The 72,089-nt window shown below is 37.7% G+C and overlaps 4 protein-coding genes across 4 annotated transcripts; 2 read left to right on the top strand and 2 right to left on the bottom strand.

The window, feature by feature from the left end:
* Window positions 1–14,408: 14,408 nt before the first annotated feature.
* On the bottom strand, window positions 14,409–16,022 carry LOC127073557 (peroxidase 25). The gene is made up of 4 exons (XM_051014732.1): window positions 15,684–16,022; window positions 15,427–15,606; window positions 15,148–15,310; window positions 14,409–15,049 (listed from the first exon to the last, which is right to left on the bottom strand). Exons 1-4 carry the CDS (start codon window positions 15,879–15,881, stop codon window positions 14,628–14,630), a joined length of 963 nt encoding a protein of 320 aa, XP_050870689.1. The 5' UTR covers window positions 15,882–16,022; the 3' UTR covers window positions 14,409–14,627.
* A 609-nt stretch (window positions 16,023–16,631) lies between these two features.
* LOC127135232 (G-type lectin S-receptor-like serine/threonine-protein kinase LECRK1) lies at window positions 16,632–17,853 on the bottom strand. Its single transcript, XM_051062006.1, has one exon. The coding sequence runs from the start codon at window positions 17,425–17,427 to the stop codon at window positions 16,750–16,752; it is 678 nt and encodes a 225-aa protein (XP_050917963.1). The 5' UTR covers window positions 17,428–17,853; the 3' UTR covers window positions 16,632–16,749.
* Window positions 17,854–28,034: 10,181 nt separating this feature from the next.
* LOC127073556 (G-type lectin S-receptor-like serine/threonine-protein kinase LECRK3) lies at window positions 28,035–31,045 on the top strand. The gene has a single exon (XM_051014730.1). The coding sequence runs from the start codon at window positions 28,225–28,227 to the stop codon at window positions 30,679–30,681; it is 2,457 nt and encodes an 818-aa protein (XP_050870687.1). The 5' UTR covers window positions 28,035–28,224; the 3' UTR covers window positions 30,682–31,045.
* Window positions 31,046–37,075: 6,030 nt separating this feature from the next.
* Window positions 37,076–44,366, top strand: LOC127073555 (G-type lectin S-receptor-like serine/threonine-protein kinase LECRK1). The gene is made up of 2 exons (XM_051014729.1): window positions 37,076–37,812; window positions 42,409–44,366. The coding sequence occupies exons 1-2, from the start codon at window positions 37,110–37,112 to the stop codon at window positions 44,136–44,138; spliced, it is 2,433 nt and encodes an 810-aa protein (XP_050870686.1). The 5' UTR covers window positions 37,076–37,109; the 3' UTR covers window positions 44,139–44,366.
* Window positions 44,367–72,089: the final 27,723 nt, after the last annotated feature.

Genomic DNA, 72,089 nt, shown 5'->3' with positions numbered 1-72,089 from the left:
CCAAATCCATTTCATTAACCAAACATGGCAAGGTATGCAAATTGTGACCACATTGTGACACCAGAATGAACAAATGTACATTAAATCAAAAGTGATTCAAATGATCTTGGAAAAATTCATGAGTAAACAGGACATACAACATGATCATCACACAAAACATTAGAGGCATTGGACATCAATAGGCATGGTAATCACATTGCATAAGTCAAAACAATCACAACAAGCACATGTGTGACACCAATTTTCACACCAACTTAGCATAGGCCTAAAACAGAGATGGATTATGGTAAAAACCTCAAACCAAAGCCAAAACAACATTCAACATGTCTAGAAATAGTGTGCAAAATTTCACATTCATTGGATAAGGAACAAGCATTTCACAATCAAATGAAATTCAAGGCAATTTAAAAGCTCAAATGTGACCATCCAGAATGAAAAACCTCAATTAAATCAGAAATGATCCCAAAAATTCCAACAAAAATCATGAGCAATCACAACATTCATATCAAGCATCATACAAAAAATCAAGGCAATTGGAATTCATTTGGCATGGTAAACTCATCAATCAAGTTGGACATCACAAGGTGTGACACAAATTGTTACACCTACCTTAACATGATCATAAAACAACAATGGCAAATGATAAAAATACCAAATCAACACCATAATGTCAAGCCAAGAGTCCAGTTTCAACATGTAAAATTTCAGAAGCATTGGATTGAAAATGAGCATTTCACAAATGTATAAGCATGGCAAGGTACAAAGTGCACACATGTTTACAAACCCTAGCACAAAATACAATCCAGCCAAGCACAATTTATGGAAAAATGATGATAAAAAACTAGATAGAAAATGCAACATCATGCAAAAAACCACATATTTTTTTGAGCATTTTTCAATTATATATGAATTTATGAAGATGAGGAAAAAAATAAAAAAATGCATGCAGCATAGCATATGAACACATGAGGAAAATTGGAAAATATCATGAAGCAATTGAAAATCTGGCGTGGCTGAGAATCGAACCGGGGCGAAATTCAAATTCCAGGCGTGCCAAGTGAAACGATGCGTTTCACTTAAGTGGCGTGGTCCAATCAGGAACCAGCATGGCCAAACGCATGCACCAATCGCGTTTAAGCCCTAAAACACCTATAGCCATGGATTAATGTTGCAGAAAGGATCCAAAAACCGTGGCCAAAAGATGAACATCATCATCTTCAAACGCGTGCTCAGCATGAACAGTGACACATTCAAACACACCAAGAACAAATTCTCCAGATTCCAAAATTGAAGCCATCAACATGTAGCATATTCATCCTAGGTCATGAATTTATGTCCAGTTTATCCTAATTCCAACTATCATGAGAGAATCGAAGTCATTATCATTTGCACATGAAACTTCCAACTACCATAACTCAGTCAAACATGCATGGAATTTTATGATCTAAAGCTCAGAGTAACCACAACAACAAGATCTATAGATATATCACAAGAATTTTAAGAAATAAGGAGATCGAATCTGTGACCTCTTGAAGTGCAGCAGTTGGATTTTGATGAATTCAGGCTTTGCAATGCTCCACACCTCTTCTATAACACTTGTATGGATGATTGGAAGGTAGATCGAAGCTTAATTGCTCTTGAATCCAGCAAAATTTGACATCACCATTGTTGCTAAGCTTGCATATGCTTCAAACATGCACGAATTCTCTTGGTTCTTCCTTCAATCTTGCTCCATGATGCTTCCAGATGATGAATCAAGCCAAAGAAATGGATGTTGTTTGAGAAAACTTGAAGAAAAATTGAGAGAAAAAGTTTGAGAAATTGGATCTAGATCTGAAAATAATGAGAAGCTAACTGAAAAACAGTTAGAGATTGCCTTTTATATGCTCCACTAATCATGCTTAATCAAGCTTAAACCATTTGGTAAATGTAATTAGCAATTTGGAGTGTATGTGCAAAATTGGGATTACACCTCTATGCATGGTGTGCATGGTGAACAGTACACGAAAATGGATTGAAATGCACTCAAAATGTTGTTTGGGAGCTAAATGCAATGATAGGATGTTCAAATAATTGACTAATTTTAAACTACATGTTTTCCCTCCAAAAATCAAGTGAATTTCCAAATATTCATGTGATGATAATTGATGTAATGTGATGCAAGATTTTGAAATTAGAGGTTAAAAGGAGAATTTAGCAAAAAGAACCACTTGAATTGGAGTTTTGGTTGAGAAGTTATGCCCATTTGAAGCTCCATGTACACTTTGTCAAGTTTTGATCATATCTCCTTAACCACACATGAGAAATTGATGATCTTGGACTTTTTGGAAATGGGAGAGAAAGATCTACAACTTTCATGTTCAACAAAATTTCATTTGAAGCTTTCTTGATGATGTAATCTTGAGTTGAAAACCTTTCCATTTTTGGCAAATTCAAATTACAGGTCACTTTCTATTTTTGGAAAGTTTTGTCCTGACTCTATTTTCTTCAATGTTGATGTTTGAAATGTCAAATGAGACTTGTTTGAACATGAATGAAGTATTTCCACTCACTTCCCACCTCCAAATCCAACAGTTGACCTTGCAGTTGACTATTGTGGTTGATAGATGACTTGAACATGCACAGATAATTTTGAACCTCAACCACTTGATGAAACAACTCCACAATGAAAGCTTAGCTTATACAAGCTCAATAAAATCATATGATGATCTCCATCTCAATAAAGACCTCATCTCCTTGAAAAACCCTGTTGGCATAATGCAACTGATTAGGGTTGACCAGAGGTCAAAACCCTAATCCCAAGGAAGCTAAACATGAATTATGAAATATTTGCCAAGGACATAGCCATGAGGATGATGATGATGTACCATTTCAACCAAGATAATACTCCACCTCCTTGAGGAACCAAGAAACCCTAATTGAAGCACAAACCCTCAGATGATTGGTGACCAATTCATGAAACCCTTAGGCTTGCATCTCTTAACCTCTCCATCTTCTGAGAAAGACCTAGGAGGATGACTTTCTCATTGTTTCCACATGATATGCAAAGATGCAATGACTAATGCCCTAAAAATGAAATGCAATATGTTAAGCTAGTCCCAAGAGAGGAGGGCAAATTTTGAGGTGTTACACATTAGAATCTTCTTGATTAGGAATCATGTTCCTATTCTGTTGGGTGACATGTATTTCTCTTTGCACTTGAGGAATTCTGAAGGTGGTGGAACTATTGTGTGATTTGTTCCTCTTCTATACAAGTGGTTTATTTTTCACTTGCCTCAGACGCATGCCTTCTTAGAGAACAAGCAATGTCTACGGTGGTCTCAGAGACTTATGTCTCTCACTAATGATGATATTGTTCTGTATGACTCTGCATTGAGTAGCTTGAACATTATTGATAGTTATGGTGAGTTCTATAATGTGCCTCTCATTGGTACACAAGGAAGAATCAACTACAACCCTGCTTTGGCTCGTCGTCAACTTGGGTTCCCCTTTAGAGATAAACCTAATAACACTCAGTTAGAAGGTCTTTTCTATCAAGAGGGTAAAGATCCCCAACACTTGAAGAGAAGAATGATACATGCTTGGCATAATGTGCATAAGAAAGGAAGATTCGAACTTGGTCCACGCAAATGTGTAGCTTTGGAAGATTCCACTATTTGGGTGAAGAAGAGAGCTTTGGAGCTGAAGATGTCATACGCTTATGAAAGACCTATGTCTTTGGTTATAGTTGAGCCGACAACTCTCCATAGCCAAGATGTAGAGGAGTTGGAAGATGCACTCACTAAGGTGAAGCGAGAGAGAGACATGTGGGAAAAGCGGTTCCATACTTTGAGTCGAAAGCATGAAGAGTTGCAGCTTTAGTCGAAAGAAAAAGATGCACTTATTGAGATTCTTGAAGACCGAGCAGTAAAGAGACAGAGAGAGCCAGAGGGTCTACCTTCCTCTAGTATGCCTCAGCCTTCCGGTGCTTGGAAGAAGATTGTTGATCATCTAGTTCTTGAGAAATCTCAGATGAAGAAATCCTTTGAGTCTGAGATTCGACCCATCCGAAGGAAGTACGCACCCACAAACAGATCATCTGATACAATTGTTAAGGGATCCTTAGGATGTTAGTTTCCTTTTCTCTTGTATGTGCATTTTGGTTTATGAAATTATACTCAGCGTAATCCTTCCAAATTTTATGAATAAAAAGATATTTTGTGGTCAATTAAATTATTATTATTATTATACTTACAAATAGGACTTCATGTGTTCCTTGAAATTAAAAACAGTCAAAAACATCGCATTTCATGCATCATTTTCACAACTGGTTTTCTTCCGTCAAATGTCTTATCTAGTTCTTCTTCTATGCATCAACCAAGCCGACTCACCGTTATAACACTCGTGCTAATCAACCAGGGATCATTGAGCATTTAGAGAAAAAGAACCGAGAGATGAAGGATGAGATTTCCAGATTAACGGCGCTGATGGAATCTGTGATTGCTACATAGAACCAGTCATCACCAACTCTTACAACTCCTCCCTAGAAGACTATTATTTCTTAGGTAGCTACCTCAATTGTTCTTGTTGCTGCTAGTCAATATATTCCCTCTATGCCTGCTAGATTCCCTTGGGGAATGCCATCAAACTTTATTCCAGAAGGGTATGTGCCCACCTTTGTTTCTCTGTCGGCACCTAGCCCGGTCATGTTAGTGTCAACCCTTGTTGTTCACACTCTACCTCATGTTGAGGACATTATCTATCACTCTGAGCCGTCTGAGGGTCCAGATGTGTATGAGAAGATGGATGAGATGAAAGATCAATTCCTTGAGCTACGTAAAGAGTTGAAGACTCTAAGAGGAAAAGACTTTTTTGGGAAGAGTGTTGTTGAACTCTGTTTGGTTCCCAATGTTAAGATTCCGATGAAGTTCAAGATCCCCGACTTTGAAAAATACAAAGGGAATACTTGCCCGCTAAGCCATCTTATGATGTATGCTAGAAAAATGTCTACTCAGACTGATCATGATCAGTTGCTGATTTACTATTTCCAAGACAATTTGACTGAAGCTGCTTTGAGGTGGTATATGAGTTTGGACAGTGCGAGCATTCATACTTTCAATGACTTAGGTGAGGCCTTTGTCAAGCAGTATAAGTACAACGTGGATATAGCGCCTAATAGAGACCAGTTGAGGTCTATGTCTCAGAAGGATAAGGAGACATTCAAAGTGTATGCCCAGAGATGGAGAGAGTTGGTTGCCCATATTAGTCCACCTATTGAAGAGAAAGAGATGACGTAGATCTTCTTGAAGATGCTGAGTTTGTTTTATCACGAATGTATGATTGCGAGTGCCCCCAATGACTTTACTGAAATGGTAAATATGGGGATGAGGCTAGAAGAAGGAGTCTGTGAAGGACGTTTGTCTAAAGAAGAAGCATCATCCAGCAGAAAATATGGTGGGAGTTTCTCCAAGAGGAAGGAGGGAGAAACTAATTCAGTGTCAGTGGGGAAGAAGAGGAGACCCATGTTAGAAAAAGTTCTCTACCTCGTCAGCATCAACATCAAGTTTCATCAGTAATTCATGTATTTTCCAACAATTCTAATCAAGCAGTTCCAATTCAGCAACAACAACATCAACAATAATCGCAACAAAAAACCAACTGCAGCAAGAATAATCATCAGCAAAATTTTGAGAGGAAGAAGGTCTCCTTTGACCCTATTCCTATGTCTTACGCAGAGCTGTACCCATCATTGGTCCTCAAAAATCTGATCCAACAAGGAAATCCTTCGCAAATTCCTGAGCCACATTCATGGTGGTTCAAACCTGATTTACACTCTGCTTTTCACCAGGGAGCCCCTGGCCATGATATAGAGAATTGCTATCCATTGAAATATAAAGTCTAAAAGCTTGTGAAGAATGGTATAGTATCCTTTGAGGATAGAGCGCCAAATATGAAAGCTAATCCATTGCATGCTCATGGTAATGCTACTATCGACATGGTAGACGGTTGTCCAGGGAATTTCCGAGTTTTTGATGTACAACGTATTTGTAGGTCATTGGTAGAGATGCATAAGACTTTGTGTTCAATTAGTGATTGTGAACATGACCATGATGGTTGTGCAATCTGCAGTGTGAACCCCCGTGGGTGTATGGTTGTCAAGAGAGATATCCAGAAGTTGATGAATCAGAATGTAATCCAGATTCAACAGTCGAGGGATAATTCAATTGCTTCTTGTTCGTAATTCCTTTTATGTGAGATACTCTTTTAATATGATTTTGGGAACATAGGGATAGTGACCATTAGTCTATGTGTTGGACCTAGGGCAATTTTTGTACTTACGCTGGATAAATAGGAATAGGAGACCCTGAGTAGTGGCATAGAGAATTAACGTTCTATATATCACCTAACCATGCTTACGCTGGCAGACTAAGGATAGAAAGCTCCGAGTAGTGGTTAGTGAGTTACTTCGTGAGGGATTGGCTATAAAGGTTTTGTTAATTCATTGTGGTGTTATAGTGTGAAGACCATTCATACAAGGCATCAAACATCAACAATAAAGGAATAGGGGATTCTAGAACACAACCTGATCGCTTTCGTGATATTGTTTTATCGCTTATTTACTTTTTGCACTAAAACTCGACCCCCCCCCCCCCCCCCCTCTTTACTAATTTTCCACAAATTGAACACATTTTGTCTTAATTGAAGGTAGTCCCTGTGGATTCTATCTTTTTATTACTTCGACGTTATCGACACAGTTGCCGAGAAGTCATCATCGATCCATCTGGCTAGGTTTTGTAATGTCGTATATTCCCTAGTATGTGACATGTGTATAAAAATTGTCGATGCAATATTTCTATTAATGGTTATTTACTGGTGTGTAGATAAAGGGCTGGAAGAAATTATCGTGCAATTGTTGATGCTTTTAACGCTATGGCTCGTGTGATGGGTCAAGTGAATCAGGCACTATAGAATCAGAATGGAATGGCAAATGAGTTCAGAGGGCTGGGAAATTTCCAGTGGAACAATCCGTCGACTTTTAAGAGGAGATACAACCCATAAGGTGCTCAGATGTGGTTGCAAGAGATTGAGAAGATCTTCAGGGTGATGGCTTGTTCAGACGCGTAAAAGGTCCTCTTTGGTACTCATATGTTAGCCGAGGAAATGGAGTATTTATGGGACAATGCTCGTAAGAGGTTTGAAGCTGCAAATAATGAGATTACATGGGAGAATTTCAATACTGAGTTCCTTGAGAAGTACTTTCCCGCTGATGTTCATAGCAAGAAGGAGATTAAGTTCCTTGTGATGAAGCAAGGAAATATGATTGTTGTTGATTATGCTACAAAGTTTGAAGAGTTGTTTAGGTTTTTCCCGCATTACAATGGGGTAGGAGTTGAAGGTTCCAAGTGTTTCAAGTTTGAGAGTGGCTTGCGTGCAGAGATTAAGAAATTCATCAAGTATTAGAAGATTCGTCAGTTCTATGTGTTGGTAAATAAGTGTAGAATCTATGATGAAGATAGATGTGCTAGATTTGCTCATTATAAGAATATTAGTAAGAATAAAAGTGGAAATCGTAATTTTTGAAAACCTTTTAGGGATCCAACTGATAAAGGGAAGTGGAAGGCTTCAGGTGGGAAAAAGACAAGTGGGGGAGGGGCTCCTGTGATTTTCGGGGGGTGCTCCCATATGATATTAGTGATTTTCCTCCAGAACGCAAGGTTGAGTTCGCCATAGACTTAGTAACTAGTACTACTCCTGTGTCGATGTCCCCTTCTAAAATGTCGGCTTCAGATATGAGTGAGTTGAAGAAACGGTTAGAGGATCTGCTTGAAAAGAAGTTTGTTCGACCTAGTGTTTTATTTTAGCGAATGCCAATGTTGTTGGTCAAGAAGAATGATGGTAGCATGATGTTATATGTTGATTATTGACAATTGAATAAGTTCATTATCAAGAACAAGTATCCTCTTCCGAGAACTGATGGTCTAATGGATCAGTTAGTTGGTGCTTGCGTGTTCAGTAAGATTTATTTGCGATCGGGTTATCATCATATTCGTGTGAAGCCAGAAGATATTTCGAAGACTGCGTTTAGAACTCGATATGGTCACTACGAGTATTAAGTGATTTTGTTCGGTGTGTCTAATGTGTCATGTGTGTTTATGAAGTATATAAATAAGACCTTCCATCCTTACGTGGATCAGTTTGTGGTAGTGTTCATCGATGATATCTTAGTGTATTCCAAGATAGATGAAGATCATGCAGAACATTTAAGGGTTATGCTACAAACTTTGCAAGAGAAGAAGTTATATCTGAAGTTGTCCAAGTGTGAAATCTGGTTGTGTGAAGTGAGTTTCCTTGGTCATGTGATTTCTAGTGGGGGTATATTTGTTGACCCATCGAAGGTTGACATTATGTTGTAGTGGGAGACTCTGAAGTATGTTACGGAGATCAGAAGTTTTCTTGGGTTGGCTGGTCATTATAGAAGGTTTATAAAAGTCTTTTCGAAGTTAACTTCTCCTTTTACTTAGTTGACTCAGAAGGATTAGGCATATGTGTGGGATGTTCAGTGCGAAGAGAGTTTTCAAGAACTCAAGAAGAAATTGATGTCAACACCTATTTTGATTTTGCCAAGTCCGGGTGAATTTTTCGTTGTGTATTGTGATGCTTCAAAGATGGGTTTATGAGGTGTACTTATACAGAACCATCAGGTGGTAGCTTATGCTTCGAGATAGCTTAAGGCTCATGAAAGGAATTATCCCACCCATGACTTAGAGTTGACAACTGTGGTGTTTGTGCTTAAAGTTTGGAGGCATTATTTGTATGACTGCATATTTGAAGTGTTCAGTGATCATAAGAGCTTGAAGTATTTGTTAGATCAGAAGGAAATGAATATAAGGCAAAGGAGATGGCTTGAATTTTTGAAGGATTATGATTTTGGTTTGAGTTACCATTCGGGTAAGGCTAATGTGGTAGCAGATTGTGCTGAGTAGGAAGTCCTTGCATGTATCAGCATTGATGGTTCGACAATTTGATTAGATCAAGCATTTTCGAGATCTTAGTTTGGTATAGGAAATGACCCCTAACAGTGTGAAGTTGGGTATGATAAAGTTGACTAGTGGTATTCTTGAAGAGATCAGATAAGGTCAGGTGTGCTAGAGCTTAAGAAGAGTATCCTTGAGGAAGGTCATAAAAGTGGTTTGAGTAGTCATCTCGGTGCAACTAAAATGTATCAAGATCTGAAGATGATATTTTGGTGGCCAGGAATGAAGAAGGATGTTGTTGAGTTTGTTTATTCTTGTTTGACTTGTTAGAAGTCGAAGATTAAGCATTAGAAACTCTCGAGATTAATGCGACCGTTGAGTATTCCAGAGTAGAAATGGGACAATATTTCTATGGATTTTATGACTAGTTTGCCTAAGACTTCTAAGGGAAGTGATACGATTTGGGTTATGGTGGATAGATTGACTAAATCGACACATTTTATTCTGATATAGATCAGTTATCCATTGCAGAAGCTATCTGAGGTTTATATCGACACAATTGTCAGTTTGCATGGTATTCCTTGAAGTATTGTTTCGGTTAGAGATCTAAGGTTCACATCGAGGTTTTGGGAGAGTTTGCAGGAAGGATTGAGAACTAAGTTGTGGTTGAATTTTGCTTACCATCCGCAGACGGACAGTCAGACAGAGAGGACCATCCATTCGTTGGGAGCTTGTGTGTTGGAGCAAGGAGGTAATTGGGTTATTTGTTGTTGATTAAGTTCACTTACAACAATAGTTTTCATTCTAGTATTTGGAATGGTACTGTTTGAGGCTTTGTATGGTAGGAGGTGTAGGAAACCTTTGTGTTGGTACGAGTTCGATGAAATTGTTGTGCTTGGGCTAGAAATTATTCAGCAAACGACTGAGAAAACCAAGATGATTCAGGAGAAGGTGACAACTTCGTAGAGTCGACATAACAGTTATCATGATAAGCGGAGGAAAGCACTTGAATTCTAAGAGGGAGATCATGTATTCTTAAAATTTGCTCCAGTGACTAGGGCTGGCCGTGCTTTGAAATATCGAAAGCTTACGCCGTGTTTATTTTGTCCCTATCAGATTTTGAAGAGGGTAGGAGAAGTGACCTATGAAGTTGCTTTACCACCATCTCTTTTGAATCTTCACAGTGTGTTTCAAGTGTCTTAACTTTGTAAGTATGTTTCAGACCTGTCTTATGTGATTTAGATGGATGATGTGTAAGTGAGAGAGAACTTGACTATTGAGGCATCACCTTTGTGGAATAAGTATCGTGAAATGAACCACCGAGAGGCAAGGAGACCGCCTTAGTGAAGGTCGTATGGGGAGGACCTACTGGAGGGAGCTTGACGTGGGAGTTGGAGAGTCGGATGACAGAGTCTTATCCAAAGTTGTTTCATCCAGGTAATTTTCGAGGAAGGAAATTCTATAAGTGGGGGAGAGTTGTAACACCCCTGAATTCAATTAACTTATTTAATTGAATTTATGTTGCTTAATTTAACTATTTAAATAATTTATTATGCTTTTAATCATTTAATTGGTGATAATATGTGTTATTTGGTGTTTGGAGGTTATTAGAATTTTAATTAATTAATTTAGTTAATATAGTAGAATATTAATTAAATAAATGGAAAAATAAGAGAAAATTAGTGAATTAGGCAAAAAGTAGAACTACTAGAAAAATAAGGGGAAATGAGAAAGTGGGGATTATTGGAGGGGTAAAAGTGTGAAGAGAGAAGTGATTATATTTTTTTAGGTTAAAATAAATAGTAAAGAGAGAGGAGTCAAACTTGACAGGACATAGAATTGAAAAAAGAGACAAGTGTGAGAAGAAGAGAACAAGGGTTTGAGAGAGAAGGAGAATCCATAGCCAAGCATGGAGCTTTTGTTGGAAATTCAGGTAAGGTGAAAATGACTTGAATATAGGTGTATTACATGAAGGGTAGGGAGGGATCCTCACCCTCCTATAGGTTTTATTCACTATTGTTGTGTTTTATAAATCCTTGAATGTAATTATGCGTAATCCGTGATAACTACAATGTTTGTGTATGAATTTGTTCTTTGTTATATGTTGAATATTATGTATAACATGTTGGTATGACTTCTGAATTTGGTTGTTTCCATTTATGTGTTTTGGTGCTATAAACTTAACCTTGAAGTTGGGATTAATTAATTAAATTTAATTATAATCAATTAGTATGTTATGATTTAATCCATGTAACACATGTGTCAATTCTTTTTTGTGCAAATTGGGATACGGGGGGTCAAAATCGGAGCTTCGAATGAGCTCCCATGGCCAAAACACAGAAAGCTGAATTTGGCAACAGCGTGACGGGCCGTCCGTCACGCGCTTGTGTCAGCTGACGATTGTCAGCAGGGTGATGGGGAGACCGTCATGATTGTTGGGGTTGTCTGAAAATATACATGTTGAAGAAGTCTCGCATCGCTTAGTTTTATGAATGAAGAGAGATTCCAAGGCTATATATAAGTTACAAGTTCTTTGAAGTTCCACATCACTTAGTTTTGTGAAGGAAGATGAATTTCAAGGCTATATATAGGATTCAAGTTCTTCATTCTAATAGGCATTGGTCAAAAGCACTTTAAGTTTGTATTTGACTTTCTTTGTCATCTTATACTCTTGTATTAGAGTACTGTGAGATGTAGTTAAATATTTGTTTTTGAGGGTGTGGGTGTACTATGGGCCTAGGTTAGCTTAGGGTATATTATGTGTTGTAACAATTTCCACATAATGTTATTCTCTGGTTATCATTTGACAACAGTCGTAGTTTTTCTCCGATTTTGGAGTGTCAATGTTATGTTCTTGTGTTGTGATTGTGTTCCTCTTTTTTCTCTATGCTTTATTTTTTCCCAACAACCGGTATCAAGAGTCTTGATTGAGTGTAAGTGTGAGTGGTTAAAAGTCTCACATTGCCTATGAATGGGTGAAATGTTGCATTTATAAGAGAGATGACCCATTTACCTAACACCTCAAGGTTTTGGGTTGAGATGTGGTGTCTCTCTTGTGGTCCTGGAGCATTAGTCACGTTGAATCTCCTGACGGACTCCTCAATAGTGGTATTAGATTTAGGTTCGACTTTACGGGGGAGCGGAAGTTGGATCTAGTGTTGGATCTCGTTATAGGATGTGGGGGATTCACACTTGTGGGGGTGAATGTTGGGTATAAGTGTGAGTGGTTAAGTCTCACATTTTCTATGAATGGATGGAATGCTGGATTTATAAGAGAGATGCCCCATTTATCTAACACCTTAAGATTTTGGGTTGAGATGTGGCGTCTCCCTCTCTTGTCGTCCTGGAGCATTTAGTCCTATTGGTGCTCCCGTCTCTCCCGGACTTCCCACAGTGATATCAGATCCGTAGTTCGACTTTGTGGGGGAGCGAAAGCTAGGTTCGATGTTGGATCTTGTTATAGGATGTGGGAGATTCACACTTGTGGGGGAGAATGTTGAGTGCAAGTGTGAGTGGTTAAAAGCCCCACATTTCCTATGAATGGGTGGAATGTTGGATTTATAGGAGAGAATACTCATTTACCTAACACCTTAAGGTTTTGGATTAAAATGTGGGGTCTTTCTCTCTTGTGGTCCTAGAGCATTAGTCTCGTTGGTGCTCCCGACTCTCCCGGACTCCCCAACAATGGTCTCCAGGCATAAATTCTTATGTCAATCGTCACGTAGGTGACGGGTAATGAAAGAGGGTGGTAACGGGTTGGGTGGTAGTTGCCCCCCAAATGACGACTTGGTCGTCATGCTGTCAGGGATGCACTTTTAAGTGATTAGTCTCGTTTTCGATGTTGTTTTCTCGTGTAATCGGTGTTTAACTGTTGTTTTGAGGTATTCGGTGCAATTAATTTATTAAGGTGAATTATTATTATGATGAAGTAATAATTGAATTAATTTGCATGATTGTATATGTTGAATTATGATCATGTGTATGAGTGGTTGTGTTGTGAATACAATTATGTGCTGTGAATATAATTATATGTGTTATGTTGAGTGTGTAGTTCAGAAGTGGGGACTACAATTGAATGTTGTATTGCATTGTTGGTTATGGTAGAAGTGGAACCATAATTTTCTTTGTTGCATTATTGTATGTCATGCATCATATTGTGTATGTATGTTGAAAGAGGCGAGTCATGAGTTCAGAAGTGGGGACTTGTGATCGTCTGGGGTTCAAAAGTGGGGACCTGGGGTTCAAAAGTGGGGACCCGGTTTGAATGAGGAATCATTATTGAGTGGACGAGATCAGTAATAAACCTCAGATGTTCAAATTGGTACCACATGCATTGAGTTGAGTTGTGAGTCACATTACATACATAAAGGATATATGAATTAAATTGTTGTGTTTGAGTAGCATCCTAAAATGTGAATTTTATTCTTTATTTTTTGAGTCGGGATTTTAGGGTGTTACAATGGACGTTTAGCAGATCATGTTTCCTTGATATTATCCATCTTAAACAAAAAAAGTTAGTTACACTAGAAAACACACAAACAGAATATGGTGTCTTGCCCTGATGCCAATTGAAATTATATTTGATCAAAGACAAGATGTCACGCATAATGTTGAATCAATGTGTGAGACAAGAACTAAAATAATAGATGAATTAAATCAAGTAATAAATAAAATACTAAGAAAATGTTAACCTTGATTCATGCAATTGGGACCTACTTTTGGAGGGAACTAGTCAAGTGAAAAGGAAATTAATTAATAATAAGTAGTAAGTAGTACACAACAATCTTATCTCAACTAGCACAAATTCATGGCCATTTTTCCAATACTACTCGTGAATTTCAATTTAAATTCCCCCAGAATATGAGATCCGCTCACTTCCACTCAAACACTTTCTCAAATGTTTGTAAATCTTCAACAATAAAAACGTGACAAATTTGACGAAATAAAACCATAACTCTGTCTCTCAAAAAATGATATAAAATAACATAGGACCGAGTCGAACACAAACAAATCACACTTTGTTTCTTAATTAGCAAAATATACATTGCAAGTCCACGTGATCAGTGTCTGTTTTTTCTCTTCATAAAAAATAGATTTTCACAAAGAAATCCATATTATATTCAATCTTGACCAAAATAAATCTTTCTAAAAAAATATTTCAAAAATAAAATAATGCAGATTTTAGAAAAAAATTTAAAATAAATCTTTTTGAAAGAATTTTAAAAAAATAAATAAGTCACAAGTGGATAATGAAGTCAAAATGGTTCAACTACGATGTTTTGCTTAACATTTTGCTAATAAAAATATGTGATAGAAATGATTATGAATTTTGTAATTGATTTCATTTGTGAATGATTTCAGATTTATGTGATTGGTTATCATTTGTGAATAAGTATCTCATTGAGATTGGTTTTGCATTAATATAAATAAATCCTATGTTAAAACACATTCTGCTTCAACTATGAATGCGCATGTTCCTGTATTGCTTTGGCAATATTTTTTTTTAATTATTTCTCTGTTTAATTCTAATTACAAACATGCTCATTTCAAGACCAAAAACCAACTATTTACTATGCTATTGTTTAAGCACTTATTCACTGTTTTCTGCTTATGAAGTAGTAGCATTTTTTAGCAGTATTGATCATATAAACTGAGCACAAAGGACCCAAACCATCAATTAAATTTTGAGCAAACTTTTCTAATCTCTCCATCATAACCAGTCTTCACATCAACACTACTCAACTTAATCATAGCCTTTGGAAATTCAAAATCAAATCTTAACCCCAACAACCCTCTAATAACCCCTCCATAATTTTGCACCACCCTTCTAGTAGCAGAATCTTCCCACAGCCTCTGGTCTGACTCTAGAATCGCATTACCATCGCGTACATTCTTGAAGAAACTCACATCAAATTTGGCTGGACTATCTTTATCCAAAGGCACCTTTCTCAAACCATCGCCGTTTTTCGGACATATTACTTGAAGTTGAGATAAGAAAGCTTGGTTTATAGAAGGATCAGCATTGCCCGTGGGCGTGAAATTGTACATCCGATAACTAAAGAACCTGCATTCTGTCTGGCCTATTGTATGTGCACCTTATACAAAATAAGATTTTATGTTATGCGTATAAACCAAATACTAGGAACATGTATGATATGTCTGCAAAAAGTTGGATTAGTGTCGAAAAGCTTACCGAGTAAGGTAACAAGGTCATGATCATCTAGACCCTTGGCAGCAAATTTTTGTCTGTGGACGGAAACAGGTTCAAGTGGAGAAGGCAAGTTTGAGGCTTGCGATGATAAAGAAATCCTTCCGTCTCTCCTTCCTGTTGGTACTGACCAACTTGGTCCATTAGTCTGTCATATTAACAAATTATAAGTGTTAATTTTATTGGTTCCTTCAGAAACACGAGTTGTTATTGTGTGTGTGTGAGTGCGAGCGGTGTTGAGCGAGTTTGAGTAGGTTTTAATACCAAATCGACTACATCACGTGCTGCTAATGCTAGGATGTCAGCACAAGAGACAACTCCAGGGCATATGGCCTCTATTTGCGATTTTGCATTGTCTATCACTTCGAAACCTCTTAGACCAAGGTTTGTCAATGCATTCCTCTCTGCGGAGAACCCTGCAATCAATATGGATCCATCGCAGCCCTGTGGGAGTGGAGAAGATATTGTCAAATGATGATGTTAGTAACATTTTTTTATATAAGGAGGATGGTTTAGCTTACTTGGACAAAGCAATCATGAAAATGAAGTCTGAGCAAGGCAGGAGCAATGGTTGGATCATTGTTGAAGTAAGATACAACTGTGGACCGAACAATGGACTCGGCTGTTGGACATGAACTTGAATAAAACCCGGTTTTCAGTTGAGCTTCCACTGCCGAAGTCATCACCAAAATCACTAGGAAGCACAATTCCACAATCATTTTGTACTAATACAATGAAAATTCTTTTAGGCACAACTTCAAACTTGGTTTTTATGGTTCTCTTATTCCTTTGCTTGTAGAGCATCTGTATCATGGTTGTTACTTATTTATAATGGTTTTTCTCTAGGCAAAAAGTAGACCTCACACTATACAATTGAGTTTTTCTTAATTCTTTTATAAAGAAAGTGGATTATAAGGTGTTGGCCAATTAACCAAATACATTTTCATAAAATGGAGATATGTGTGGATATAAATTATAAAAATGATTCTTCCACATAAATAAAATGATGTGAAATACACTATCTTAGTTTTTATGCATACTTTTGAAATGTAAGTTAAAAGATGCTTTCCCATTTTGTGTTTTGAAGTTCATAATTGAGAGGCCTTTCCATATCTCTCTTCTTATCTTTAGTGCATCTGCTTTATATATTCCTCGACACGTTCGTGTTTTCTCTATTTCTTATATTTGCCTTTAATGCTCTACTTTTTTTCTTTTTAGCTCTTAACTTTTTTTTGTTTCGTTCATACTAGTTGGTTCATGTATTTAATTGAAAATTCTTAGGTATCCATCACTTTCTTACCACAATCTTAAATGGTGCAACAAATTAGAGTTGATTTACTATCAAGCACTAAGAAATAAAATATTAGTTGAATTACAATCAGATGAAGTAGTAGTCTACAAAACATAACCATGTGTTAAATTGTTAGATGTTAAATTACATTAAAAGTTCCCAGCACTTGAAGCCATAGTTTTGGTTTTGTCAGAAAATATTAAATATTTGCTGCTAAATTGTAACATGAATTGACATTGACATGAAGAAGAGGAATAACTTACATAAGTTTTTGGTTTGCTACCTTATTTTAGCTCTCACAACACATTGACAACCTTAACAAGTGAAACAAAAACAAGAATACATAACATGACACAAATATTTAGGTTTCTTCTGCAACACAAAATTTCCAACAGCATTGCTCCATAGCTACAAACATCTGCCTTCAGTGATATTGGCACGTTCTTGTTCCATTCCGGAGCCATATAGCCTCTTGTCCCTCTTACCACTGTGAAAGTTCTGGTTTGGTCCGGCATTAGAAGTTTTGCAAGACCAAAATCAGATATCTTGGCAGTCCAAAACTCATCCATCAAAATGTTTTGAGGCTTTATGTCACAATGAATGATTGGTGCCTCACACTCTTCATGGAGATACAACATCCCTCTAGCAATATCCAGTGCTATTTTTACTCTCTCATCCCAATATGGACGTCTTTGATCACCGAACAGAAGCTTTCCAGGTGAACCATTGATCATGTATTCATAAACCAGAAGCCTTTCAGAACCCTCAGCACAAAAACCAAGCAACCTAACTAGGTTCCTGTGGTGGGTTTTTCCAATGGCTCTCACTTCTGCTTGAAACTCTCTTTCTCCTTCTTCCACCAACTTCTCTAGCTCATTGTATGTAAACCTTCTCAAAGCCAAATCTTCACTTAGCCCTCCAAAGTTCCCAGTTTCTATCAGCCTTTTATACTTTAATACTCGAATCTTGTACATGTAATGAATGGATATAAAAATCGCTGAACAGAAAATGACACTAAAAACAATAATACGCACTACTGCTCTGTTACTTGTAGTCTTAATTGGAAAAGCAATAGGCTAGAATTGGAAGTCCATGATGAGAGATGACCACTGCTAATGAAAAGTGAGGAACAGGGATGTATCCGTTCTGATAGTGGTGGTTGTGTTTCAGCTCTAGCTCTAGTATTTTCTAGTGATAAGGATGTGAAGAGTAGTAGGAACGTGATGATATATGCAATAACAGCATTCATAACGGTTGGTGTTAAGTTTCTAAGCGAGAAGTGAATCTAAGTTGATGTTTGATATTGGCTAATGTCACTGCTTTGGACCGTTTAAATAAATTGAAGGATAAGGCATGTGAAGCACAAACTCACATATCTTTTTGATTATGGGGTACATGATGTTAAAACTTGGAACTGATGAATATTATAGAAAATTAAATCGTGGAGAGGGAGAGAAAAATTGAAAGTGAGAATTATCATTCACATTAATATTAAAAACAATACCTTCAATGTGAGTGCAACTTTCTGTTAGATGTATTTAACATGATGTCAAAATTATGATACTTTAGCGTTTATGTATATTTGACGGTATCTTCTGAGTCTTAATGTGCATCTTAGCATTAGAAAGCATAAAAACATTTTGAAATGAGTTAGAAAAGATGTCATGCATTATAAACAAATTTTTATGGGAAAAACAGTATACATATCGACACATACGTGATATAGGTTGACACATAGAAGAAAATTTTTCCTATGTATCGACACATACGAGTTACAGGCCAGCACATGTACCTCATTTTTAAATCTTGTAGTTTTTGTTTGATGTGTCGCCTCTACAGTTCGACACATGCATCGAACAGGTCAACACATGACTTACATAGGTCGACACATGCATTAAAAATCTTGAAAAGTTGCATTCCTTTTAAAATGTTTTAAATTCCTTTTGTCTTAAACTTACGTACATATATATACTTCATGCATGCATCATTTCTAGTAAGGTTCTAGAGAAAACCTACACAAAATCGGAATTTTAAAGAGTTCTCATCATCTTCAACCTCATTTTATGCATACACACAAACAAATTACACATAATCATTCTTTGTTTGAGCGTCATCTAGAATCGGTTGATAACGTCCAATTCAGGTCAATTGAATTGTAAATCGGGTTGAGATCTTTGAGGATTTCAAATAAGAAAATCAAGTTGGGGTTTTTCTTCAAGATCAATTAGAGATTTGAAGGTTTTGGACAAGGTTACGCAATTTGGATTTGATCGAGTGAAGGCTTTGAAGAACGGAAGGTTCTTGCAAAGGAATAGCATATGACGGTGGATCATATTGATAAATCTTGGGTTACAACAATTAGCAATCTGGGTTCGATCGACTGAAGACTTTGAAGAATAAAAGATTCTTGCAAATGAGTAGCATGAGACAGTGAATCAAATTTCCATTGTTGGGTCACTTGATCAAGCTCAGATCAACGAAAGAGAAAGTGTTAAAATCAACCCCAAACTTAGGTTTTGTAGGGTTAGATTGTTATATTTCTCATGTATTCTACTTTTACAAAGTAAGGTTAATTTTATTATCTAAACTCGAGTTCGAATTGAGGGCATACGTATCCATAATGAGGTCGATTGGGGAACTTCCTAAATAAATCCTTATGTACTCTCTCTCTCTCTCTCTCTCTCTCTCTCTCTCTCTCACGTTTCATTTGCAAATTATTAAATTCATCGATTGTGCGATCAATACGTTTGGTTAATCCTTTTGAAAACCATTTAAAAAAAGGTTTTGTTGAATTGATCACAATCCTTTAGATTGTGATTGAATTTGAAGATCAACAAAACGATACAAATTTCTAAACGAAATCGATTGCACACAAGGTGTTCGATAATTTGTCTCTATAGTATTTTTGTATATTTTATCATTGTAAATAGTCGCTACTTTTAGTATTTCATTCAATTGATTGTGTTGAAAGTGTTGTGATTAATTTGTTGTCATTATCATCACTTTGATTGTAATTACGCATATCTGAATTTTTTGATAGTGGTTCGGTTAGACAATATGATCCGGGTCACTTCCGTTGTGCCATAATTTTTTCACCTTTTAAGCTTTTAAATATCTTATTTGAGTCAAATGTCTTAATTGAATCTCACTTCAACTTTGTTTCAAGGTCCAAGACCTAATTTATTGAGCAATGACCTCAATTTTTGGATTTGCCAAGCTAGTCAAGATGCCTAGTCAGGCCTAAAATCATGCTCATGACCCCCACTTTACCTCATTTTCATTTCTAAATCACAACTCATTTTAACCTGGTCCTTTTTGCATTTGATCAAGGACATGGAAAATAACATTTGTCACAAGTTTCATGCAAAATGCACGAGCCAATTTCATTTGGCCCAAGTTCAAAGATTGGATTTTATCATGATGCACAAACCAGACCACTAATCCAGAATTTGCATTTTTGATGCACCAAGTCATTTAACCATTTTGTATTGATTCCTTCTGACCCCAAACACATCCCAAAAAATTCCAAGACATGTTTGCAAGTCAACTTGGTTGGAAACATGGCCCATGTGATCAAACCTGAAGCAATGTAAAAAGTCAGATTTTTCCCAAAATGGTTAAAAATAAAAGTCAGTACATCTATGTTTGAAGAATCCTTGTCCCTCCAATTTCATGCTAGAATGAAAACAAACTGGGTTGAGGGGGAAAACGGGTCAGAACCACAACCACCCTTCCTCCACAAGTCTCCCATTTTGTCTTCTTCGAGCTCAACCATTAAACCTCTCTCATTCTCTCACCAAACACTTCCATCACCATTATTATAAATAAAGTAAGGTATTCCATACATTTCCCAAGCTTCAAAAGCCAAAATCACTCTGCTTTGAAACCACATTCCTCCATTGAAAATAGAGTTGCACTTTTTGAGTTCTGGACCATTTCAATCCAAACCAAGCACCCAGAATTCCTCCCTCAACATCACTAAAGCTTTCTAAAACACTAAAACACCTTGCAAACACCTCCCCTTATTTTTCCATAGTCATCAGAGTTCCTCTCTGAAACTAATTCCGACCAGGTAGTTCCACTCATCTCCTTCACTCAAACAAGTTACTGTTTTGCTCGAAATCACTCATTGATGCTTAACCCCATAGTATGACCCTTGATTACTTCGTATCCACCATTTAATCTTATTTTTAGGTCAAATCATTTTTCTGTGTTCTTGAGAAATTCTCCACACTCAGAGCCAATCAATGGCTCATGAGTGTGGAGATGATAACGACGATGTGTGGGAAGGTTGCATCCATGAGTGATTCCCTTTCAAAATACGAGTTTCACAGTTTGTTTTTGGATGGTTGAAGGTTGAAGATGACCTTCGTGATCGTTAGCACATTCAAATTTGAATATATCTGTTGGCAGCTTCTGATTGGTTGTTTCGCGCGTGCTGTAGCGGTAAATTCATGACCATTAAGCTATGGATAAACTTAACGTCAATAAAACCAGAGTCGTCACCGCGCTTTTATTGTTTCCAAAGGAAAAGGGAAAAGTACGAACAAAACCCAAAGATAAGAATTTTCAAATCAAAACTAATACAATGCCAGAGATTACAGGTAAGGGGGTTGGTTACACAAAGGGAAGGTGTTAGCACCCAAAGTGTACTATGTACTCCTAGGGAGCCCTTTTTTATGTGTGTATGTGTTTTTTGGTATAAAATGATGTTTGAGAAAAAATAGAGTGTGACGATGAGAAAAGAATTCATTGATTATATTTTTGTGTTTGACAAGACCTTCGGGCTTGTGCCTACGTACCAACATAAAACGAGGGATCAAAATCTCGTATTTTGTGGTATCAATTTCAAAGTGAGTGAATTACTTTTAACAAAAATTTAAATTTTAAAAGAGGCACAAAGGGCCTAAAAGGTTTGAATGGGTATTAGTTCTTTTTGTCTTTTTGAAACTTTAAGTCAAGTATGGTTAAGTTCATTTACAAGTTTGATTTAAGAAAAGAGTTTTAAAATGCAATGGCATAAGGCCAAAGTTTCTAATTTGCAATAAAGTCTAAGTTTAGAAATCACAAGCAAAGAAGATTTTGAAAGGGGGGAGAGATTTGAAATTTAAGAAATGGGAGTAGATGAAGAGACTAATCCTAAGCAAAAATTAAAAGTTAAGAGTTGAAAAGATCTGACCAGTGGAATGCAATCCAATAGACAAAAGTGTCATATAGAAACCCATTTTTTCTTTGTACTTTGAAATCAAGCAATATCAATAAGCAGGTAACAAAATCAAGAGCAAGGCATCAAATATAGATAGCCACATCCAAGCTAATAACTTCATAGTCTTCTTCTTAATCTTCCCATGTATCAGATGACATACTCCTTGAATGGCTCAGAATAAGGCATTAGACACATGTTAAAAGTACCATTTGCATCAAGACCATGTAGCAAATGAACTTAAGTGGATCCCAAAACTTGCATCAGATGAAAGCTCAAATCACAATAACTTGGTTTCAGAAATGTTGGCATTGGCCAAGTCCTTTTGCATAGAGAATGTTGCCTAATTCTAAGTCCAAAGCTCAGATCAAATCCAACAGTCCACACAAATATTTTTTTAGGGTTTTTGTTATTTATTAGGTATTTTAGGGTCCTAAGACCACAAACTCAAGTAAGATACACAAACAAATATATACAATCACAATATATGGCTCAAATGAGCAAAGTGAAAATGGCATAAACATAAACAAGTTAAATGATATGTAAATGGCAAATGAAATGGTAAATGACTTGAATTTAAATGACATAAATTAAATTACTTGAAATTAAAAGCAATAAGAATAAAAGTTAGTCAAATGTTAGTTGATTAGATGTTAGTGGTGTTTTGCTTTTCAATTGATTAAGTCATTCTTTGGAGAACACTAAACCCTCTATTCACAAGCATGGATCCTTGAACCAAGACATCTTCCAAAGTAAGGAAAAAAGGCCAAGTTTCCACACAATACCATGAAAGGGGGGAAGCTTACAATCCCACTTACTAGAATGCTATGCCTTTTGGGTCAAAATTTAGCGCTATGTTAAGCAATCGTAATTGGACTTATGTAGAAGTCTCAACTATCTGAGGTCGGGCAATAGAAATTTAGGTGCTAATGCATGTTAGAGATATGGTATAATGAACCATACTCCTAAAACATACCACACTCAAAAAGAAAATGATCAAAGAATGAACCTAATCTCAACCATACTTGTATTGGTTCATCTAACATAAGTTATTGATGAACCAATTAGCCTTAGCATATTGAGATGTCATTGGTCAATGAAAGGGATGAGATAGAATGGGATTGAAGATGAAGAGGGAGGGGAGATGAGACAAACACAAATTGGTCATGGGAGGAATTTTATCAAATTAAAATCATTCATTCATTTTGGGAGATGAAATGTACATTTCATCAATTCCCTAAATCCAATGATTTTAATCCAACAAAAGTCAAGTCAACCTTGACCAAGGCCCAAACACATAGTCAAACTTCACAAGTCAATAAAAATGGCTCAACGCAATGTCTATACAATTAATCAATTAAAAATCAAATTAAAATGCATTTAAATTAAATTATGTTTGACCAAAAACCTAAAACCTCTTCAAAACACCAAATAAATGGCCAAGAGATTTATCATAGGTCAATAAAGGTCAAAGGATCTTACACAAAAAATTTCATAATTTTTGAAAAGTCAGAAGTATTTTTAAATAATTGAAAATATGCAGAAAAATATTAAATCATGAAAAATATCAATATTAATCCAAAAAATAACTTTAATTCAGAAAATGAAAGAGGAAAATTTTTGAAATTTTTTGGTGAAAGTCCCATATTTTTTGGATCAATAATGAAATTAATATGAATTAATTAAAAATAAGAAATGAAATGAAATAAACAGAAATTCAAAAAAATGAGAACCATTTGATCTCTCTCATTAATTGAGGTGGCAGATCAGATGGTGATAAATGCGCGTTCCATATGCACATGAGTCAACTGTCTCACACGCATGGTAATTAAAAGCAACGCACGAGATTAGAAGATGGAGAGAAGATCTGATGGATAGGAGCATGCCACCACACCACCGGAGACCTAGCTCCGGTCATCTTCTCCGGTGGACCTCACCGGACTGGTCCACCACCAACCACCACCAAAATGAAAAAGCAAGACATAGATTTAAAGAAAAAATGCTCAGGAGCTCGAAACTGGTCTCAATTTTGTCCAATTCCAGGTATATAAAAAGATACAAGGATTTGAATTTTGAGGATCATGAACTGAGTTGCTTCGATTTGACTTTAAAGCAACTCAATCTTCTTGCCTACATTGATAGGACTTCAGACAACCAAAAATCACAAAGAATGGTGAAGAATTGAGAGAGAATCGAAGAGATAAAGTTTCTGAAAAATTACCTTCGAGTTGATCTAATTTCACTTGATCTTGATCTGAATTTGATTGCTTTCTCTTTCTCTTGCTTGCAGAAATCAATTGAGATGAAAAGGGAAGTGAATTTCTGGAGTTTGAACTTCCAAACAGAAGATGAAGTTCAAGCTCGATTTCAAGAGAAATCTTCAGAAATTTTATGGCAGTGGGGGTTTGAATTGGTCTAGCAAAGCTTGGGCAAGGTGTTGATGAAGTTCTGATCACAATGCAATTCTATTTATAGGCTATGGGATTGATATTTGCACACTTTCAATTTTGGAAAAATTTGAAATTCTCTCTTGCATGAATGCATGGTCATGCACTAGGCCCATGAGATGATGTAATCTGATCCATAGTTCAATGTTCATCATGCTGAAATCATGTTAGAAGTCCATGCAAATATGTATGAAAAATGGAAGTTGAAATTATCCAAATGGTGCTTTAACTTACACCCATGCGCAAGTCCCTCAAATTTGATCCAAATGAGATGATCTTGAACTTTTTGGAAAGGTAAGATAAAGGGGAACAACTTTCATGTTGTACACTTTTTTATTTGAATCCTAGACCATGATGAATTTTGAGGTGGAAGTTTGGAAAATCAAACATATTTGAAAATTTTCTAAGTCCTAAGTCAAATGTTCACTTCTTCCACCTTGAATAACTTTTTCTATGGACTTCAAATGAGAAAAATTCCTTCATAAAAGTTGTAGCTCTTTCAAACATCTTCAATTTGGTCACAAATTTGACCTCATTTGGATCTGGAATGAAGGATTTATGCATTTTAGAAGTTGAGGAAAATCACTTGTTCAATAGTAATGGTCCAAAATGACCTATAATGTTTCCTCTTGGAACATGAATTTGAAAGTTGAATTTGCACTTTATCCAAACATCAAAGTTTAAGTAGACATTTTAAATTTAATAATTCAGTTTTAATGGCTTTCATCTCATAAAAATTGAGCAAGTTATGATCTTAGGAAGTTGACCTCCAAACTAGGGTTTAGACAAAATGACATATAATCTTTCACAATAAAAAATGACTTTCCAAGAAAAAATATCTCTTGACCTCAATATGAAAGTTGTTTGGAAAGTCATTTTGAGTAACTTTTCTCTTGTAATAATTTTCATATGACAAAAATTGTAGGAGATAGAGTTTAGGAAACCACAGTTTTGACTAGTTGACTTTCTCTTGTCAACCACCATGAACCAACTTGTTAGCTTGATATTCTCTTGACTTTTGGGACTCATGGATGATAATATACGCATAAGATGATGTAATATAAAGTATCCCTTGAAATATTTGATCAATTGTTGAAGAAACGTGTTGAAGAAGTCACATAAGATACCCAGATGAATTAGGGTTTCCAAGAAAAACAAACTCCAAACTCTTGATGATTTCGTGATCAAAATAACATGTGAAGATCATGAGGATCCATATATGATATTTAGAGCCAATGTGAACTATTTCTTGATTGAACTCCTTGCATTGAGGGTCTCAAACCCTAGATATGAGCTTGATAGAGCATAGGTGAGCACACACACTACCTATAAAAGCAACAAACTATACATTGACACATTTTTGGTATTTTGGTTAGTAAATAAAGAAAAACAAAGTATGATTAAATCAAAAGTGCTTGGTGATCTCTCCCAATGCAAACCCAATGAATGGAGGGTAAGGAGGACGCCAAGGTGTGATCTCAATGTTAATGCATATGATGAGATGGCATGAGGGATCTTAGGGTCAAAATTGGGGTCTTACACGCGCTTTGCATTTATTGTCTTGTTTTATCATTTGTTTGCTGAAGCGTGTTTTATAACACCAAAAGACGTTTGGCCTAGTGGATGGAGTTGACCCCATGACCCCTAGTGCACCCATGTTATTTTTATCCCCTTTCTTTTCTTTTCCCTTTTTTTTAATTTTTAAACCATTTATTTTCATTTTGGTTTTAATTATGTCTCCATCCATTTTAATTATAATCAAAATATTTTCAACACACACTCTCATTATTCTTCTCCCTTTTATTTTATTATACTTTTGGTTTATTTTATTTGAATTTTTTTGGTTGACTTTTCATTTGAATGATGATGGATAATGAAATCTATTAGGTAATGACCGTGGTTATTTAAGGTTGATAAAACCTTCAATGCTTCAAACCTATCAATGAATTATCATTGGATCATTCATGATACTTTGAGGCAGTGATAGGTTGTTTCTATTTCAACCAAATTTGAGTCATTTGATACATAGACGAAGTCATATTTTTGTAAACTAACTTGCTAATACATTTTCTTGTTTTCATTCCATTTATTACTAACCCTCTCATACTTGAGCTCTCATATTTAACTTATATATAACTTGTACATAACTTAATCATTAATCAACTTGTTAACTTGTAAATGTTGAGTGATACAATCTCCCGTTTGTCAAATCACTAATAGATGAACTTGGGGTTGTATAACTTTCATTGTTCCAAATCTATTGTTAGTTGATCAAAGATCATCTTCAATATTTTGCATCAGTGATAAGTTATCCCTTAATGTGCCATATTTTGAGTCATTTGACTTATGGATAGATAATCCTCAAATGTTTATTTTGTTCATTTAACTAACTTTGTTTATTATTAATTTTTGTTGTTATGATCTTGTTATTATTATTACCTTGTGATTTACTTTTATGTTATTACATTGTAATTTAAATTCAAGCACTCATCATCATCATCATTTTATAAACGCATCATGCATGTTTATTATTGTTATTTACTTATTGTCATCATACAATAAAAAAATGATAAAATTATACGACAAAAAAAAGATGCATTTCACTTGTAATCAACCATTTGGACTTAGAGGATTTCATTTAGGACCCTTACTTGGAGACCTTGTCCTTAATCTTTTGACTCTTTGTCTCAACTTTGGATTTCATCTGTATCTTGCATACATGTTATAAGAATGGCATCATGGCACTGTATCCCAGGGAGACATGATTGTAAGATCATTATCCTTTGTTAATTTATGTCACTTTTGCACACACAAGACTTTCTCTTGGGCTACCTTACAATAAGGCCATTTACTTTTCTTGCTTGGTTATTTGTATATCCTTTGTACACCACCAATTTCACAATCAAATCAACAAACCTTTGATCCAACGTCAAGCAACATTTTCATAATCAAACTGAAAAAGTAATAAAACTACGATTAGTATTGTGCGCCACAAACCTTAAGTGGTGGGGAATGAGTAAGGATTGAGCTTTTATACCCTTAGTCTGATTATTTTGGACACAAGACACTTAACTTGTTTGTCTAGAATATTTGTCTTCGTCCATAAACTGTAGCGCAATCTAATCACAAACATCTTTTCATAGACCCTTGTTCAAGGTAAAATTAACACAATCCATCAAATTTATTTTTGTGCCTTAGGGCACTACACTGAAAATCTTTTTCTCAAAGGTAAAATCAAGTCACTCAGAAATATTTTCTACTCCGAACTACGGAACTCTGATTCTTCATCACCCGATGAATGATACGTAGGCACAAGAGTCACAATCCTTGGCGGGCATAACAATAAAAAACTCAAAATCTCATTCTTTGACACTCTTTTTTTTTAAAAAATAAAGCTGAATAAGCAGATAAATACTTACGCACGCAGACAATTTAAATGGTTCTCATGGACGTGAGGGGTGATAATATCTTCCCCTTGCGTAATCAACTTCCGAATCCAATTTCGATGGCAAGACCGATTATTTATCATTTTTTTATCTTTTGAGGGTTTTATCGACTATTTCCCCTCTCCTTTGTCATAAAGGAACATAAATAAAATTCGGTGGCGACTCTTCTGTTTTTGTCTTCTCTCTCTTCTTTGATTGAGTGGTATTGTGATAAAATTCTTTTGTTCAGTACATCTGATTCCTCACTCTTGAAACCCATGTTGCGATATTGTGGTATTTTGGTTAATCAAAAAATCAATCATACTCTATTTTCTGAACATGAATTTCACAACAGAAAGAAAGAAGAGAATGTCTTTGGACCTATTCTTGATTTTTCCCTCATTGTTGTACCTGGAAGTGAATCAAACAATGAATATAAACCACTAGTTATTGAATCAATATGTTGAAATTTGATTTTTAACCACTAGTCATTGAATCAATATGTTGAAATTTGATTTTTCCCTCATCCGGGATGACTTGAAACAATGCATGAGAGTCAGTCAAGTCTTCAAAGCGATAACTAATTATTCAATAAAGTATGTTCTATTATGGTTTGGTGAGAGACTTGATGGACCAGTAAGAATCATAATTTTCTTTTGCGACCTGTGAAAGTTACAGTAGTTTCCCAATCCTACTATGGCTTCCACCCTTGTTCTGTTTCTACAGTTCTTCTTCATGCTATTTACAATAATAGAAGCCACACACACAACAACTGAAAATAATAACTCAAGTATCATTCCATTGAGGTCTTCACTCTCTCCAAAAGGCAAAAATAGTTCATGGCCATCAATTTCTGGCCATTTTGCTTTCGGATTTTACCCTCAAGGTAGTGGCTTTGCTGTTGGGATATGGTTAGTTAGTCCATCTGCAAACACAACCACTGTTGTGTGGACTGCTAACCGTGATGCTCCAAAAGCCTCCTCCAAATCTATGCTGAATTTGACAGAGCAAGGCCTGCTAATTCAAAGTGGAAGGGGAGATTCACCATACAATATAGACACAAGAGATTCAAATACGGGGTTAGTCTCATGGGCATCTATGCTTGATTGTGGAAACTTTGTGCTTTATGATGATGATTTTAATGTTATATGGCAAAGCTTTGATCACCCAACTGACACCATATTAGGAGGCCAGAATTTGACTATTGGTGGTGCTTTAGTCTCTAGTATTTCCAAATCAGACCATTCTAGTGGATGTTTCTATCTCCCCATGCAAACTGATGGAAACATTGTCGCTTACCCCTCGTACAGCGGATACAGCCAGCAAGATGCTTACTGGGCTTCAAATACTCAGAATCAGATGTACAGTTACCAAAAACTCAGTCTTAACAATCAAGGCTTTCTTTGCGTAAATGAAGGTGGTGGTAGTGATAGGGTATGTTTCAATGATAGCAATAAGCCTAGAAAGAAGTCATCACACAACAACACAACTTCAATCTACCGTGCAACACTTGATGTAGATGGAAACTTGAGATTGTATGAGCACCAATTTCACTGCGAAAATAGCTCTCGTGTGGTAATGTTGTGGCAAGCACTTAATGATACATGTCTAGTGAAGGGGCTTTGCGGGTTGAACAGTTATTGCACCTCCGACTTAAGTGGTGATGCTGTCTGCAAATGTTATCCTGGTTTCATCCTATCCAATACTAAAAGTGTGCCTATGGACTGCATACAGACGCATAGCAAAGACTATTGTGAAAGCAGTGAAGACCGAACCTTGTTGTATAATTTTACTCGCTTTGAGAATATGCATTGGGATGATGTTCCATATTCTGTTATACCCATGATGAAGATGGAAACTTGTGAGAAGGCTTGCGCACGGGATTGTGGTTGCGGGGGAGCGATATATACCAACGGCAATTGCAATAAATATAGGCTTCCACTTATATGGGGAAGGACTCTAAATGATTCTTCTTCCACTGTGTCTGTGGCCTTACTAAAGTCTCCAAAAAATTTCATTAGTATTTCAGCTCCAACCTCAAACGAGACCTACGAGTCTAAGCCTAATGTTGTTGTTGACAACAAGAAAAACTTGATAATGATCTTAGCGCTTACTTTGGGCGTCGTTTCATTGATTTGCTTGGTCATGGCGGTGTCCATTTTCTTAACTTACAGGCGTCAAGTTATTAGGTATGCAATGTTGTCTGAAAGTGAAAAACTTGTATTTACTGAAGAATGTTCCCTGCGTTCGTTTTCTTTTGACGAACTCGTAAAATCAACTGGGCAATTTTCAGAAGAGATAGGGAGAGGATCATTTGGAGTTGTTTATAAAGGTAAAATAGGCAACAATAACAGAAGTATTGCCGTGAAGAGACTGGATGAGAGAATTGCTGAGGAAGGGGAGAGGGAATTCCAAGCTGAAATTACAACCATTGCTCGAACTCATCACAAGAATTTAGTTAAGCTTATTGGTTTCTGCATAGAAGGATCCAAGAAGCTACTTGTTTATGAGTTTGTCAGCAAAGGTTCTCTTGCAAAACTCCTCTTTGAACAAGAAACAAGAATAACTTGGAAGGAGAGAATGAAACTTGCATTGGACGTGGCTAGAGGACTACTGTATCTACACGAAGAGTGTGAAGTACGAATCATCCACTGCAATATAAATCCTCGAAATATACTTCTGGATGAAGCATGGACTGCAAAATTATCTGATTTTGGATTGGCAAGGCTATCAAAGAGGGGACATTCAAGAACTAGAATAGGGGATGATGGCGCAAGCAGGTACTTGGCCCCTGAGTGGCAGAAGGAGGATGCATCAGTATCAGTAAAATCTGACATTTACAGTTTTGGGGTGATATTGTTGGAGATTATTTGTCTGAGAAGAAGTATAGAGATGAATAATGTTTCCTCAGCTGATGAAATCCTTCTATCCAGTTGGGTATATCAACGATTTGCAGCAGGACAATTAAACAAACTTATCAGACATGATGAAAAAGATGCGGATTGGAAGATATTGGAAAGAATGGTGAAGGTCGGGTTATGGTGTGTGCAAAACCACCAATCTCTTCGCCCTACAATGAAGAATGTAATATTGATGTTGGAAGGTTTGAAAGACATTCCAGTTCCTCCATCTCCAACTCGGTTGGTTGAATAGTCAGGTAGGGACATTATGGGTTGCTGGTGTGATTTGTTATTTGTGCTTCTGCAGTTTCATTTTTATCTTGAATTTGTTGTTCTTGTTGTTTACTCATGGAAGTTGTGTTATTTTAAATATTTGTGTAGTATTTGCTTGTGTTATTTCTTTATAACATGTATTTCTAGAGTTTCAGTGTTAGCTTGAATTCAGGTTGTGTTGTGATTAACTTGATCAAAAGCTAGTTGTGTTTGGCAGACGTCTAAATATCAAATATTGGTATGGCATGTGGGTATCTTTCCTTTGTGATACAAATTTTAATTATGTATTTGTTGGAACAATGTGCTATTGACAGTATAAGAAAGAAGGAGAAAAACTATGTTCATTGTGACTCAAAATTTTGCTGATAATTGGAATGAATTTTACTGATTGATCTAGATAGTTATATAAAATGTAAGTTCAATAAAAGAAGTAACGTTTATAATCTAGAGAAAGTTAAAGATCATATGATCTCATAAATTACATAGTTTAAATATTTAGTGTCTAATACAAAAAGATTGAAAAATAGAAGAGAATGTAAAACATCGAATTCAAGCTGAGTAATTGAAATAGAGGAGGACTTCATGGGTTTTATGTGACACAAAGCTACCACTCAAGTTTAAGGGATTTTTTTATCGGATTTTGATAAAACCTGCGATATTGTACGACACAAAATGTTGGACGGTTAAAAATCAACACGAGAGTAAAATAAGTGTATTGGAGATGAGGATGTTGTGTTAGATGTGTGGTAATACTAGACAGAATAAGATTAGAAATGACAATATTAAAGAGAATGTTGGGGTAACATCTATACTAGAAAAGATGGTGACAAATAGATTTAGGTCGTTTGGACATGTAGAGAGAAGATCGGTAAATTTTATGGTAAGGAGAGTAGATCAAATGGAGAGAAGTCATACCGCTAGAGGTAGAAGAAGACTTAGAAAAATTATAAGAGAAATTATTAAGAAAGATCTTGAAATTAACGATTTGGATAGAAACATGATCATAAATAGAACACTATGACAGAAGTTGGTTCATTTAGCTGACCCCACGTAGTGAAATAAGGTTTGGTTGTTGTTGTTTGATCTAGATAGTTATATATAAGAAATGTTTTAGCAAACTTAAGTCATACACATAACTTGTATAACACATTTCTCAATAAACTTTAATTATATTAAGTAATTGACTTTTTACAAGAAGCACTTAGGTTCGGATCAAAGATACAACTTAACACCCAATCACTTATAAACTTCTAGATCAAAGTTACAATTTAACACAGAATTAATTACAAACTTTTAGATCAAAGTTATTGTTCAACATGTTTCAAATTTTTAGACCAAATTTATAACTAAACACAAAGTTAGTTATAAACTTTCAGACAAAAGTTATAATTTAGCACAAACTAACTTACAAATTATCAAAACAAAATTACAACACATTACACAATCTAATTTGTGTTTGAAAGCATCTGCATTCTATTAGGCTTCTTCAAGTCATCAAGTCTAGCCTTGTTCAATGATTTTATCCACATATCAGTCAATTACGTCTTAATTCTATAAATTTTAAGTTTTAACCTATCATATTTTTACTTGACCAATAGAATCTCTTCTCAATGTATTAACTTCTTCTATGAATGATTAAATCTTTCACTTGACCAATGCCTAATTTGTTGTTAACTAAGAATTTCACCTTCTTTCCTTAATGAATCTTCAACTCTTAACATCTCAATCCATTATGCTTGACAAGATGTAAGTGAAGTTGTCATATATTCTACTTCACATGATGAAAAGAAAACTATTGATTGCTTCTTTGAAGTCCATAAAATTAGTTATATCCAATCATGAACATATAGCCTGAAATGCTTTTTCTATCATCTTGATCACCACCCCAGACATGATTTGAGTAGACATGATCAATTGCTACGAATTAATTAAGCCTCTAACATACCTGAATATTCTCTTTTCAGCTAGAATATGAGATACTCTTGATTAATCTATAAATATACTCAATATCCTTCACTTTGACACAAGTTCAACCTAGAATTACATAAGTATCTCAAAGAGCCAATGATTTGTTTTTACATTGTAGCATCCACAAATTCTTCATCTACATATTTACTCAATTTGGACTGAGGTTCCGTTGAAGTTATTGCAACATTGTGGTTTCTCATATGGAAAATTTCCAACTTATCTTCAACATACTTTTTTCGGTGCAGAAAGATACCTTTATCTGTTTTCATAAATTTCATTCCTAGAAAATATGCTAAGTTTCCAAGATTAGACATCTCAAACTCTTGCAATATGTTGATCAAGAAAGTTTTCAGCTTTTCATATTCATCAGGTAATCAACAAGTCATAAACATATAGGCACAATATCAACAATTCTTGGTATTTACTTTTATTACATAGTCTCCAAGTTCAGTTGCGCGTCTAGTGAAGCCTAACTTGATGTAGAAAGTTTCAAGTATTTTGTTCCAAGATGTAGGGGCTTATTTCAAGCCATACCTAGTTTTTCTTCATATGAAAACTTTTTCTTCTTCCCATTAAGTTCACAACCAGGTGGCTGCATGATATAAAGTTCTTCTTCTAGAGGTCCATTGAGAAAACCTTATTTAACATCAATTTGATACATGAACCAACCTCTATAAGTTTTGTTCGAACAATTATTCTTATTGATTCAAGTGTTGCAACTAGTATAAAGACTTCATTGAAATTCAGGTTAGGTCTCTACAGAAAACCTTTTGTCACTGACCTTACTTTATACTTAAAAATTTCACCATATTGCCTTATTTTGATCATATGGATCCACTTTATATTGATGCCAGATCGTCACAATATGTTTTTAATCCTTAAATCTTTACTAGTAATGTGTTTTTTTATTTTGTAGGTTTTAATAAAGAATCTGAAGAATCGTGGAAAGACCAATTGATGTTGAAATCATCTTAGCCCAAAAATCCACTATTTCACAATAGAAGTTATGATGAAGAATGCAAGGAGATGATACCAAAATCAACCATACCAAAATCAGCATCAAAACCTAAATCAACGACCGCAACCATATAAAAAGCAATAGTAGTACACAAGTCCACCACGACAATACCAAAACTAGCAACAACCTACTCAACAATATTATCAACCACCTCATATGAGACAACAACAAAAGCATTAGAAATATCAACAACATTAGCAATTCCAAGAAGTTTTTTTAGCAAACCAACTAAATGGAGAAGTTTTTCAAAGAAGATGGTGCATTCACTCATTTAGTTAAATCAATAGAAGAAAATTTCAAAAATGTACATCTAGAACAAAAAACTACCAAGAAGAATACAGAAGCATCATTCTTAAATCTTGAAATTGAGATTGAGTAGCTATAAAAGCAATTAGCATCTCAATCTTCTAATAGTTATGATGGAAATACACTTGACAACCTGAAAAATAATTAGAGGTGTGATGTTTTAATGCTTAAAAAGATAAGGTTTATGAAAATATTAAAGCCAAAGCATTATAGAAAATTAACAACTAGGAAAGTGGATTTAAATAGTGATGATGAAAATGATGAAATTGGAATTAGAGTCGAAGAATGTTAGAAATGGAGCATGAGGAAAATAAAGGAGAGAAAAAAAAATTATGAATTAACTTATCTCTTATGGGGTCAGTCGATAGTCCTGGAATCAGAATAAGGTGTTACAGCATGCACCAGTTTGATGCTACTTTCTATTATGAGAAGACTAGTAGGAAAGGCTATTATGAGAAGACTAGTAGGAAAGGCAAGACACAGAAATGTGACGCTAACCCTAGAAGAAAAATCCTTTATAGTCCCTCATGGAATTATGGAAGATGTGTTAGTAAAAGTGGACATATTTTTATATCTAATAGATTTAGAAGTTGAGGTCCATATCATTTTAGGAATACCATTCTTGTGTACTACAAGAGAAAATGTTGATTTAGAAACGTGTGAATTTATGTTGAAATTCAAGAAAGAGTAGATGACAATCAAGGTATGTAATGTCCTTCAATTGTGGGAATACAATCTGGAAGAAGAGCATGAAAAAGTTCAGAAAATAGATGAAGAAGAAATACATCCACTGAAAAATATGAAGGTGATCTATAAACTAATAGAGAAGTCTACACTTTGGTTGAGAAGAAGGATGATAAGCTGGGTAGAATATAGAGAACAAGAATATAGAATTCGGGTTAAGAAAACATGGTTCTAAAGAACCAAATAATAGTTAATAGAACCAAATTTCTTTTTTCATATTGGTTGAAGGTTCCTTATGCACCTATACCCACGAGTGCAGTGAAAGACAAAGACAATTTGATTAACTCAAACAAGACTAAGGACAACTATAACAACAAGTATCCTCCTTAATCGAAGAAGCGAGACTTCAAGCTAATGATGTTAAACAAACCTTGGATGGAATAAATTCAACTTTGTATACTGAAAATTTAATGTGATTTTTAATATATAGATTCATGACTTGACTGATAAGCTAGCCGACATCCCATTGTATGTCGCCTTGTTCCAGAGAAGAGGGATTCATGACCGTGTGGGAAAGATGATAAATCAAACATATCTATCATGACCGAGTGGGAAATAATGCAAGAGAGATTCATGAAAAATGATGACATCATAAGATTTGCACATCAAAGAGAAACAATGCAAGATTATCTATCCAGAAACAACAGATTTGAAACCACCGCCGGAATCAGTTAAAACAAAGGTGCCCTTAAAAGGTCAAGCCGACACAAAGTCACAACTCCGCGCAACGGTCTCCTTCATACTATGAATATGTTGACTCACATTTTCAGGAATCTCTGACTCCAAAACCCAAAAAAAGTGTTTTCAAGGGTCTCCGAGGACATATATCTCATCGATATGAAATCAAAACTAAATACTTTCATGCAATATCCAAAAAATCAAAGAGTTGTCAAGTTCAAGTATCGTTCACCCTCCATAGACAACGAATGAATAATACGCTTCCCCATACTTGAACTGAAGACGAATGATGATTTAAAGGTTATGTGGAGTACATTTTACCATTACTTAACAAAGGGTCTGATTGAAGTGGACGCAACGATTGCAAGATCGACTAAAGATATTCTAACAATGTTGCAACGTCTTGAACCACTATTTTATAATTAAATGTAATGTTAAATTTATGTTAAGGATAACTTTTATCTATGTAATATTTATTTTGAAGTTAATTTATGTTGTTGTTCCTTTATTTTACCATTGTTCCTGGTTGTTTCTTGTTTGAACTAACAAGACATATTCTAGAGATGCGAAAACTCAGGGACATTACGAAGATGCATCTTCAGATTAACCTTTTATGCAAACGAAGATGTATCTATATATTTAAATTTTAACATAATAAAGGTTTCTCAACAAGTTCATCTAGATAAAAAATGTGCGTCTGAAGATGCATCTCTAACTGTTAATGGTAGTTGTGACTTGGGGAACACATTATAAGGGTGGAAAGAGAATTTTCCAAACTCATTTACAAAGGGATAATTGTATTCATTTCTAAACACATATTCATAATGTCTCATTTATAGCATTGTTTGTTTCAACTCTTTTTAAATATGATTTTTATAGTGTTACATATTTTTATTTAAAAAATATATACACAAAAAAAATTCATAAAAGTTTCAACCGAAAATTTGTTTGAATAATTATTCTTAAAATGTTATTTTATGTATTTTATTAAAAATAATTAAATATCAAAATTTCATAAAATCATTTTATTTTGAAACTATTTCAAAAAAAATTATAAAAATTATTATTAAAATATAATTTTTTGAAAAAATTACAATTTCGATTATATTTTGATATTCAATAATATATATATTTATGTTATAGAATAATATATGTTTATGTTATAAAATATTAAAATTAATTTTTTAATTTTGAAAAAACTAATTTTAAAAAACTAATAATATTTAAAAAATTATTTTCATAAAAATTATTTTTGAAAATATTAAAAAAAATTCTTAAACGCTAAAACAAACAAACCTAAAACTTTTAAATACTTCGAACTAGATTTAGCATATTTCACGGTAAACACTTTTGTGATTGGATTTGTTGGTAAAGGTCTGGCACTCATGCTTTGCTTATTTTCCAAAAGTATTTAAGGTGAGGTGTTGACCAAGAAAAATGTGTCTAATCGAGCCCAGTGTGCAAGGCAATGTAGGACCACTATTCAGCATACACTAAGCAAGACATTCAAAATATGAATCTCTTAATTAGACAACACCCAGACTTCTTGCATAGGACGGATTCAAAGACTTTGACAATATCAACAACCAAATAATACACAATACCAATACCGACACATATACGTTTATTTATATATTTATACTTGAATAAATATATTATTCTAAAGCAAATGAAATAATCAAAACCCATTAGTTATGGATGCCTATACTGTAACTACCTCCATCCTGTTGGTCATGTCCTTATCAGTACCATATACTGGAGCTGAAACACAAAAACAACTACCAGAGCGGATAGCACCAGGTTCCTCACTTTCCCCTACTGGCAGTGATAACAACTCTTTTTGGCTTTCCCGTTCTGGCCTATTTGCTTTTGGCTTTTATACACAAGACAACAATGGCTTTGTCGTTGGAATTTGGTTGCTTGGTAAGATGAACAGGACGATAGTATGGACTGCAAACCGTGATGACCCTCCGGTATCCTCAACTTCAAAGCTACAATTTACCATGAACGGTACAATAATACTCACTGATCAACATGGACAAGAGAAGCTTATTGTTAATGCTAATGCAAGAGCTTCATCTGCCTCCATGCTTGATTCTGGCAACTTTGTAATATATGACTTCAATAATATTTCCAGAGTCATATGGCAGAGTTTCGATTACCCGACTAATACTTTGTTGGGGAGTCAATCTCTACCTTGTGGAGGCCAACTTTACTCTAGTTTATCAGATGCCAACAGCTCAACTGGAAGGTTTCGTCTCAACATGCAGGTTGATGGAAATCTTGTTCTGTATCCAGCATACACTACAGAAATGGGCTGGGATGCTTATTGGTCCTCTGGTACTGTTAGAGCCAATGTCAAATATCATCTTTACCTCAACAAGACAGGTTTACTACATAATAAGTAGTTAGTAATTATTTTCCTACTTTCATGCCAGTAACGTTAGTGGAATAGTGGAATAGTGGAATAGGCTTGATTGTTAGTTCCACTCCTTATTATTAGCATTCAGTTTCTCAATTCTTTGCTGTATATATTCGTCTAATTGTTTACCACATTGATAAACATATATTATCAATTCAGTTATCTTCTCTACATGGTATCCAGAGCTTCAGGTTGAAATTTTTTTTCCAACCACCTTCACTCCCATGGCTGGCAATAGTCCCAACCTACTGGCCCTAACCAATTCATTATCATCCCAGATCAATTTTCAACTTCCTCCAATCAAAATCACTCTTGACAATGAAAATCACTGCCTTTGGAGCACCACTGTCATCTCTGCTCTCGAAACCTTTGATCTTGAGCCTCATTTGCTGGCCCCAAATCCACCGCCACAGACTCGCTCCATTGCTGCTGAAGATGGAACAATCACCCAAGAACCCAACCCTGACTATCTCGCCTGGAAGCGTCGCGATAGGTTGGTTCTGCTGTGGCTCAAATCAACTCTCTCTGAGAGAACTCTCGCCATCGTTGCTCGTAGCACCACCTCCCACATGGCCTGGACAACACTCGAGAAAACTTTCCAGGCGCAGACTCGTGCTCGGCGGATGTCCCTGAAATTGCAGTTACAATCTCTACCTAAGGGGTCTCTCTCTATCATGGATTACATCGAGCGAAAACGCTCTATTGCTGACTCCCTCGCTGCAAACCTGCACCCTGTTTCTGATGAGGACCTAATTGGTCACATCCTCTCTGGGCTAGATAGCTCTTACGGCGCCTTCGCCACTGCATTCATGATCCACAGTGATGATGCTTCTGTTGACGACCTGGTGGGCAAATTGCTTCAGGAGGAAGCACGACTCGCTCAAGAACTGACTCGCCAATCCACCATCGCTCCCTTGGCTCCTTCATCTCCAGCACCAATTCTTTCTGTCCACGTCGCCGGTCGGCAATCTGGCCGGTCATATAATACCAACAATTCTGGTGGCGCCTACTCTCGCGGGGATTCCAGGAGCGACTCCCGAGGTGACGTTCGTGCAACAAACGGTGGTGAGTTCCGCCGTCGCCGTCCACAGTGCCAATTATGTGGGCGTCCAGGTCACGAGGCTGTGGATTGTTGGCAACGTAATAATCAGATTGATTTTCCCTCACGCAAGCCCAACCCGCGCAGTACATCAAAGCAGGCTCATTATGCTTCTCAGGCTACGTCTTCAAGTGCCATCGATCCTTCTTGGTATTTCGACACCGGTGCCACTGATCATGCTTCTCCAGATTTTCAGAAGCTGACCATCTCTGATGACTACAAAGGCAATGACAAACTGCAAGTGGGCAATGGTAACCTTTTATCTATTTCTCACATTGGCAATTCTACTTTACATAATTTGCGCTTGCCTAATGTTCTCATTGTTCCTAAACTCACAAAAAGCCTTCTCAGTGTATCCAAATTTACACAGGATAATAAGGTTTATATAGAGTTTTGGCCTCATCATTGCCTTGTCAAAACCTTTCAGGGTCAAACCATCCTCCGCGGGGGCATTAACAACGGCCTCTACTGCATTAACACTATCCAGAATAAAACTCGACCAACCATGGCTCTCACCGGCGTCCGTACATCTGTCCACGGCTGGCACCAGCGGCTTGCTCATCCTCATGAACCTCTATTGCGTCGTCTTATTTCCTCTTTTAATTTACCAGTTTCTGCAAATAAATTTCCCAATGTATGTGACTCTTGTCAACTTGGAAAGAGCCATCGATTTCCTTTAGGATCATCGCATATTGCATCGTCTACTCCTTTTGAACTGATTTACTCTGATGTATGGGGTCCATCTCCCAAATTTTCAATTAATGGCAATCGGTATTTCGTTTTGTTTATTGATGATTGCACCAAATATGTGTGGATTTATTTTCTATCGCACAAATCACAAGTTTTCACTACTTTTGTGCAATTTCGTACTATGATTGAAACACAATTCAATGCAAAAATCAAACATCTTCAATCCGATTGGGGGGGTGAATTTCGCAATGTCTCTAATTTTTTAAAACAACACGGTATTTCTCACCGTATTTCATGTCCATACACACAAGAGCAAAACGGGGCGGTCGAACGCCGAAATCGTATTATCATTGAAAAAGGCCTCACTCTTTTGGCTCAATCATCTTTACCTCACGATTTTTGGGAACATGCTTTCAAAACTGCAACTTATCTCCACAATAGAACCATTACCCCCACCTTACACTACCATTCTCCATATCAAAAATTATATCACAAAGATCCAAATTATGGTTTTCTCAAAACTTTTGGATGTCTTTGCTATCCTTTTCTTCGTCCGTATAACAACCACAAAATTGATTTTCGCTCTCTTCCATGTGTGTTTCTTGGTTACAGTACTTCTCACAAAGGATATCTCTGTTTTCATAAACCTACTGAGCGTATATATGTTGCAAGGCATGTTGTTTTTAATGAGAGTATATTCCCATATTTTGTTTCTTCAAATAATTCGACGCCTAACTTATCTACTCCTGCTTCTACAGAATTAAATTCCAATTTATTAGAGCAAGCTGTTGGACTGCCCACACCTTCAGCCACGTTCCAAACTGAACCTGCAATTCAGCCTACAATTCAGCCCTCACCCACAATTCCTCCCACTTCTCATTCATTGCCTAATTTCTCTCCTCCGCCGGCCCCACAACAACAACAACAACTTTTTCCTTCACACTACAGACCCGCCCAATCTTCCACTCACCCTATGACCACACGAGCCCAAACCGGCTCTCTCAAACCGAAAATCCTAGCTACCACTCTAAAACCTGAACCTGATCCTCGAACATACAAACAAGCCCTCAAACATAAACATTGGCAAGATGCCATGACTGTAGAGTATAATGCCCTTGTGAAAAATGGTACTTGGTCTCTTGTTCCTTGTCCTACTAATGTCAATGTTGTAGGTTGTAAATGGATTTACCGGACAAAACGCAAATCTGACGGGAGTATTGAGCGTCACAAGGCTCGTTTGGTGGCACAAGGTTTTAGTCAGCAAGCAGGTAAAGACTTCTTTGAGACGTTCAGCCCAGTGGTTAAGCCAACAACTATTCGCCTTGTCTTGTCCATTGCCTTATCCAACCAATGGTGTCTTCGGCAATTAGATATCAACAATGCATTCTTGAATGGTGAGCTCTCTGAGGTTGTCTATATGCGTCAACCAAAGGGTTTTGAGGATTCTCATCATCCTGATCATGTCTGTCAATTGCGGAAGGCTCTTTACGGGCTCAAACAAGCACCAAGAGCTTGGTTTACCAAGCTTAAGCATTACCTTGTCACACAGGGCTTTCGGGCTTGTCAATCAGACACGTCCTTGTTTGTTCATCATTCTGCTGCTGCTACCATCTACATCCTTGTATATGTAGACGATCTGATCATTACCGGCACGGATTCAGGTTTGATTAATAACTTCATCATTAATCTTAACAAGGTGTTTGCTTTAAAGGATCAGGGAGAATTACATTATTTCCTCGGTCTTCAAATCACACGCACCAGTTCAGGGGTTCAACTCACTCAAGAAGGTTATGTTAGAGATATTCTGGAGTCCACAAACATGTCTGCTGCTGCTCCTATAACAACACCTGCTGACCCACAACATCGTCTAGTCCGAGCAGGTGAACCATTCGATGATCCAGCCTTATACAGACGCACAGTCGGTTCTCTCCAGTACGCCACAATCACCCGGCCTGATATTACGTATGCGGTAAATCGCGTTTGTCAATTTATGCATTCCCCGACACTTGATCACTGGCGTGCTGTCAAAAGAATACTTCGTTATCTTGCTGGTACTCTGTCACATTCTCTCCACTTCAGTCCAACTCAAGCAACTTCCTTTTTAGCATATTCCGACGCGGGTTGGATCTCGGATTCGGACGACAGCCGCTCTCAGTTTGGTTATGCAATCTTCCATGGATCTAATCTCATCAGCTGGACTTCCCGCAAACAGAAGGTTGTTGCTCGCTCAAGCACTGAGGCGGAATATCGATCCCTGGCATACACCGCCGCCGAACTGCTTTGGCTCAATATTCTTGCTTCTGAGCTTCATGTGCCTATTACTGGTTCTCCGTTGCTTCTCTGCGACAATGTTGGTGCCATTTTCTTGTCCAAGAACCCGGTTATCAGCACACGGTCCAAGCATATTGCGCTCGATTTTCACTTTCTTCGTGACCAGGTTGATTCCGGTACTCTCAAAATTGGCCACGTCTCATCCGTTGATCAGCTGGCCGATATCTTTACCAAGCCACTTTCCAAAGATAGAGTTTCTTTTCTTCGTTCCAAGCTTCGAGTTCTTCCGAATCATCAGCTTGCTGGGGGGTAATAAGTAGTTAGTAATTATTTTCCTACTTTCATGCCAGTAACGTTAGTGGAATAGTGGAATAGTGGAATAGGCTTGATTGTTAGTTCCACTCCTTATTATTAGCATTCAGTTTCTCAATTCTTTGCTGTATATATTCGTCTAATTGTTTACCACATTGATAAACATATATTATCAATTCAGTTATCTTCTCTACACTACAGATCTTAGATAGCAGCCGTGATTCTAGTCATATTACCACTTTGTTTGATGCAGAAAAACACCAGCAGAAGACGGGAGGAAACCAAACTATTTATCGTGCAACCCTGGATTTTGATGGGGTTTTTCGCCTGTATGCTCATCCAAATAATAATGCAAGTTACAAAATGATCACAAGTTGGCCCGGGAATAACCCATGTGAAGTAAAGGGGTTTTGTAGCTTCAACAGTTACTGCACATTCAATGACGACAAACCATTATGCAACTGTCTCAAGGGATACAAATTTATAGATGAAAATGAAAAGACTCTTGGTTGCGAAAGGAACTATTCGAAAGTAGAGTGTAGAGGTAATAGTGATGGTGTGGCCTTTTACGACATAGTCCCGATGAACAATATTTTATGGGAGGACCATCCTTATTTTGAGACTAAAGATATGTCTTCGGAACAAGATTGCTCATCTGCTTGTTTGGTTGATTGCAACTGTTGGGCTGCACTGTATGATGGAGAAAGATGCAAGAAACAAGGGTTGCCTTTGAGATATGTCAGAAGGACACATGAAGATGACAAATCGACCACAGCGTTCTTAAAGGTGGGGAAAAACAGCATTGAAAACTGGAAGTGGAATGATACACTCTCCCCCCTACAACCATCACCACCTCCAATCAAGACTACCAGTAACAAAGCAGTGGTGCATATTATTGTTGTTACATCAATATTTACTGTGCTTCTGGTTTCAGCAGTGGTTATATCCTGCCATTACATTTACAAGATTCGGGTATTGAGGTACAAAAGGCTAACGGACACTGGGAACATTGGGCTGAATGAAGATGTGGCTCTGAGAAGGTTTTCATATATCGAGCTGAAAAGGGCAACAAATCAGTTTAAGGAAGAATTGGGTAAGGGATCTTTTGGATCAGTTTACAAAGGGACCTTAAACAAAGGTAAGAGATTGATTGCAGTGAAGAGACTGGAGAAGGTGGTGGAAGAAGGGGAAAGGGAGTTTCAAGCAGAGGTGAGATCCATTGGGAAAACCCACCACAGGAACCTAGTTAGATTGCTGGGTTTTTGTGTTGAGGGTTCGAAAAGGCTTTTGGTTTATGAGTACATGAGCAACAGCTCGCTCGGAAAGCTTCTGTTTGGTGATCAAAGACGTCCAGATTGGAATGAGAGAGTAAGAATAGCACTGGATATTGCAAGAGGAATTTTGTATCTCCATGAAGAGTGTGACGCTCCAATCATTCATTGCGACTTAAAGCCTCAAAACATTTTGATGGATGAGTTTTGGACCGCCAAGATATCGGATTTTGGGCTAGCAAAACTTTTAATGCCGGACCAAACCAGAACGTTCACGATGGCCAGAGGTACAAGAGGGTATATGGCCCCGGAATGGAACAAGAACGTGCCAATATCAGTGAAAACAGATGTTTATAGCTATGGAATAGTGCTGTTGGAAATCTTATGTTGCAGAAGAAACATAGATGTTAATGTCTTGGAACCGGAGGAGGTTCTTCTTTCGGGTTGGGCCTATAAGTGCTTTGTTGCAGGAGAGTTAAATAAGCTTGTTCCTTGGGAAGTCATTGATAACAATGTAATGGAAAATATGATTAAGGTGGCACTGTGGTGTATCCAAGATGACCCTCTTCTCAGGCCAACAATGAAGGGTGTGGTGTTGATGTTAGAAGGGATTACTAATGTAGCAGTTCCTCCTTGTCCAGATTCCACTTCTGCATGAAGAAAATGTTGCTGCAGTTCCTCATGTAGCTTTCAGTATATGTATTTGTGTCATGTTTTGTACTTTTGTTTTTCTGTCAATTGTTATCGTTATCTATAATCTAAGTTGTCTTGAGATGAAATAAGATAACAAGCCAAAACAATATAGTTATTCCTCATGTAAGCTCATACAACTAAAATGGACATGTTCGTGAATTCCATAATTTCATTGTGAGATTATGAAACCTATATAGAGAAGATTAAATGGATTCAGGTTGAATCGTGAACAAAGTCATTTTCCTTAAAAGTATTTCAAGCACTCTCTTTTATGTCTTATATATAGTCGGAAAACAAGAATATCCAGGATAATCGTTAACAAAGTCATTTTTCTTAAAAGTATTTCAAGCACTCTCCTCTACGCCCACGTCCTCGGACCGGTGGCTACACCGGCGAGGGTTGTTTGGATGTGGCATGTGGCATAATTTTTGGGACCACATATCTCCATGTGGCACCTTATACTCTTTGCCTCCTTTGGTGAGTTTAATGTTTCAAGGTCTTTATAAATGCTTTTAATGTTAGCTCCACTTTCTATGTGGGACTATTTGCAATGCATTTATTGCCATTAACTTAATTGCCCATTTTTGTCATATTAGAACATACCCATGACAATTATTGTTTTATAATTTCCAATAATCCCCCACTTGTTCTAATAATGACAAAACGAATTCTAGAAAATAAGATATAAAGAGGGTTAGTACAGTTAGGTATCTTTCGATTTAAAACTTAACCTTAATGAGGATAACACAAAGTTTAATCGGAATATTAGGTAGCAATGTTTTTAAACCATTAATCCATATGATTAGACCGGCGTTACCTTACGCACACTCTTTAAAGGTTCTTCCTCTACATATCTCTCTTAGCACTTATTTATGACCATATGCTATCCTGTTTCATGAAATTTTCATGAGAGAAACTCCAACTCTCACTTTGAAACGACACCATCTCGAAATTCACATATGTGAAGTTCATGTTGTATCCTTTTCCATGAGATGCTTTTCCTCTATTATGAACTTCATTAAGAGGTTTTGAAAACCTCAACCCTCTATTTAAAATAGTCAACATTATTACCCAATGTCTGACTTACATCCAAATCTACGACTTGTTGTTCCCCATTGAATCTTGAAGTTAATGTTATGTTAACATAAGATTTGGTCACTGTCGTTGTTGGAACTCTTATTCAAGGAGTTTCAACCACATGCTTCTCGAGGTTGTTTTTACTGAGTCTCTGATCAGTGGATTAGTAAATGGATCGGCCAAATTATAGCTTGCTTGTATACAGATGAGTGAAATGATTTCATCCTTAATCATTTTTCTCACAAATAAATATCTAAGTCCTATGTGCCTAGACTTTTCATTGTACACTTCGTTGAATGCTCTTGCTAAAGTGGTTTGGCTATCGCAGTGTGTCATCACCTTTGAAATATTATTTTTAGCCAATGGAACTTCCAACAGAAGATCCCTCAACCATTTTGCTTCTTGACCAGCGAAAGCGAGAGCCACAAACTCTGATTCCATGGTCGAAAGAGTAATGCATGTTTGTTTCTTGCTCTTATAAGAAATTGCTCCTCCAGCTAGTGTAAATATCCATCCAGTTGTAGATTTATGATCTCCAACGTTAGATATCTAACTTGCGTCAGTATATCCTTCTAGTATGGCAGGGAACCTACCATAATGAAGACCAAGGTTTTTGGTTTTCAGTAGATAGCCAAAAATCCTCGTGATTGCCTTCCAGTGTTCATTACTTGGATTACTAGTAAATCTACTCATTTTACTAAGTGCAAATGATATATCGAGCCTGGTACATTGCATTAAGTACATAAGACACCCTATTGCACTTGCATATTCCAATTGTGTTACTGCTCTTCCATTGTTCTTTTGAAGTTTGATGACATGATCAAATGGAGTGGTTACTTACTTAAATTTTAGGTGTTTGAACTTATCAAGCATGTTCTCTATATAGTGTGTTTGACTAAGTTCATAACCCCCACTATTTCGCTTAACTTTGATCCCTAGAATTGTGTCAACAAGTCCAAGATCTTTCATTTTGAAAGTGGAAGTTAGAAACTTCTTTGTCTCTAGAACTCCATTCAAATGGTTGCTAATTATTAGCATGTCATCAACGTAGAGGCAAAGAAATATCACAGTGGTTTTGCACACTTTGTGTATAAATACTTGTCACAATAATTAGGAATAAATCCATTTGAAAGTATCATGGAATCAAAATTTTGATGTCATTGTTTTGGTGCTTGTTTTAAGTCATATAAGGATATGACAAGCTTACACACCTTTAGTTCATTTCAAGGAGTCGCGTAGTCTTCTGGTTGTTCCATGTAGATTTACTCATCAAGATCTCCATTTAGGAATGTTGTTTTAACATCCATCTGATGAACTATAAGGTTATTTAAAGAGGCTAAGGCAAACGACAACTAACTCTGGTTGTCCTTGCTACTGGGGCATATATGTCAAAGTAATATATACCTTCCTTTTGTCTAAATCCCTTTGTCACTAATCTGGCCTTATAAGTGTTTAAGGTATCATCACTATGATATTTCTTTTTAAACACCCACTTGCATCCAATGGGCCTTGATCCCTTTGGTAAGTCAACAAGTTCCCAAGTATGGTTTGAAACAATTGAATCCATTTCATCTTGGATAACATCCTTCCAAAAGGAGGAGTCCCTTGAAGTTATTACTTCCTTGTAAGTTTTATGATGATCTCCTAATTGAAGAATGACTGGAATACTTTGCATGAAATTTTTACAGTTTCCTTCAACTAGATAAAAGAAAATAAGTTGAGGATCAATTTTGTCTGGTCCTAGATTCTTTGTTTTCTGGACTCTTTTTCTTATCCTAGGCTCGGGTTATGACTCAATGATTCGAGATGTGCCTTCAGGTTGTATTTTTACAATCTGAGAGGAATCTTTTCCACAATATTCTTTTGTTACGGCCGACTCTGATTCTTTATCCTTGGTGATAAGATTTTCAAAGAATTATACATTCCGGGATTCTATAATTACATTAGTCTCTAAATTTAAGAGTCTGTATGCTTTACTATTTTGTATGTATCCTACAAAAGCACATCTTATCCCTCAAGGACCCAACTTGGTTCTTTTAGGATCCATGTTTTTGTAGTAAGCCACACCCCCCCCCCCCACACACTTTAAAGTAACTGATATTTGGCGCTCTTCCTTTCCATGTCTCATATGGATAAATACCAGTTTTCTTTAAAGGAATTCTATTAATTATATGGCAAGCGGATAATAAGGCCTCACCCCACAAATTGAGGGGTAATTCAGAATGCACCAACATGGCATTTATCATCTATTGATATGTTCGACTCTTTCTTTCTGTCATGCCATTTTGTTGCGGTGTGTGAGGTGCCGAACATTCATGTATTATGCGTGATCTTCACAAAATGCATCGAATTTAGTAGAAAAGTATTCATCGTCTCTATCACTCCTAAGGACTTTAATACTTCTACGTAATTGATTTTCCACTTCTGCTTTATAAATATTAAAGAAATTAAAAGCATCATCTTTATGCTTTAAGAGATATACATGTGTGTATCTAGAAGAATCGTCGATGAATGTAATAAAATATTTATTTCCCCCACGGGTTAACATGCCATTGAATTCTCATAAATCTGAGTGTACAAGATCAAGTAGATTTTTTGAAAGGTTTCTTAATCATCTTTAATTTGACACATAATTCACATTTTTTAAAATCATTTATATTATATGTAATCAATCCATATTTAATTAGTCTTTTCATAAAACTAATACCGGAATATGCTAGTCTATTATGCCATAGAGAAACAGATTCAAGCATGTAAGCGAAGTAGAAATTTCATTAATAATATTATCGGCAGTACATAGTGTGATCATTCCTTCAACGAAATATCCTTTTCCAACAAATACACCATTACGGGTCAATATAAGTTTTCCTGATTCATAAACAGATTTAATACCCGATTTTTCCAATAAGCCCCCACTAACAAGATTCTTATACCTGAGGTGAAGTTGAGTTCGACCGATCCGGTTCCAACAACTTTAGATCGTACTTCATTTCCCATTTGCACTTCTTGTCCATCATTTGTCTCAGAATAGGTTTTGAAGGCAACCTTGTCATAAGAGACGTGCACCGTAGCACATGTATCATACCACCAACCTTGAAATTTGTCTTTGATTGCCATAATTTCGCTCACTGTACCAATTATGTCATCATTTGCATGAACTAAATTGATCTCGTTTTTTGACTTGTTGTGCTTGCAATCTCTAGCATAGTGTCCAGGTTTTCCACAAACAAAACATCCGATTTTTGGACCCTTATGACCGCCAACATTCTTGAACTTATTATGTTCTTTTTTTGGTCCAAGATGACTCTTTATGCCATCATGTTTCTTGTTTCCTTTGGTGGTCACGGCATTGGCTTTAGAAAGACTGGTAGATTCTGATTTCTCCCTCTCCTTCGATTCCTCCTCAATTCGAAGATGTTTCTGGATTTTCTCCAAAGAGAAGTCCTCAGAACTGCGCAACAATTTCTTTCTGTAGCCTTTCCATGAAGGTGGCAATTTTGCGATGATTGCACCGACTTGAAAGGTCTCAGGAATGTCTATTTTCACCGCTTTTAGTTTATTCACGAGGACTTGCAACTCATGCACTTGGGGAAGAATGGGCTTGCAGACTATAAATTTAAAATCAACATATTTAGAAATTAAAAACTTCTACGTACCTTCCTCTTCGGCCTTGAACTTGAATTCGAGCGCTTTCCAGACTTTTGTTACCCTTACGTTTTTTGCGCTCTTTCTTTACTTCTTCAGATTCATTTTTTTGATGGTTCAGGAATTAGTGCTAAGCCAGGATCTAAGACATGGTGAACCTTCAGGGCAGTCAGTAGGAATGTCATATTGTCTTGCCATCTGGTGTAGTTGGTTCCATCAAAACAATCCAACTTGACAAGATCCTGATTCATAACCTTGGTGCTTGAAACTGCAGCGTCGGAAGCCATTGTGTAAATACTTTTAAGGCTATTAGAAATTTTGAGAAGATTAAATGGATTCCAGGTTGAATCGTGAACAAAGTCACTTTCCTTAAAAGTATTTCAAGCACTCTCTTTGATTTCTTATAGTCGGAAAGCAAGAATACCCAGGATAATTCAGTCTTTTGATCGAGTCTACACAAGATAGATGAAGAACTCGAATGCAAGGAAGTGTGTTTGTAATGTTTAAGATCCTAACTTGCAACTCATGCACTTGGGGAAGAATGGGCTTGCAGTCTATAAATTTAAAATCAAAATATTTAGAAATTAAAAACTTCTTCGTACCTTCTTATTCGGCCTTGAACTTGAATTCGAGCGCTTTCCAGATTTTTGTTGCCCTTACGTTTTTTGCGCTCTTTCTTGACTTCTTCATATTCATTTTATGATGGTTTAGGAATTGGTGCTAAGTCAGGATCTAAGACATAGTGAACCTTCAGGGAAGTCAGTAGGAATGTCATCTTATCTTGCCATCTGACGTAGGTGGTTCCATTAAAGCAATCCAACTTGACAAGATCTTGATTCATAACCTTGATGCTTGAAACTGCAGCGTCGAAAGCCATTGTGTAAATACTTTTAAGACTGTTAGAAATTTCGAGAAGATTAAATGGATTCTAGGTTAAATCGTGAACAAAGTCATTTTCCTTCAAAATATTCCAAGCACTCTCTTTGATGTCTTATAGTCGGAAAGCAAGAATACTCAGTATAATTCAGCATTTTGATCGAGTCTACACAAGACAGGTGAAGAACTCGAATGCAAGGAGGTGTGTCTGGAATGTTTAAGAGGATGTGAAAAGGCTGGTCTTCGGAGCGCCGCCTCATTAACACCGCGAATAGCCTGATTGCTCCGATGCGTCGTGCATAAGTGCTCAAGTGCCGCCTACAAGCCACCACTAGCGCCTCTACACCCTTGCTCTCGGACCTGGTCCCGGAGTCGGAGTCGGTGTCTACACTGGCGAGGGTTGTTTGGATGTGGCATGTGGCATAATGCTTAGGACCACATATGTCCATGTGACACCTTATCCTCTTTGGCTCCTTTGATGAGTTTAATGTTTCAAGGTCTTTATAAATGCTTTTAATGTTAGCTCCACTTTCTATGTGAGACTATTTACAATGCATTTATTGCCATTAACTCAATTGCTCATTTTTTTCATATTGGAACATAGCCATGGCAATTATTGTTTTCTAATTTCCAACATACAACTCTATTAAATTAATTTCACGTTTACATTTAGCATAGTAACTAAGTCTTGCATAACATAGGCATCCAATTTGGAAAACAATAAGAGGAGAATAATCATCCAACTAACTACATGCACTTACCTCAACGTGAACCAAAGTTACTTGTTCCAGAACTGGATTTTCTACCATGTTTCTTCTAATTTCCCGCAAAATATACAAAACTGAGACGATACTCTTCATATAAAAGCTCTCCAGTATCAGCAAGTCATTACTCTCAAAGGTGGTTGAAGTTTATAGGATAATCACAATAAATCATCCTAAAAACTACGGATCTGACTTTGTTCTATTTTGATTTATCAAGATTCTAGAGTAGTATCAGATAATACGATTGAAACTTGGAATCAAAAGGTGAATGATGGAGAAAATTGGAGTGTGAAGAGGGAAAAAGGAAAATTTAGAGAGAAAGAGAGATGATTGAGGGTCATAAGAATGTTATCATTAACTAAAAATGAGAATGACTCCAAGACATTTATACAAGTGTTATAAAATGATTAGGGCCTAATACAAACAATTATATAATTGAAAAACAAAAAAACTCGGACCTATAACTGGTTACACTAAACCTGTAACCAACTACAACTGACATGCAAATAATTCTTCTTTCAGTGGTAACCGGTTACACTCAGATGTTAACCGGTTACATCTTCGAAGTTTTGCCTTTTTTGGCAACTTAGAAGTGAAATTGCTCTTGTTGTAACAAATTACACCTCTGTGTTAACCGGTTACAACACTTGAATTAATAAAATCACTTTTAACACACCACCTTAATTCAAATGCTTCAAGTATTCGATGCTCATGTTCATTTTCAACCTCTTGAACATATCATTTGTGACTCCCTTAGTCAACAAACTAGCCACTTGGTCTTCACTTCTAGAATATCCAAATCCTAACCTTCTTTCACTAACAAGCTCCCTCAAGTAGTGAAACCTCATCTCAATATACTTGCTTCTCCCATTTGCAATGGGTTCTTAGTAAGATTAATCGCGGAAACATTGTCAACCAGGAGTGTTACAACCTCGCCCTTACTGCTTCCCAGCTCCTCCAATAGATTCATAAGCCACACAACTTGGCATGCACGCAACGAAGAGGCAATGTACTCGGCTTCACAAGACGAGAGTGCAACTACTGATTTCTTCTTCGAGCACCATTATATTGGTGTTCCACCGAACATAAAGATGTATCCAGTTGTATACTTTCAATCATCTTTATCTTTGCACCAATTGGAATCGGTAAAACCGAGCAAATTATGATTTCTGCTTGTATCCGTTGTGGAAAAGAGGATTCCGCAGCCGCCAGAACCTTTTACATATCTTAGGATCCTCTTGACTGCTGCCAAGTAAGACACCTTCGGTCTCCCCATGAATCTACTCACAATAACGACACTAAACGTCAAGGTTGGTCGTGTATTGCACAAGTAATGCAAGGATCCAATCAACCTCCTATACTGAGTTGGATCAACATCTTGCTCATCCTCATTCTTTGACAATTGTAGCCTCGGTTCAGCTGGAGTAATGGAAACATTACCATACTCCATTTCAAACTTCTTCAATATCTCAAGCGCATATCTTCTTTGGTGCATGAGCAGACCCCTTTTAAACTTGTGGAACTGAATGCCAAGGAAGTAAGTCATAAGGTCAAGGTCGGTCATCTCAAATTCTTTCATAAGTTCACCCTTGAACTTAGAAATGAACTTTCTATTATTGTTTGTTATCAACAAGTCATCTACATATAGACAAAGGATAATCACTCTTTCACTTGTATCTGTCTTCATATACATGCCATGCTCGAATACACATTTCTTGAAGCCAACCTCCTTTAGAAAACCATTTATTCTTTTGTTCTAAGCTCTTGGAGCTTGCTTTAAACCATATAACGTTTTCTTCAACTTGTAAAACTTCAGCTCTTAGTCTCTCACAACAAAACCAGGGGGTTGTTCTACATACACCTCTTCCTTAAGCGATCCGTTCAAAAATGCAGATTTGACGTCCATTTGTAGATGGGCCAATTTTTGTTATTCGCAATACCAACAACTAACCTTGTGGTTTCAATCCTAGCAACCGGTGCAAATACCTCTTCAAAGTCGATGTCTTCTCTTTGCAAAAATCATTTTGCAACTAATCGAGACTTATGCTTGATTATCTCACCATTGGGATTTTCCTTCACTTTGAACACCTATTTCACACCAATCGACTTCTTTCCGTCTGGTAGATCAACCAACTCATAATTATTGTTATTCTCAATTGATTTCAGATCCTCCTTCATATCACAAATCCACTTTGGATCACTTAAAGCCTCTTCTATTTTAACGGATTTGGATTCGGCCAAAAGTGCAAAATGGATGAAATCACCATCATCATTGACTTTTTTTGTCTTAGAACAACTCACAATCTTAGAGTCTTTGAGTCAAACATTTTTTCCTCATTGATCTTCTAACATTTTCTTCAATTCGGGCTTTGGAAACGAGAGTTTATGCACTTTCCGTTTCTACAAAATCTGAATTTTCAAAGCTGTAATCGGTTACAGCTTTTACGTAACTAGTTACAAGCTACTGCAGCTCCTTGATTTTGTCAACAATGATGTCTCATTTGATCACAACCCTCATGTTTGCTGCATCAAATAACTTGTAACCACTGGTAGATTGACACCCTACAAGTATCATCAACTCTTCCTTATCATCCAGCTTCTTTCTAAGTTGCCCCGGAACATGTCGATATGCTACAGAACAAAACTCTCAAATGGTTCATATTTGGTTTGAATCTCGTCCATGCTTCCTCTGGTGTTACCTTCTTAACCTTCTTTTTTGGACACTTATTCAACAAATAGGGAGTTGTGAATACCGCTTCTCCTCATAACTCTTTCGGCAAGTTCTTCCCCTTTAACATGATTCTTACTATGTTCATGATCAATCAATTCTTCCTTTTGGCAACACTGTTTTGTTTTGGTGTATAAGGTGGTATAACCTCATGTACAATCCCTTCTTGATCACTGTAATACCCCTAAATTTACCCTTCATTTTTCCTGGAAGCATGGGATTATGTTTTACACTTCATTAGCATCATATTAGGTCATACTCATTGCATACTGCATTAGTGACATGGAGATCAGGTTTTGATCGATCACTCCTTAACAGAAGGAGCCCACACAAAGCAAGATTGAGAATTTGACTTCATTTTCTAAGTATACAAGTCTCAAGGGTCTCAGGGGGGTCCAAATATCTTATTATGGTCCTCAGTTCATCAGTGAAGGATTCAAAGCTATCAGAGTGTTCATCTGGATTTAATCAGAAAGTAGGGTTTCATGGCTACCTGCAACAGGAAATGTATGGTTGGAAGTAGAGGAGCTCATCCATGTCATGATTAGAGAGGCATCTTGGCCTAGGAAGATTCACAATTATCTCAGAAAGATCCATTGGCAATCAGTGCAATCAGTTCCTGATCATTTTTGCCCTAAAACCAGGGTTTGGTATAAAATCAATTTATTTCTGGTTCTTTGGGTGAAACTCTTTTCCATGGCCCTCCATATGTCCACAATGGTCTACATACAAAAAAAATTAGCTATTTATTTGAGCTAGAAGTGCTTCAATTGATCAATGGAATCAGGAATCAGACAGTTTGGGAAAAGTCAACTGTGGGGCCAGAAAAGTCAACTCCTGACATTTTGAGAGTGGAATCTCAAAATCCATGCCTAGGGGATCCTACATGTGAAATTTGATCAAGGTTGGATCATGGATTCATCATTTAATCAGGAATTGGAAAAGTTACTTAATTTGGAAATGGTTGACTTTCCATTTAGGGCAAGTTTTCATGATCGTTGCACTCACTTTAAGCCCATTTTGCATCAAGATAAAAGCTCCATTTGAAAATTTCTCCAACATGAAAGTTGTTCCTCTATTTCCAAGATATCTAGAGATATAAAGTTTTCTCCATTTGGATTAGAATTGAGAAAGTTATACTTAGTCAAAGTGAGACATTTTTTTAGGACACTTAGAAAAATTTCTAAGTAAAAAATCTTTAAAATTTGTCAAGACTTCTTGGCTAATTTTCTTGCACTTCAAGGTATTATTTGAAAATGTTTTATTCATAACAATTGTACCTTTCCATGTCCTCTTTCACATCCTTTTGGAATCATCTCATTTGGATCCATGGTTTGAGAGATACATTCATTTAAAGTGGGCACTATGACTTGATTTTCTAGGCAGATTTTGGGTTTGGCTGGCGCAATCAGATTTTCTAAGCATGCTGCACAAACCAGTCACGTTTTTTTACCTCTTTTGGCCATGCACTGGACATCCATTCACTTAAGTTTGGCCTAAAATAACAACATTTTACACCTCACTTCACACTTTTCTTCTTATGGATAAATCACTTATTAAAAAGCCCATGAGAATACCTAATCCACCCTATTTAAGAAGCTGAAACCCTAACCCTAAAGGAGCATTGGAATTTCGTGGCAAGGAGGCAGAGCTTCATCACATATCAGATTCCATTCCACTTCTATTTTCCATTAGGTAATCATCTTTTCCATGACCATGTTTTGATATATCTACGATTGCTTACCATGTTCATCACCATTAATCCTTCCATTATCATATTTCTTTTTCTTATTTAAAATATTTTCTTCGTCCATAAAATTACTCAAAAATATTTTTCACTTTTCTTAACGTTTTATTTAATTTTATATAATTTTTATTTTTGTATTTTTTTAATATTAATATTTTATTTTAATTATTTCTTCTAATTGGTCCGTTTTAACACACTTTTTTTATTGATTTTATTTTTATGACTTAAAATTATTGTTAGCATTTGATTTTTGGGATGAAGGTTGACCACTGTCTCATGGTCAACCTGACATTTTCTTGGAATTTTATTTCACATTTTCAATTTATTTTGGATTTATTTTTGACCTAGTTTGGTTGGTTGACTTTTACTTTGACTTCTGTTTTATTTTAATTAATTCACATACCAATTTTAATTATTTTTAAAATTTTTTTGGGGAATGATGATGTCCTGACCACACCTTATTTATTTTAATTTTCATAACTTTATTGATTAATTTACTATTTATTCTTGATTTATTTCTAACCTAGTCTTATTAATTGACTTTTGGTTTGACCTATATTTTGTTTTAATTAATTCACGTGCCAATTTTCATTATTTTTAAAATATTTTTGGGGGATGATGATGTCCTGAACCCACCTTATTTATTTTAATTTTTCATAATTTTCTTGATTAATTTGCTATTTATTTGTTATTTTTTAAGTTGACTTGAATTTTCAGTTGACTTCTTTATGATCGATGTTTGACTTAGGGATTGCTTATGGCAATTGAAGAGATATTTTGATCCTCCCTTGTTCATCTCATATGCCATGTATTAGAGGCCTTTTAACTTGATTTTATTTGGTCCTTACCTCATTTCCTGATTAAATTATTCAGTGGACCCTTCGTGTGCATATTTTCATCTGTTTGATTCATCTGTTATCTTTTATACTTGTTTCTCTCATTCATGCTTTCTATTGATTGATTATTTAACATGTTCATACTCCCATGCATTGTTTAAATGCTCCATTATTTAATTCTTTGGTTTGATTACATATTGTTTATTTATCCGATCTGATTGATAACTGTTGCCTACTTGTATGATGTATGAGGCATATATTCTTATTCTTTGTTTGCCATGAACAATCCCCATTCATAACAAATGTACCCCTCTCCCATAAAGTGTATAATATTTATTTCTTTATTTCTTTAGTCACCTGTTAATACAAGAATTAAAACGAACATTCGATAACCATTTCAAAATAAGATCAAAAGCTCGATCCAACGTCGAGTAATCATTTTCAAAATTTAACAGAACCAGCACACATTCATCCATCCTCTTGTAAGTCGATTGCCTCAGGCATCGCCATCTACTTGTAAGTCGATTGCCTCTGGCATCGCCATCTACCCTTATCCGTAACTCCTCTCTGCGCTCCATCCGTCGACTCTTGTTCCGTTTAGGTAGCACCCATTAGGTAGAACCCTTTGTATGATAACATAGGTAGAATTCCCTTATTCTTTGCATGCTAACATTAGGTAGATGTTCCCCTTTGTAAATCATAACACATAGGTCCATATTGCATGACAACTCTAGAGCAGAGCTTCCCCATTTTTAGACCTTCCGTGCGTCTTCGATCTTATGGCATGTCAGTCCGTTCTATTGCAAAGAGGTAACTGCCTAAGACTCGATTCAGCGAGCTGTTACACCTACTGCTAGGACGTTGAACACACTGCCCACCCTCCTTTGACACAGCTGGTGTCCTCTTTTGTAAGTCCATGTTTAGATGGCAATCCTTAACCCCTAGTTAGCCGAACTACGTTTTGCTCTGATTCTCATTCCAGATGAGATACGTAGGCATAAGAGGCGACGTCTTACCGAGCACGCTTCTCTTTAACCCATAGGTAGCCGAGCTACGAAGACTCTGATTTTCATACTCAGATGAGATACGTAGGCAGTGGATGCGACATCCTTGCGAGTCATTTTCTTTTAACCTTCCTTTCAGTAAATAGTACTTTAGATATACCTACACCCTTTAGACTAGAACAACACTTATGAAAAGGGCTCCCTAGGAGTACCTAGGATGTTTTGGGTGCTTAAAACCTTCCCATTGCATAACCAACCCCCTTGCCCAGATCTTTGACATTTTTACTAGTTTTTGATTCGATAAAACTTTTAGGTTTTTGTTCGCTTTCTAACCATTCCTTTGGATAAATAGAAGTGCGGTGGCGGCTCGACATGTATGGTTTACCTTGGATTTAGTCAATATCTCTAATGGTAACGAATACCCCGCTACAGAAAAGTGACAACTCTGCTGGGGAATATCATTGGCCTAGTGGGTTTTGCCTACTTTTCATATTTGTTGTATTGTATGGTATATTGCTTTGTGACATATTTTTGTGCAATTTGGGATTACTGTATTGTATGTAATGATTGAATTGTTTGAATATTAATTCCTTGTATGCTTGGTGATCTTTGTGAGATGAGTTCTATACCCAAACTCGAGTGCACTTAGGATAGGAGAATGGCATAGTCTTGTTGACTTGTGTGGAGTTATTCCTTAGCAAGTTGACTTGCAAGCCCATTCACTTGGTGGAGGTTATGTTGGGATCAATAATGTCACACGAGTAGTCGTGGTTAGGCATTACTCTTTCCAATATATGCCTTAGAAGCCAAGGACCTTAGTTTACCACGCCCATCTTGGCCTATTTTTAGGACGTAGTGCGGAGATCGTTCAAGTGTAAGATTTGATATGATTGTTACGCGATACTACACTCATAAGAGTCTCTCTTGAGAATATTTTTGGAATACGAGTAGTCGTTTATCCGATAATATCCGAAAGATGGGATGATGACTATGGGAACCTCTTGTAGAACATGATTGTCAGGTTTAACCATAGTACACTCCCTTTGGATGGTTCTTAACCAAGACTCCATGCTCGCGACTCGCAACAAACCCTTGATTCGTGGTTGATTCGTTCTTGTGTATCCTTAATATCAATGGAACTTGGATGTTGATAAGGTGTAAACCATAATCCACCAAAATGGATGATTGATATTAAGGATGACTTGATCCATCCCATGACCTTTGTGTGGTGTGATTTGCTTGATCCTTGAGTGTGATTGTTGCATCCATGCATTCATTCATTCATACACATCCATATCATCAACAATGAGAAAACTTTCAAGGAACTTAAAAGGTCTATTTGCAAATTTTCAGACATGGATAAGCAAAGAAGGAATACGAAGAAGTACAGTTTCAGACAACCCGACCTGAAAGAGTTAAGGAGTTTGACATCCTATGTATTAGATCCCTTGGAATTCAAGGCTCGTCATGGGAAGCTTCTGTCTATTCTGGTTACTCAAGTGGATGAAGGTCTAATGAGTGTGTTGGTGCAGTTCTATGATCCCTTGTACCGTTGTGTAAGACCCCAATTTTGACCCTAAGATCCCTCATGGCATCATAACATTGCATTTGCATTGCCTCAAGGATCTTTAGCATCTTGGTTCCCTTTGCCTTTGGGTGGGACTCCTTGTGATTGGTTTGAGATCACCAAGCATGCTTGAATTATACATCATTGTGTCTCTTACTTTTGTTTACTAACCAAAAGCACAAAAATGTGTCACTAACATCTTTTGTTTGAAGCTTGAGTATCATCCAAGACACTTTGTGGGTTCTATTTAGATGATCAGTCAACACAAGGGAATGACTTGAGATACTTCTAACAGGTTCAAATGGGGTCTATTCGTCAGTCAAAACGTTAATCTTGAAGGAGCAAAAGTTTGTTCATGAGCTGTCATGCTCGCTAGGCGAGCAGAATGGGTCGCCTAGCGAGTCCCAAGAAAAGCCACCAGAATCACCTACGCTCAGAGGAATTTCTTGAACTGTCATGCTCGTTAGGCGAAACCCACGTGTTAAAAAAAACGAAAAACGAAAATAAATAAATAAATAAAATATAACAGAAAATTTTTGGACTTAGCCCTCTCTCATTTGAGCCCACAGGTCCACAAAAATCAGGTTATAAATTCAGAGTTTCAGTGAAACAAAAGGCAATTCTATTCCTATTACCCTGGCAGGGAAAAAGATAGTGAGATAAGAGCTAACAGAGTTCAGAGCAACCTCCAGAGACTAAAGGGAACTCATCAGCAAAGAACCAATTCCCTCTCATATAAACCCTCAGATTGCTTTGCAAACCCAACCGGGCAATTCAATTTCATTCGATCTCTCTAGTCAGGTTTGCCTTATTCCCATTACTTTATGCTTTTAATTTGAATTCTATGAATGTATGAGGTATTATGGGTGAATTTGATACCCTTTTGATGCATGTGTTTGACAAGAGGTTTAGGCCTCCTACCCTTGGTTGCTTTTTGTGAATTTTAATGGCATGATTCATGTGGTTACATTTTGATTTGGGGGCAACTCTTGATTACCCTATCTTGTTTCTCTAACCTGTTTGTTGAGTTTTGTTTTGTGAGGGCTCATATGATTCTTGCAGAGATGGCTTGCCTGGTGTTCCACTTTATTTGTGGGATACCACCTGGAGGTCTATTCCGATTACCTGTACTGACTCGCTTTCTCTGATGGTGTTTAGCTTGGAAGAGTCTTTGGGTTTCTTATTTATCTAATTGTTATTGCTTCGGATCTTTATCCGCGTGGTACTTTATTTTTCCCGCATTCTACCGCTTTCTTAGGTTTCGTATAGCCTCTCGTGGCATGTCATTTAAGGTAGCGCGATTCCTTCATCTAGGACTGCCTTTTTGCATAAGCATCCCTAAACACCCAAACTCATTGATCTTTCTTCTCCTAAGAACACGTTATCTCCTGCTACTACAGGCGAGTAAGTCTCCAAAGGTCGAGCATCCGGTAGATTGCGTAGTAACGTCGTTCACCCCAAAACACAACCCTTACCTCATAGGTGGTCGAACTACGTTTTGCTCTGATTTTCATCCTAGATGAGATACGTAGGCATAAGATGCGATGTCTTACCGAGCACACTCCTCTTTAACCAATAGGTAGCCGAGCTACGAAGACTCTGATTCTCAGATTCAGATGAGATACGTATGCAGTGGATGCGACGTCCGTGCGAGTCATTTTCTTTTGATCCTTCTTTTAGTAAGTAGTACATTAGATAAACATACACGCTTTTCTCATCCCTTCAATCATGTTTGCACAAATAAATTTTCACAAAAAACAACAACCTTTGCAACAAATGTGAAAAGGGCTCCCTAGGAGTACCTAGGATGCTTTGGGTGCCTAACACCTTCCCATTGCATAACCAACCCCCTTACCCAGATCTCTGACATTTTTACTAGTTTTTGATTCGATAAAACTTTTAGGTTTTTGTTCGCTTTCTAACCATTACTTTGGATAAATAGAAGTGCGGTGGCGACTCGACTTGTATGATTTACCTTGGATTTAGTCAATATCTCTAATGGTAACGAATACTCCGCTACACGTTGCTTCACTTTTCCGGATTTCCAGCTTTTGCCCACGCTTGAGGAGTATGCCTATCTTGTGGGCATACCTATCCTAGACCAGTTGCCGTTCAGTGGCTTGGAGAGAGTTCCTTCTTCTCAAGAGATTGATGATCTGTTGCGTATAGATGAATATATTATTGGTGCTCATATGACTACCAAAGGTGGAATTCAAGGTCTCCCGTCTGATTTCCTCATTGATCAAACTACTATGTTTGGGAAGGCCATGAGTGAGGACGCCTTTGAGGCCATATTTGTACTTCTCATCATGGGCTAGTGTTATTCCCCAACATCGACAAGTTTGTGGATGTGAACGCCATTAGAATTTTCTCTACTCTTAATCCCGTTCCTACTCTGTTGGGTGACACTTATTTCTCTTTGCATATGAGGAATGCAAAGGGCGATGGTAACATTGTGTGCTGTTTGCCTCTGTTGTACAAGTGGTTTATTTTGCACTTGCCTCAGACGCTCGCCTTCAAGGAGAACAAAGGATGTCTATGGTGGTCCACGAGACTTATGTCTCTCACTAATGATGATATCTTTTGGTACAATCGTGTATATGATGGTGTGCAGATTATCGACTCTTATGGTGAATTCTCCAATGTACCTCTTCTTGGTACATACGGTGGAATTAACTACAACCCTATTTTGGCACGTCGTCAGTTTGGGTTCCCCCTAAAGGATAAACCCAATAACATTCTGTTAGAGGGTGTGTTCTTTCAGGAGGGTAAAGATCCCCAAGGCTTGAAGGGCAGGATGGTCCGCGCTTGGCGCAAGATCCATAAGAAAGGAAGGAAGGAGCTAGGTCCGAAGAACTGTATCGCTTTGGAACCCTATACCTCTTGGGTTAGGAGGAGAGCTTCCGAGTACCTCATGCCTTATGAGTATCCAAGACCCACACCTTTGGTTGTGGCTAGGCCTTCAACCCTCCCTAGCCAAGGAGTAGAGGAGTTGAGAGACGAATACTGTTCGCGTGCTTGGATCCGTGAACGAGAGGAGTTTCTTCAGCAGATCAGAGAGAAGGATGCTTTGATAGAGTTCCTTGAGCACCAGGTTATTGATGATCCTGATGACGCATTGACTTCTCTACTTCCTCAGTCTTCCAAGTTTTGGAAGAGGAAGTATGATCGACTCACCAAAGAGAAGGCAAATATGGAGGCAACCTATGAGAGGGAGGTGAAGAGGCTTCGTGCAGCTTATCTTCCGATCTCGAGGGCTTTGGACGATTGCTTCTAGGGATCCATAGGATGTTCATTTTCCTTCTCTCTTGTATTGAATTTGGTTACCAAGACTGTACTTCTTTGGCGTAAAAACATTTCCAAATATTAATTGACGTGATATTTCCGTATGTGATAAACGTTTAATATTTCCAAAATTTGCAAATAAGACTCTAAAGTTCCTCTGATATAAAAACTAAATCATAAACATTGCATGCATCATGTTTATCTATTCCTAGGGGTTTATATTTTCTTCTTGATTCTAGTCGGGGTTTTCTTACACTGTTTATCTAATGTGAGACTGGAATCAAGGGGTAGAATATCCTTTGAAATTGATAAACATGTCATTGCATTTGCATATTCATTAGCATGTCTTACATAACCGGTACCACCAGTGTGACCGCATCAATCCACTATGACCATCACGACCCCTGGTCCTTTACCTTTCACCAGCGAAAGGGCCATTCCTTGGCATTACGGGGGGAGTGTGTACACACATGATCATGGAGTGGAGCAGCCACTGAAAGTAGAAGAGGTGCAGGATCAGAAGTCTGAACCTGGAATTGAGATAAAAGATCCCGCAGTGGACAATGTTGGTGGAATCGGGCGATTCACCAGAAGTGGTAGACTGTTCTAACCATCGGTTACCCAACCTGATAGTGCTGAAGCCGCAACGAAGGCCAAAGGCAAGCAAGTTGTGAATGAGGGTACCTCTGCACCACAGGCTGGCTCTGAGTATGCTTTTGCGAAGGATGTGGACGAACTTTTGAGAATTATAAAGAAAAGCGACTACAAGATAGTCGATCAGTTGATTCAGATGCCGTCTAAGATATTTATTCTCTCACTCCTGCTGTGTTCGGAGGCACACAGGGAGGCACTCCTGAAGGTCCTTAATGCTTTATATGTGCCTCAGGAGATCTCAGTGAACCAACTAGAAGGGATCGTTGCAAATGTTCATACAAGAAACATGTTGGGTTTTACTGATTCTGACTTGACGCCAGCTGGACGCGATCATAACAAGGCTTTGCACATCTCGATGGAGTGTAAAGACACTGTGCTATCCCATGTTCTGGTGGATATAGGTTCCTCTCTCAATGTGCTACCCAAGAGAGCCCTGTCAAGGTTAGATGTAGAAGGTTTGATCTTGAAGCCTTCTGATCTTGTGGTAAGAGCCTTCAATGGTTCTAAGAGGTCGGTGTTCGGAGAGGTAGAATTGCCAATTCAGATTGGATCACAAACCTTTAACACCGTATTCTATGTGATGGATATCAGTCATTCGTATAGTTGCTTGTTGGGTCATCCTTGGATCCATAATGTTGGGGCAGTCTCCTCGACCTTGCATCAGAAGATCAAGTTCCCGGTCAACGGAAGAATTATCACTGTCTGTGGTGAGGAGGATATTCTGGTCAGTAACCTGTCTACATTCAAGTATGTAGAGGTAGAAGGTGAGATTCATGAGACCCTGTGTCAGGCCTTTGAGGCAGTTCAAGTCAAGGATGCAGCTCCAGTGGAAGAGGTTGAAGCAGGTGCATCTTTGTCGTCCTTCAAGCAGGCACAGGCCTTGGTAAATTCAGGTGTTGCTCCCGGTTGGAGACGTCTGGTGGATTTACCTGTAAAGAAAGACAAGTTTGGGATTGGGTATCAGCCGGCATTGGCTTCTACAACTTCAACGCCTCAGACTCGTCAGGGGCCGATTACTTTCTCCAGTGCTGGCATCATTCAGTACGGCCAAGTCTCTGCAATCAACAAAGAAGATGGGGATAGTGATTGCGACATTGACAACCGGGTGCGTCCAAGGGTCCCGGGTGAAGTTCTCCGCAACTGGTCTTCTGAAGAGATTATCCAAGTCACTCTTCGTAAAGAGTAATTTTCTTTGTTTATTCATGCATATCCAAGTCTTACGTTCCGCCCAGGGCGTGATGACTCATTGTAGGGCTCATCTATGTGGATACCTGCATTTTTTATCATAAATAAAGGACGTCTTTTTGCATTAAAAAATTTTGTTCACTGTCTTTCTATTTTTGCAGTTTTCAAAAATCAAAAATAAAAAAAAATACATTTGGCAATGTTTTGTTTAGTTTCCACTTCTTGTCCACACTCATAAGCACCTACCATCACTCATGCAGATGCACGCCACCGGATCCTATTGATAACAGTTATGCTATGGCTCGCTTTGACTTTGAAAATCCAATCTTTCAAGCTGAAGAAGAGGGTGATGAAGATTGTGAACTCCCTGAAGAACTTGCCAGGTTATTAAAACAGGAGGAAATGGTCATTCAACCGCATCAAGAGTCTGTTGAAGTGATTAATCTCAGCACCGAGGACGCCAAGAGAGAAATCAAGATAGGGGCTGCTTTGGAAGATAATGTGAAGAAGGGGCTGATTGAATTGCTGCAAGAGTATGTTGACATCTTCGCTTGGTCTTATCAGGACATGCCAGGGCTTGACACAGACATTGTGGTACACCGTTTGCCTCTCAAAGAGGATTGTCCTCCAGTCAAGCAGAAGCTCAGAAGAACAAGACCCGAGATGACTGTCAAGATAAAGGAAGAAGTGCAAAAACAGTTGGATGCACGGTTTCTAGCGGTTACAAATTATCCGCCATGGGTTGCAAATATTGTCCCAGTACCTAAAAAGGATGGAAAGGTACGAATGTGTGTTGACTACCGGGATCTGAACAGAGCTAGTCCTAAAGATGATTTCCCATTACCTCACATCGATGTTTTGGTGGATAACACGACTCAGTTCTCGGTATTCTCCTTCATGGATGGCTTTTCTGGCTATAATCAAATTAAGATGGCACCAGAAGACATGGAGAAGACAACTTTCATAACCCCATGGGGCACCTTCTGCTACAAGGTGATGCCGTTTGGTCTGAAAAATGTTGGGGAAACATATCAACGAGCTATGGTAACTCTTTTCCATGATATGATTCATCATGAAATCGAGGTTTATGTTGATGATATGATTGCCAAATCTCAGACGGAAGAAGAACATCTGGTGAATTTGCAGAAACTGTTTGAGCGTTTGAGGAAATTCAAGCTGAGGCTTAATCCGAACAAGTGTACTTTCGGGGTGAGATCTGGAAAATTGTTGGGTTTTATTGTTAGCGAAAAAGGGATTGAGGTGGATCCGGCCAAAGTGAAAGCGATACAAGAAATGCCTGAGCCAAGAACAGAAAAACAAGTCCGTGATTTCTTAGGAAGGTTGAACTACATTGCAAGGTTCATCTCTCACCTAACAGCCACGTGTGAGCCAATATTCAAATTATTGAGAAAAGATCAGGCTATCAGGTGGAATGATGATTGCCAAAGGGCTTTCGAGAAGATAAAAGAGTATTTCCAGAATCCTCCAATCCTTATGCTTCCAGTCCCAGGGAGACCGCTGATTATGTATTTGACAGTACTTGATAATTCCATGGGTTATGTTCTCGGTCAACACGACGAGACAGGTAGGAAAAAGCATGCCATCTACTACCTGAGTAAAAAATTCACAGATTGCGAGTCAAGATACTCAATGCTTGAAAAGACATGTTGTGCACTTGCAATGGGCTGCTAAGCGATTGAGACAATACATGCTAACTCACACGACCTTACTGATCTCCAAAATGGATCCAGTCAAGTATATATTTGAGAAGCCAGATCTCATCGGAAGGGTTGCTCGTTGGCAAATGGTACTGACAGAGTACGACATCCAGTATACATCCCAGAAAGCCATCAAAGGGAGTATTCTGTCAGACTATCTTGCTCAGCAACCGATTGATGATTATGAGCCGATGAAGTTTGATTTTCCGGATGAAGACATCATGTTCCTCAAGATGAAAGACTGTGAAGAGCCAGTTGTTGAGAAGGGACCTGATCCAGATGAAAAGTGGACTTTAATGTTTGATGGGGCCGTCAATGCCAAAGGAAGTGGAACTGGTGTTGTCATTACCACTCCGAAAGGTGCCCACATGCCTTTCACCGCTCGTCTGACTTTTGAATGCACCAATAATGAAGCTGAGTATGAGGCCTGTATCTTGGGTATTGAGCAAGCCATTGATTTGAGAATTAAAACTCTGGACATCTTCGGAGATTCAGCTCTAGTGATCAATCAAGTGGATGGTAATTGGAATACTCTCCATCCTAATCTGGTCCCCTACAGAGACTACACGAGAAGACTGTTGACTTTCTTCACAACAGTAAGGCTGTATCATATACCTCGTGATGAGAACCAGATGGCAGATGCACTTTCTACTCTGTCCTCCATGATCAAGGTGATTCGGTGGAACTATGCTCCTAGGATCGATGTTATGCGCCTTGATAGGGCCGCATATGTGTTTGCTGCTGAACTGGTAGTTGATGACAAGCCCTGGTACCACGATATCAAGTGCTTTCTAAAGAATCAATAGTACCCTGCAGGGGCATCCAACAATGATAGAAAGACTTTGAGAAGATTGGCAGGCAGTTTCTTCTTGAACAAAGACGATGTGTTGTATTAGAGGAACTTCGATATGGTTTTGCTCAGATGCGTGGATAGACACGAAGCAGACATGTTAATGCAGGAAGTTCATGAAGGCTCCTTCGGTACTCATGCCGGCGGACATGCAATGGCTAAGAAATTGTTGAGAGCGGGTTATTACTAGATGACCATGGAATCTGATTGTTTCAAATATGCTCGGAAGTGTCATAAATGCCAGATTTATGCTGATAAGGTGCATGTGCCGCCAAATCCTCTGAATGTGATGTCTTCGTTGTGGCCGTTTGCTATCTGGGGCATTGATAAGATTGGAAAGATTGAGCCGACTGCTTCCAATGGGCATCGGTTCATCCTTGTTGCCATCGACTATTTCACCAAGTGGGTCAAAGCAGCGTCATTTGTGAAGGTCACCAGACATGTGGTTGCCCGATTCATTAAGAAAGAAATCATTTCCCGTTATGGGATTCCTGAAAGAATCATTACTGATAATGGTTCTAACCTCAATAACAAAATGATGAAGGAGTTGTGCAAGAACTTCAACATTCAACATCACAACTCTTCCCCTTATCGTCCTAAGATGAACGGTGCTGTTGAGGCAACAAATAAGAACATAAAGAAGATTGTGCAGAAGATGGTCGTTACGTACAGAGATTGGCATGAGATGCTACCCTTCGCCTTGCATGGGTACCGTACTTCAGTACGTACATCGACCGGGGCAACCCCTTATTCCCTTGTGTAATACGCCAAAATTTACCCTTCATTTTTCCTTAAAAAAAAAAAAACGAAAAAAAAAACGAAAAAAAAAACGAAAAAAAAAAAAAAGAAAAAAGAAAAAAGAAATTTAATTAATTAATTAATTAATTAATTAAATAAATAAAATAAATAAATAAAATATAACAAATTATTTTGGACTTGGGTCTCCCTCATTTGAGCCCACTACCCACGAAAATCAGTCTATAAATACTGAAGTTTCAGTAGAGGAGTGACACTTGGAGTTACACTTGGAGTTACACTGGGAGATTCACTGGAGAGAAAAAGGAAGAGAAGCAAAATACTCTGAGGTTTCCTTGGAACAAAACCCTGAGGAAAAAGATAGTGAGAGAAGAACTAACAGAGTTCAGAGCAGCCTCCAAACCCTGAAGGGAACTCAACTGCACAGAATCACCTCTGCCTCACATAAACCCTAAAGATTGTTTTGTAAACCTCACGGGTGCAACTCAATTTCAATCAAGCTCTCCAATCAGGTTTGCCCTATATCCATCATCTTTATGCCTTTAATTTGAATGCTCTAAATGTATGAGGTATTATGGGTGAATTTGATACCCTTTTGATGCATGTGTTTGACAAGAGGTTTAGGCCTCCTACCCTTGGTTGCTTTTTGTGAGCTTTTTGTGAATTTTGATGGAATTATTCATGTGGTTACATTTTGATTTAGGGGCAACTCTTGGTTACCCTATTTTGTTTCTCTAACCTGTTTGTTAAGTTTTTTTGTGAGGGCTCACATGACGTTTGCAGGGATAACTTGCGTGGTTTCCCACTTTATTTGTGGGATACCCCCTGGAGGTTCATTCCGACTACCTGTACTGACCCACTTTCTTTGATGATGTTAGCTTGGAAGGATCTCAGGGTTTATCGTTCCTTTAATTGCTGTTACTTCGGATCTTTATCCGTGTGGTACTTTTACATTTTTCCCGCGTTTTACTGCTTTCCTAGCTGGAAGACCTCGATAGGAGGCAATGTTTTTTTGTGTTTACTTTATGCAGGTTCCTTTGTCCAGGGTTAAGAGCTATGAGGTCTTATCCTCATTACCCTTTTTGCATGCGCGTTCCTACAATGCAAACAAACCCTTCATTGATTTTTCTTCTCCATAGCAACACGTTTACTCCTTCTACTACAGGCGAGTAAGTCTCCAAAGGTCGAGCATCCGGTAGATTGCGTAGTAACGTCGTTCATCCATAACCCCGTAGTTAGCCGAACTACGGTTTGCTCTGATTCTCATTCCAGATGAGATACGTAGGCATAAGACGCGATGTCTTAGCGAGCACACATCCCCCCAACCCATAGGTCAGCCGAGCTACGAAGACTCTGATTCTCATATTCAGATGAGATACGTATGCAGTGGATGCGACATCCGCACGAGTCATTTTCATTTAACCCTTTTTTTTTTGGTAAACAGCACAAGATAAACTCACACCCTTTAGACAAGAACCACAAAAGTGGATCCCGTAGAGTACTATGGATGCGTAGGGGTGCTAATACCTTCCCTTCGCATAACCGACTCCCGAACCCAAGATTTGGTTGCGAGACCCCGTCTTGTCCTTTCCTTTTTCAGGTTTACTTCGAGCGTTTCCTTTCCCTCCTTTGGGATGAATAACGCACGGTGGCGACTCTTCTGTCTTTTCCTTTCGCCGGTTGTTTTTTTCGCACACTGTATTTTCCAGGTTGCGACAGCTGGCGACTCTGCTGGGACCCTAAGAAGTTGACCTCTTGCTGGTCCATCTTCCCTAAGCGAGTCCCTCCTAGCTTTTGTAGTTTGTTTGTTTATTGGGTGTTCATGCTTTTGTACAGTTATTTATTTACCTGCTTTACCTTATTACATTGTGTACATATCATTGTTGTATCTGTTGGTTGGCTATGGCTGCTTGGTGATCTTTGTGAGATGAGTTCTATACCCGAACTCGAGTGCACTTAAGATAGGAGAATGGCATAGTCCTGTCAACTTGTGTGGAGTATTCCTTAGCGAGTTGACTTGCAAGCCCATTCACTTGGTGGAGGTCATGTTGAGATCAATAATGTCACATAAGTAAGTTGTGGTTAGACATTACTTGTTCCAATATAGACCTAAGAATCAAGAGTAAAATTGTATCATATACCTCGTGATGAGAACCAGATGGCAGACGCACTTGCTACTCTATCCTCCATGATCAAGGTAATTCGTTGGAACCATGCTCCCAGGATCGATGTGATGCGCCTTGACAGGGCCGCGTATGTGTTTGCTGCTGAACTGGTAGTCGATGACAAGCCCTGGTATCACGATATCAAGTGCTTTCTGAAGAATCAAGAGTACCCCGCAGGGGCATCCAACAATGACAGAAAGACTTTGAGAAGATTGGCAGGCAGTTTCTTCTTGAACAAAGACGATGTGCTGTATAAGAGGAACTTCGACATGGTTTTGCTCAGATGCGTGGACAGACACGAGGCAGACATGTTAATGCAGGAAGTTCATGAAGGTTCCTTCGGTACTCATGCCGGTGGACATGCAATGGCTAAGAAATTGTTGAGAGCGGGTTATTATTGGATGACCATGGAATCAGATTGTTTCAAGTATGCTCGGAAGTGTCATAAATGCCAGATTTATGCTGATAAGGTGCATGTACCGCCGAATCCTCTGAATGTGATGTCTTCGCCGTGGCCGTTTGCCATGTGGGGCATTGACATGATTGGAAAGATTGAGCCGACTGCTTCCAATGGGCATCGCTTCATCCTTGTTGCCATCGACTATTTCACCAAGTGGGTCGAGGCAACGTCGTTCGCGAATGTCACCAGACATGTGGTTGCCCATTTCATCAAGAAAGAAATCATTTGTCGCTATGGGATTCCCGAAAGAATCATTAATGATAATGGTTCTAATCTCAACAACAAAATGATGAAGGAGTTGTATCAGAACTTCAACATTCAGCATCACAATTCTTCCCCTTACCGCCCTAAGATGAACGGCGCTGTTGAGGCAGCAAATAAGAACATAAAGAAGATTGTGCAGAAGATGGTCGTCACGTACAGAGATTGGCATGAGATGCTACCTTTCGCCTTGCATGGGTACCGCACTTCAGTACGTACATCGACCGGGGAAACCCCTTACTCCCTTGTGTATGGTATGGAAGCAGTCCTACCTGTTGAAGTGGAGATTCCTTCTCTAAGAGTCTTGTTGGATGTCAAGCTAGACGAAGATGAATGGATTCGGACAAGGTTCAATGAGTTAAGTCTTATCGAAGAGAAGCGAATGGCAACCATTTATCGTGGGCAGTTGTATCAGAGTCGGATGAAGAGAGCCTTTGATCAGAAAGTGCGTCCTCGTTGTTTCCAAGTTGGAGATCTAGTTTTGAAAAGGATCCTTCCTCCTCAGACAGATCACAGGGGCAAGTGGACTCCTAACTATGATGGACCGTATATTGTCACCAAGGTTTTTGATGGTGGGGCTTTAATGCTTGCAACTATGGATGGTGAAAACTTCACTTCCCCTGTGAACTCAGACGCAGTTAAAAAATACTTCGCATAAAATAGACCCGCTGGACAGTAAAAAGAATAGTCCAGGCAAAAAATGGGCATCCCGGCGAACCAAGAAAATGAAAAGGTTCGGGCAAAAATTAGGGACAAAAATAAAAAAAGACTGTACACCCGGTAAGTTGAAAACCTGAAAAGGCAACTTAGGCAAAAATGGGTATCCTGGTGGATTGAAAACCCGAAAAGGGCGATCCAGGCAAAAGTTAGGGATTAAGCGAATGACTGCGTTCTGAGTAGTTCTGAATCTCATCTCGTGCCAATGACTGGAAATTTTTGAAGGATAAGAAACAGTCCAATCACTCTTTCAGAAAGCTGATCATCTGGAGGATCTTGAAGACGGGCAAGTCATAGCAGAATTGGAACCCAATAGAAATCCATTTCACATTGCCATTAGATTAATTTCTGTTTTTATCTATTGTACGATTACCTCTTTCCAGGGATTGCTTCTTAATGTAAATGCCTATTCAGAGGCCATTCAATCAATAAAATCATGTTATTCAGTATATCTCTGTTTTCATTTTCATTTTACTGTTTTGTTTGCAAAAATGACGTCCGAATTTTTGATAAACATTGCATCATGACACATAAGGGCTTTACAGGTACATGCTTAATAAACATTTAAAATTGCTGTAAATTTTAAGTGCTTTGGATCGTCTATTCAGAACAGGTGCCCTCGGGGCATTTCCTTAAAATCCCCTGTAGATGATCGTGAATATCTTCCCCAGTGAAGTCACAAACAGACGAATTCGGTGTCTTATCCCTGCAGAGCTGATCAGAGCGTTGGATTCTTCAATCCCCAGCAGTTTCTCACCACCGTACTTCCCCAAGCGATTGTTTCAGGACATACACTCCCTGTCGCACCATGGCTCGAAGTTCTTCTTGACCTTGTGCAACCCCTTGCATCATATTCATAAACTGGGCCATGTTAGCCTTCATCTCAGCCAACTCAGCTTGAACTTGATCCATACCTCTCTGTTGATTCAGTCTTGTTGAGTAGCGGTGCGGACGTTGATCAGCTATCCTGCCTGAACAGGAACCAAGAGTGAGAAGTCACGACCAAGAACACCTGTTATGCAAAATGATATGAGTATGGTGCTAATGATGCGTATGATGCACATGATATGTTCATTCCTCAGGCATTCAAAGAGCCTGAGTCATCCTCAAAAGATGGCAACCTGCAGCAAGAACAACATAGAAGCACAGAAACAACATACACAAGAGTGATGAGTACAAGGTGAAACCAACAACCTCATCTATATAAGTAACAGGATCATACAACAAAGTCGACAAAGAAAATCCAAACAATCGGAGTACAACAATGAATCCCATCCAACAAGCCTGGAGGTGATTCTCAACATACATATCAAAGATATAAGCTAAGACAAACGGCCTCCAGGAATGAGAGTCTTCAAGTACTGACACTGGTCTATCAACAGGTCACATTCTGAACATTCTGGCAAAAGAGTGATCTTCTCCTTCAGTTGTCGTCTAAGCTCTACCACTTCTCCTCCAAGGTGGTTCTCTGATGCCTGTCTCGAGTCTACTTCCTTCTTCAACTGGATGTCTTTATCTCTGAGTTGCTTCTCCAAGTCTCTGATCTTCTTCTGATAGCTGGCCTCAACCCTCTGCAGCCTCAAGCACTCCCGATGTTCTGCATCTAACATGCTCTCCATCT

This window comes from Lathyrus oleraceus, chromosome 4, assembly GCF_024323335.1.
Source record: "Lathyrus oleraceus cultivar Zhongwan6 chromosome 4, CAAS_Psat_ZW6_1.0, whole genome shotgun sequence".
Classification (NCBI taxonomy): Eukaryota; Viridiplantae; Streptophyta; class Magnoliopsida; order Fabales; family Fabaceae; genus Lathyrus; species Lathyrus oleraceus.
The sequence above is the reverse complement of the archived record's forward strand: the minus strand, read 5'-3'. Positions and strand labels throughout refer to the sequence as shown.

Coding starts and splice junctions, on each gene's coding strand:
- LOC127135232 (XM_051062006.1), bottom strand. CDS start 17,427: ATGTACAAGATTCGAGTATTAAAGTATAAAAGGCTGATAGAAACTGGG.
- LOC127073556 (XM_051014730.1), top strand. CDS start 28,225: ATGGCTTCCACCCTTGTTCTGTTTCTACAGTTCTTCTTCATGCTATTT.
- LOC127073555 (XM_051014729.1), top strand. CDS start 37,110: ATGGATGCCTATACTGTAACTACCTCCATCCTGTTGGTCATGTCCTTA. Junction 37,813..42,408: donor CAACAAGACAGGTTTACTAC/ATAATAAGTAGT, acceptor TCTCTACACTAC/AGATCTTAGATAGCAGCCGT.
- LOC127073557 (XM_051014732.1), bottom strand. CDS start 15,881: ATGATTGTGGAATTGTGCTTCCTAGTGATTTTGGTGATGACTTCGGCA. Junction 15,607..15,683: donor TTCATGATTGCTTTGTCCAA/GTAAGCTAAACC, acceptor CCACTCCCACAG/GGCTGCGATGGATCCATATT. Junction 15,050..15,147: donor TGACCTTGTTACCTTACTCG/GTAAGCTTTTCG, acceptor ATTTTGTATAAG/GTGCACATACAATAGGCCAG.